The 72089-nt window shown below is 37.3% G+C and overlaps 3 protein-coding genes and 1 long non-coding RNA gene across 7 annotated transcripts; all 4 read right to left on the bottom strand.

Annotated features, from left to right (window-relative positions):
* Nucleotides 1-17790: 17790 nt before the first annotated feature.
* On the bottom strand, nt 17791-30953 carry LOC109075527. The gene is made up of 4 exons (XM_042716055.1): nt 30699-30953; nt 22572-22734; nt 18267-18584; nt 17791-18179 (listed from the first exon to the last, which is right to left on the bottom strand). The coding sequence occupies exons 1-4, from the start codon at nt 30951-30953 to the stop codon at nt 17791-17793; spliced, it is 1125 nt and encodes a 374-aa protein (XP_042571989.1).
* A 2473-nt stretch (nt 30954-33426) lies between these two features.
* LOC109068174 (polymeric immunoglobulin receptor-like) lies at nt 33427-52080 on the bottom strand. 4 transcript variants are annotated; one of them, XM_042717215.1, is made up of 11 exons: nt 51995-52080; nt 51513-51833; nt 50655-50987; nt 38079-38266; nt 37600-37917; nt 37063-37380; nt 36643-36975; nt 35529-35741; nt 34789-34884; nt 34521-34567; nt 33427-34430 (listed from the first exon to the last, which is right to left on the bottom strand). In XM_042717215.1, the coding sequence occupies exons 4-11, from the start codon at nt 38116-38118 to the stop codon at nt 34068-34070; spliced, it is 1728 nt and encodes a 575-aa protein (XP_042573149.1). In that variant the 5' UTR covers nt 38119-38266; nt 50655-50987; nt 51513-51833; nt 51995-52080; the 3' UTR covers nt 33427-34067. The 4 variants fall into 4 exon arrangements, with proteins under 4 accessions (XP_042573149.1, XP_042573150.1, XP_042573152.1 ...); XM_042717216.1 differs by having other exon boundaries at nt 50655-50984; XM_042717218.1 differs by having other exon boundaries at nt 34521-34564; nt 50655-51833.
* Nucleotides 52081-66523: 14443 nt separating this feature from the next.
* LOC122136091 lies at nt 66524-67975 on the bottom strand. The gene is made up of 2 exons (XR_006153913.1): nt 67834-67975; nt 66524-67743 (listed from the first exon to the last, which is right to left on the bottom strand). It is a non-coding gene; the product is annotated as an uncharacterized LOC122136091 (long non-coding RNA).
* Nucleotides 67976-70589: 2614 nt separating this feature from the next.
* LOC122136090 (CMRF35-like molecule 8) lies at nt 70590-71452 on the bottom strand. The gene is made up of 2 exons (XM_042717618.1): nt 71326-71452; nt 70590-71164 (listed from the first exon to the last, which is right to left on the bottom strand). The coding sequence occupies exons 1-2, from the start codon at nt 71363-71365 to the stop codon at nt 70830-70832; spliced, it is 375 nt and encodes a 124-aa protein (XP_042573552.1). The 5' UTR covers nt 71366-71452; the 3' UTR covers nt 70590-70829.
* Nucleotides 71453-72089: the final 637 nt, after the last annotated feature.

The following is a 72089-nucleotide window of genomic DNA, read 5'->3' as shown; positions in this document are numbered from 1 at the left end:
AGGGACATCCACAAATTAACCAGGTTGAGAACGTATATAAATCATCAGCATAGAGGTGGTAGCTGAGGAAAAGGCTTAATAGCGGACACCAAGAGGATAAATATAAATGCTAAAAAGCAGGGGACCAAAACTGTAACAGTACAAAACAGGAGCCACAATCAGCTCTGAAACCATCCATAAAGACAAATTGACTCTGCGACTCATAAAAATATGACCTAAACCAATCTAGTGCAGTCCCAGATAGACCAAAGACAGTTTCCAGTTGATTAAGTAAAAGCATATGGTCAACAGTGTCGAAGCTGCTGAACTAAGATCGAGTGAGATGAGAATCTAGAGAGCGCGACTCAGAATCAGAAGCTAACAGTAAGTCCATATTAACAACTTTAACCAAGGCTGTTTCAGTGCTGTGGCAGTTTCCTAAACCCAGATTGAAGTGGCTCAAACCAGATTATTGACCATTAGATGCTTGGTAATTGAGACGCGACGAAACAACACCCTCTAAAATTTTTAGCATTAAATGGAAGATGAGAAATCTGGATGAAAATGAAAGTTACTGAGATTCTTCAAATAACTGGGTATTGCTTTTTTTTTAATATGGGAGTGACAGCAGCAGTTTTTAAGTGGCTGTTGGAACAACACCAGTGGCTAGAGGAGTCATTTATATTGTAAGAACAACAGGGCACAAAGTAACCCAAGCAGGACTGATGAAAATAAACTAGAAGGCAGGGGCTCAATCAAGTATGCAAGTGGAAGCTTTCATACGAGCTACCCCTGTACACAAAGAGACTCAGAGGTGGACTAAGGAAAAATTAAAGAAGGGTGTGTATTGGAAAAATTTAGGAGATTAACTATAGAAAAATTCGGAGAATAAGAGAACTTAAGAAATATTTTTGTTATGCAATTTTTAAACTGAAGAATTTAAGAAAACATCATTTGGCATTTCTGAACTGGACGCAGTAGTTAACAGTATTCGCACCATCTACTTTCAATAGACTGTTCCTTTATGTGGAAAAGCTGCCTAGGGTTATTATGATTATTTTCAATAATCTGAGAAAAAATATGAAGACCTTGCAGTCAATTTCTGCTTTATACTGGCCCAAAAAGGTTTTTCCAAGCTTTACACAAAAAACTGACAGTGTCAGAACCACGCAATTTTACACTCCAGTTTGCTACATTCCAGCTTCTTTGAGTGCATATTGTCATTATACCAGGGAGCTGTATGTACGAAAAAAGACATTGTGTGTGTTTAAACAGGTGCAAAAAAATGTCCAGATTGGCAGCAATTATTAAGTAAAATAATTTTATGGTCAGAATGGACAGAAAGAAAAATAATCCAGGCCATGGCAATGATCGAATTAGCAAAAGCCGCAGGGGCAGTTGATTGCCATTTATGGGAAGAGACAATACAAAACGCAACAGGCCTTAAAAAAATATGATACCTCCAAATTAAAAAGGATGGCTGAATGATCGAGAGTCCAAATCTACAGTAGAGAGATTTGACACAAAAGCATAATTTTGTAACTTAACTAAATCAAGAGCGTCCTGAGCTTTTAAGCTGTGTAGGAACATTCACAAATTGTGTAAAATTAAAACAGTCCCAACAGAGATAAAAAGTCCTTGGCCAGAGCACAGTCTTTCTGATAAACATGTTACTGTATGTTCATTTTAATATGAAATTAAATTATGGCTGTGGTTGCCCACAAGGTGTTGCAAACTTGACCACGTAAAGTATAGCATCTTGGACAAGACACACAAATGCTGTTTTCAATACACAGTTAACTAGTGTAAGGTACTATTACTCCATTTTATTTTTTTTTAGTACAGTCAATTGCTTTTTTTTCAAATCTCTTCAAATCACCTTCTGAGGTGTTTAATGACAAGACCTTAAACCGTTTTGCAAAAAATAAATAAAAATATTTTCAGGATTTTAAACATCAACAATGAGGGTTAAAGCTGAAAGACCAAGCACCCTAAAGCAATCTAAATAAAGAAATCACAAAATGTGACTATTTACTTATATCAATTTCATTTAACTTTTTTTCTGTATCAAAAATCTTCAGTCACATCCTTTTCTCAGTCCTTGAATAAGCATAAACCCCTCATCGTGTGAATCCACATATCATACTGAAGAGGCACACCTCTGCAAGCACTTATCTAATTCCTATATACACACATATCTTATATATCTTGTTATATCATATATCATGTCCTCTAGCAGGTTTTCAGCACTTCACTCTTGCTTTAGTTTGTGTAGTTAATCTATCTTTATACTTTAATCCTGGCATCTCACAAACTTTGGTACAGCAATTGTTGGCTCTTCCGACAAATTGATTGTGATGTTCATGATTTTCTCAGTCAAATTTGGATAAAAACCATCTGCTAAATTATAAAATTGCACTGTAAAACTGACAAGTCACAGTAACTTCAAACCGTTTTGAGTCAAACACATATCCTTAAACAAACCTGACAAGTTAGGTTTACTCAAACACCGATTTTGGAGGAAGAAACGATTTGCCTTAAACCATTTAAGTTTTAAAACTAACACACGTGTAAAACCCGACAAGTAACGTAACTCAAACCTTTTTGTGTAAACAAATATCCTTAAAAAAAACATGACAAGTTGGTTTTTACTCAAAACCGTTTGAGGAAACCCGATTGCCTTAAAACCATTAAGTTTTAAAACTCAACAGTTATGAGTACTCTGAAACTTAATTCAGTTTTTGAGTTCACTGAAAGAAGATATACATTGCAATTAAGAAATTAAGGTGATTAATTGAGTGATAATTGAGCATTAGTGATGAACACCTGCTGTTAAACAAACAGAATTACTGAAGAAAAAAGAGAGAAGGAACTACAACTAACTTCAGACAACAGCCTCACTAAAACTGACAAAGTTATGTTACACTCCAAAACCGTTTGAGGAAACCGATTGCCTTAAACCATTTAAGTTTTTAAAACTAACAGTTATGACGTACTCTGAACTTAATTCAGTTGAGTTCACTGAAAGAAGAGATACATTGCAATTTAATAATTAAGTGATTAATTGAGTGATAATTGTGAATTAGTGATGAACAGCTGCTGTTAACAAACAGAATTACTGAAGAAAAAGAGAAACACAAGAACTACAACTGACTTCAGACACAGCCTTAGATAAAATAAACTGAAATAAAATACATTTAAATCTCTCAAGATCTGATTAACAACCCCCACAAACAGCCTCACCAAGCTCCACTTATTAATAACCAGGACTGACTTTATTTCTGTCAGACGGCCTACAGAAAGATCTGATTGAGAAGTATTAACTAAGGTTTAGATGTTGATTTATGTTTTCATTTAAAGTCAACCATGTTTTCGAGATCAGTGTTTGCTTTAGTTGGGCTCTTGACCCTTGATTTCTGGTTTAGTTTTTTCTTTGGCTGTTGTAACCATTTGTTGTAACTCATTAAAGCCCAGAGAAAATAATCATCTAGGTGTTAAACCCACACTCACACTTACTTAGAGCTGCTTTTATCCAAGAGCAACTTACAGTGCATTCAGGTTAGCATTTTTTTGTTATCTAACGCTGTACCTAGAGTGTTGGTTGTTATGCTGTATATGGTGATGATGATCACTTGAATTATTGAACTGTTTGGAGTCTAATCTCTGATGAAAAAGGTGTTGGGGTAATTAGTTGGATTGATTACAAGTAAAACTGATTCTAAGAGCCAGTTGGTTCTGTGATAATCAGTTTAATATAAAGAACTTTCCAAACAGTTTGGTTTTCTGTGGTGTCACCCAGTCACACACAGACAATTCAATAATCAGCATATGAACCTCAACCAATGGTGGACCATTAAAAATCCAAAAAATAAAAAATACAATGCAGGCAGAGCCATTGCTGGGGGGCCATGGTGAGTGTTGTACTACAAATAGTACCCAGCATGCATTGCAGCATGTTTTGTTTTTTTCGTGAACCATTGTTGAGGTCATATCTGATTATTGATGTCTGTGTGTGACTAATTGACACCATAGAAAACCAAACTGGTTGGAAGTTCTTTTATAACTGATTATGAAAGAACCCACTGATGTTTTTGAATGGTGTTTCATTGTAATCAACTGAAACTAACCTATAGAGCAGCTATTTAGTAAGATTTTTGAAACTCTGAACCGAGCTTCCATAATGATTGATTATCGTCACCAATATGCTGTATAACAACCAATAGCTTGTCATATTTTCCTCTGGGTTTTTTGAGTTTAGAAAACAAACATGGTTTCAAAAAACACATGGTTACAACGCCCAAAAAAAAAAAATCTAAGACAGAAGTCAAGGGTCAAGAGCCCAACTAAAGCAAACACTGATCTCTTAAAGGGTCAAGAGCCCAACTAAAGCAAACACTGATCTCTCCTTAGTTAAATTCTCAATCAGATCTTCTGTAGACGTCTGACAGAAATAAAGTCAAGTATTGTGTTATTCATAAGTGGAGCTGGTGATTGATTGTTTGTTAATCAGCCGCTGTTCATCACTACAGCTCAATCAGCACTTCAATGAATCACTTGATTAACATTCATTGCAAGTTTTAAAACTCTTACATGGTTTAAGGGTAAAGGGGCAATCTGTTTACTCCAAACGGTTTGAGGTACCTGTGACTTGTCAGGTTTACAGTGTTGTAAATCATAGACACTACTGTCCATCAGTCCACAGATATACACCAAAGAGAGGGACAGACCACACTACAATTTGTCAGCCAATTTTCAAAAACAGTGAATAATCCGGGGCTAATCCAATCATGGCCCACTGTGAACTCTCAGCATCCCCTCTTAGAGTCTGTTCGTTTCCATTCCCTGCCATGCAATCTCCTGTGTCTATGATAGTTCTGCCCAGTACCAAGTCTGTGTAGTGTTGATGCTCCTGCCTAGCCTCCCTCTTCAACCAAACCACCCAGTCTTTTGGCTCCAGTTCTCGGCTCTTCTATTGTTCTCCACTTTGCAATGTGGATGAGGCCTCAGATTTTCCAGTTTCCTCTTCATCCTGGGGCCTCCACCGGGTTCTGTTGATCCTCCGGCTCAGTTCTTGGTCACAGTCATTGGACAGTCATGCACAAGAAGAAGAGCTCAACCTCGTGCGAACGTCACCTGTGATAGTAAGAGTCACCTCGTGGAACTCCAATCCAATTGTCATCAGGTTTATCCCAGTGAATAACTCGAAAAGTAGGTAGTTTTGTCCTTTGTGTCACATGAATGTATGCAGGAGAGGTGAGGAACACGACATGTCCAAGAGAGCCTCACAGCAGAATTCTCTCTAGTATTGGACTGCCTGATCATGTGACCTCATGAGAAACAGACAGCCGAGTGCCTGACATCTTCGACCCTCTTTTTGATCTGACATCCCGTAGTATGAAGGCAGATTTTGCTGATATTGTTGGTGTGACTGTAATACCTTAAGAAGCTATCCATTCCAAAATCAATGGCATTAAATTGATCAGCTGACATCAGTAATCATGGAAGTACAAGGTTTTAAATCTCACATGCAAGCAAGGATGTAAATAAATATTAATATATATATCTAAAAAAAAATACTAATTTAGCAATTCAAAAAAAATGGGAAAACATGGAATGGACTGCTTGAGGTTGGGGTTTTCCCCCTTTTTCCATATGATGCCCTCGCTTGCCTCCCGTTCCGGCCCAGTTAAGCAGTAAAAGGTCTCACCAAAACCCCAGTTTTTTTTTATTTTGCCTAATTTGGCCATTTATCCAAAACCAAATTTTTAAACATGTTTTTGGGGCATTGGCCCACGCGGACCCAAAAATTGGCATTCTAAATGGGGGCAAAAGGCCCAAATCCGTTTTACTGTGGAAAGACCAGGCAAAACCAATTTCTTTTATCTTTTAAAAAAATCTAAAAAAAAGGTGAGGGCCATGATTTAGCCAAAAAAAAAAAAAAGATTGTCCAAAACCGTTGGGGTCCAGCTAATTTTCAAAGTTTCTTGGCCCTAGGACCAATAGACATACATGCCAACCCAATTAAGAATTACAATAAAACAGGATTTTCGTTCTTAAAAACAATTTCCCAAAGAACCATTAAAACATAAATTCTAATGGTTTCATGTGTTTTCTTTATAAATTTTATTTCACATCCCACAACAAAAATTTACTTTTACAAAAACCTTAAAATTGTGTAAGGTTTCAATGTGCCAAGTACCCCCCAAGTTGCCAAGGTGTCTATGGCTTAACTATCCAATAAAATACATGCCCTTTAAAAAGCAATTCCATAGAAACAAAGAGAATTAGGGGATTAACATAGGATTTTGAAAAAACCTAAAATACTGTGAATTTCAAAGTTTTTCACGTGGTTAGTTCTCAATAAGATTTTCCCTGTAGACGTCTGACAGAAATAAAGTCAGTCTGGTTATTAATAAGTGGAGCTGGTGATGCTGTTTGTGGGGTTGTTTAATCAGATCTTGAGAGATTTAATGTATTTTATTTCAGTTGATTTCATCTAAGGCTGTGTTAATCAGATCTTGAGAGATTTAATGTATTTTATTTCTTCAGTGATTCTGTTTGTTAACAGCAGCTGTTCATCACTAAAGCTCAATCAGCACTTAGTTAATCACTTAATTATTTATTGCAAAGTTTTTAAAACTTACATGGTTTAAATCAAGGCAATCTGTTTACTCAAACGGTTTGAGTTAAGTTACTTGTCAGGTTTTACAGTGTGTATATAAAGCTTTGTGTATTTTTTTTTTTTTTTTTTTTTTTGAAAGAAACTGGTTTTAAAGAAAAGAATTAAGTCCTTGGGGATTATTGTATTAATTTTTTCATTGGTTTCCTTATGTTATAAAGGGATTTATTATTATTTTTTTTTATTATTATTTTTTTTTTTTTCTCCTTAAATATACATTCTGGTCCACACTCCAGCACAGTGGGGCGGATATGCATCTTAAACGTTAGTTGCCACCCGCCATTATAAATACAAGAAGGGAAAAAGAAGAAGAAGAAGATTCCAGAGAACGCATTTCCCGTAAAACTTTTGGGTTTCCCACCATAGTTCCCGAGCAACTAAATTTAGTTTGCTAACTTTAGCGCCAGAGCTTGCAAAACAGTGTTACTGCTTCAGAATATTTCGACAAAATCGACACATATTTGGATTAAACGAAAATAGGTGTTGTAGAGAGCTGCTGCATTTTTTTTTTTTTTTTGGTTTAACCTACATCGGATGGAGACCAGATGTGCTTGTCACATATTTTAAATGAAAGCAGTCACTTCTGCCTATTTTTTTTATTATGTTTTTTTATGTCGACAGGAAAAAACAAAATTTTTCTATAACTGGTCTCCCCTTGGTTTTGTCAACAAATTGCTTAGCTGGAAAAAATAATAATAAATGTCATTCGGCTTAAATATATAAAGTCAGTGGCACATACAGTTTTGCCATTTCAGACATAGCACCAAACAAACTATTCTGAATTGTGGGTAATGAGGTGTTTATATTGAATATATGTTTTATTTGTCTTCTCACTAGGGGTTGAGTGTAAAAAAAGGAGGATGTCTCTTAGATCACCTTAGAAGAGAAAGAAGGAAGGAGTCAAGAGGAAGAGGAGTGGAGCAGGGGCGAGCAGTGTCCGGCCATGGCGCTACAGTGGGGTCATGGTCTTCCTAAACCCCCTTCCTCGAAGATAGAATAACTGCCATGATATGGTAGGGGGTTGGGGAAGCCCGACCCGAGGAAAGAGAAGATGCCAGGGCCCGGGCACAGTCAGTCAGCACAGGCAACATACACACACAGTCAGCATGTGGGGCAAACCGCTGAGTGAGAGCCTGAGCCAGTTCAGCGTTGGGGTTTCAGGCAGGACCATCAAGCCCAAAGCCTCCAGCGTTCAGGGACAGACAGCGACTCACACAGGAAAAGAGAGCACACAGCAGCCCCACGTTTGAGGAGAGGTTTTTAAACCCAGCTTTGGAGGCTGTGAGTAGGAGAGCTAGCACTCCTCAGGAGGACAGTGACAGTTTATTTTTTTAAAAGCCTCCTGGAGACTTCAGGACCTGTCATTGAGGACCAGGCAGGATTTCAAGTTCCAAATTCATAAGCTGGTGTATGATGCAAATGTCTGGAGGCTGGACTCACTGAACCCTGGGGAGAGAGTAGCAGGGGCAGCTGACAAGCCCTGTGAGGGGTGTTAGTAAGCTTATATCCTCACAAGTCTTGTCAGCTGCACCTTGTGCTTTCTCCCTCATACACAGTAAGCCTTCTATGGAAACGTGTTGTTCCATCAGTGTTAGAAAATGTTTAGTATAAAATTTTGCTCCAACAGTGTTCAAAAATGTTCAGTATAAAAGTATTTGCTATAACAATGTTCTAAACTGTTTTGCATATAAGTATTTGCTCCAAAAAAAAAAAAAAAAAAAAAAGAAAAAACAGGGAAAGAATACTGCTGAAGTTTTTTTTTTTTTTTTTAAGAATATCTTATTTTTTTTAAATTAATGTCCCAGCAATAAAATATCGTCAACATTCTGGTCACTTAATATACTACAAATTCTTCTTTAGGAGTTCTTAAGAACATCTAAGTGTACTCAACTGTGCTATTATGAGACACCATGAATATGAACTAAAATGTGCTTTTAACGTTCTATCTCTGTATTAAAAAAATATATTTAGTTAACACTTTGTATGAAAGAGTTTCAAGTGGTACCTAAACACATTTCTAAATACATTTTCAGCACATTTTAGTTGGAGAGTGGTTGTTGCCATATTATATTTATGGAAAGCATGCTTTTTTTTTTGGACTGATTTGTGGCTCTTAAAAGAGCCGCTAAAAGCAATGGCTTATGCCACAGGTTTCCAGGGGACAGCTCCCTCTGTGGAGAAATAGGTCATAAATTTCTCCCGGACATGGATAGCCTCCCGTGTGGGGGTTGTTGCTGCCCACTCGGGTGACCTCCTGTAGACCAGCAGCTTCTCCGTCTCCAGCTGATGGCATGGACGTCCTGGTGCTGTTTGTGGACCTTCTCAGGAAGTTGTGGCAGGACACAGGTAGCCTTCACACAGGCATCCACATTGGCAGGGCTGATCTCAATGACTCCTCTGTACATACGCAACTGCGCTGTAAGATTACAAAAGGGTTTCTCAACAATCAGCCTTGCCTGTGACAGCCTGTAAGTGAGATTCTTTGGCTGCTGGAGAGATGGTTTCCTGGGAAAGCGACCCAATGAGGTTCTCGGCCCCCGAGAGTGTGGAAAGATGGCGTCACCAGCCACAAAACACATGTTGGCTTGGCCGGTCCCCTAAATTCTCGTGCCACTTGGCAGCCAGAGCATCCTGGGGGAAGGCCCAATGGTCCCATTCTCGGAGTGTCCTGGCAGAAAGTTTGAGTTATCCATCGCATCCCGCCATCACTTAGTCCTCGCAATACGGAGCTGCCCACGAATCGCCTACACTGTGAAGCGAGTATGGGGACATCTAACCACTTGCCAATGAGCACAACTGAGTACTAGTGCTCCCCCTTGTATAGGAAGAACAGGGATCCTTGCGTTGTCAGGGGCCATGATCATCAAACATGTTTTACCATCGATTGGACCAAGGCAGTTTGGGTAAGTTTTCCACCGATGGATGAATTCAAACGTGGCGTTGGTTCGACCATTCCATCAGTGGTGCGGGGATGCAATGACACTCCTGCAACCAGGCATCCCCATATTGGCCCTGGAGACTCTCTCCAACAATCACTGCGCATGGTGCTCACGTCCCAGCAATGATTAGCTGAAAGCTATGGTGCGGTAGGCGTCTCCAGTTGGACACAAGAATCTTCAAAACAACAACTAATTACTTTTGGCCAAAAAGGAACAAAACAAAACAATCTGTGATGAATCAGACGAAACATCTACTGGAAGGATATCTGTGTAGCCCCGACTTGTGTACACATTTTGCGTGTTCTCCCACCGTCGGTTACTGTACTTTACTTGAGCAATTTTTTTTCCATGCCCTTGTTCTATGTCCTACTTACTTCCCTTTGCCCCCTTCACCTGCATTTTCAGGAGGGAAAGTATTGTACGTTTACTTAACTTACGTTTTTACACCACAACAAACCTACTCAACCAACTCCAACTCCAACAGTAAACAATCATGCTTTTACAATAATTAATTAGTAATAATAATACAATATTATGTTAAATAATATCCTTAGTCCGGTTTGACTTTTACACCTTTTAAATACATTTTCCTGAGTATACTCTACCATCCTAGTAATGTTTTTTTTTCCTGATTATACTTAACATTTGTCAATTGCAGAGGACTTGTATTTTGGATATCTTACTTTTGTAGTCAGCGGTATTTTTTACAGTGGTGGTCTTAGTGCTTTATACATTAAGTAAAGGGATCTTAATACCTCGTCAGCACTGCAAAAAATAACACAGTATTAACTATATTAGAAACTGAATAAATGACAATGTAACAACCTATGAAAAACGAATTTCCAACCATATAATTGACAAAAACAAAAATGTCACTCATAAAGAAAACTTATCTCATAACTACTCAATTACACCGCATCACCTTATACCTCCCTACATCATAACTCCAACCTAACCCTTGTCCCCCAGATTGGCCGTTTCTCAGCCGGATCAACTGTATGCCTGCGCCGCGATTAACTGGTCATCCCTGCCTTGCTTGTCAAGGGCCCCTTTTTGATACAGATTTCAACTGGTCCCTATCCACTGAATATCGCTGGAACCGTGCCGATCGTCCAGCCGCAGCTGCTGCACCGCCGTGATATTCTCCAAGCTGCTGTCCGGCTTGGAGAATGTCATGCACCCACACGGATCTCCGACATATTCTCCGCAGGCAGAGCAATCCCACGCCAAACGCAACAACTTGATCCTCCATCGTGATGTGAATTTAATAAGGCGCACAACACTATTTATAGGCAACATTTTCCCGCTAGAACGCTTGATTTTCAGCGGGAATGCAATTCATTTGCTCAAAATAACACCGATTTGACCAACTGCATTAAAGCTACACTTCAACCAGGAGAGTTTGAAATGTAGGTTGCACACAGTTTAATGGTAAAGTTAAATAAACACCAAGGCTAATAAATGTCTCCTATAATGTTGAAATTAGACTACCATGAACACAAAAGCCACACCACACAAAAATTGATTTTAATTGGTTTAATTTCGTTAGCAAACATGAAACTACAATAAAGTATTTCCGCCGATCAATTTTTACTTTTACATTTAAAATATTTAAGAGGTTCTTATAAGGTTACCCCCTTGGGTCAGTCTGCACAAGATCAACAAGCTTGTTTGCTTTGCAGCCCCTTTAAATACAAGTAATCCTTCGAACGACGTCAGAGTGTCAGGGACGCTCACAATCTTTCTACAGCATTGTTGGCAGAGCGCGGCCCAGAGCAATTTTTAACGCTCTCGACGGCAGCGGTGTGAGCACAGTCACGCGTGATCATGCATTTGAGCGATACTATACTCATTAGGCTCGAGGCTGCGTTGGGTTGTATTTTTTTACATTAGCGGCAGTTACTCCCCTGGCCCAACCTGCGCTCTATGTGGGCATGTCAACCTTTTGTGGGCCAATTTCACCCGCATTATAAAACACTTCAAGCTACCTGATTGACATTAAAGCATATAAGATTTTCCTTCATTGCACAACTCTGAATCCACATCTAACCTCCGGCACATTCAGAAACAGAAACATTGTCTCATTTAAAAGGACATCACATGTTTGGGAGTGCTTCCTTCTTACATCCAATGGACGTTTTGATCGCACTAGCACATTTAACCATACTGAAATAATGCACGCCGCAATTACTCATTTCCAATAAAGGGGGAGACGTTCGAAATATAGACTTTTGTCATTGGTTGTAACAAGCTGTGAAAAAAAAAAAAAAACAACAAAAAATAACAAATTCGCCACCATGTGTGGTACAATCCGTGACATCAGGCGGTTCATAGCTTCTCCTCTTAACAAAAAACCACCGCTTTATTATCCTGGAGCGGCCGAAGAAAGAAATGTTGTCCTATCCAACCTCCTCTCTGACCTCCAGCAACACATCCTCCACAGACACACCCTGCCACAGGTAACATATGGCTCCCATGACGCCGCGAAACAGGTGGTTCTTCCACCCGCCCAGCACCGACGCCCTGCCAGTGCTTGGCAAACACATCAATACGTGTTTTTAATTGTCCAAATCAGCTCTTCACGAATATATGTATCGATCCCCCTTTTTTTTACACACAACACAAAAAAAGAAGTAGAGAAAAAATAAATAAAGAAAAACACAAAAAAAAAAAACTAGCAAAACACCTCTCAGTAAAATCCCTTACCACCACCCCCAAACGCTCCCAGCGTGCACGGAAGTGTGGGTGTGAGAGAGAGCGAGATGAGAGAGGGAGAGCGAAGAGGAGGAGAGAGAGAGAACTGTAATGCTCAGACACTCAAGTGAGCCTCCTGAAAAACATAAAAGAAAAACATAACGACAACAAACAACTACAAACAAACGAGGAAACAATTTGGATTCCTGGGAAATCATGATCACCACTCCAGCAGCTTAAACTGCAGATTTCCCTCCAAAAAAGTCAAGGATTTTTTAAAGGAACTCCAGCTGAAAAACTTCTCACAAAAAATTTTGTGATCTTCAGCTGACTAAACAGAGAGGTGAGCTCTTCTGGCACAACACTTTGGACAATTTTTTTTTATTTTATTATTCAGAGAGGAGTAAAGCTTCATTCTTACAAGCTAAAGGTAAATCTATCTGACAGCTTAGGCTCAATGCCCAGTCTGGCCCCATGGCAACCTGGCGCAAACTGTGCAGGGAGGGGTTACCCAGAGCAGTGCCAGAAAGTGTGCAGGCACGAAAAAACCCAAAGAGAAAGCAAACAATCAAGAGACAATCCTGATGTTTTGTATGATGACTACATGCACTCAATGGGAAGAGAATTACGAACAAACCTCATCTTCTACAACACTCTAATACTACATGGAAAATTGGCCATCTGTGAGGAATACAAGCCATTTTTTAAAGAAGGGATTGGTCGAGGGGGAAGCTAAACTATCATGTAAAGCTGAAATACTGGGATACAGACAACCCATTCACCATAACATCGTTACATAAGAAGCACCTTCCTACTGAAAGGAAATGAAGCAAGCCTGAACTCAGATGTTTCACCTGCTGAAGAGCCAGAGTCGAGGAGGAGAGAAACGACGCCTCAGGAAGATGCACAGGACTCTGAGGAGGAAGGACCCAGTAACCCTCCCCTCCCCCCCCATTTCACCTTCACCACCTGATGTTGACTGAGAGAGTCCAGGAACTGGACTTCACTGAATTCAAAGAACACACTCAGGCCAAATCTCAGCACACACAACACAAATCTTTACATCCAGAGCTCAAAAACAAACTCAGTGCTGCGGAAAAACACCTCACTCGTCCATCACTGAACTCACAGAGCTTCGAGAACTGAAGAAAGACAACCAAATCTCCGTGTAAAGCTAGCCAGCTAGCAGAGGACAAAGACAGAAAAGAAGAGCTTCTCCAGACAGCTGCAAGACATGAGAGAGCAGTTACAACTAACACAAAAGACAACACACTTTGCTACAGTACAAGTCCTACTACAGACAAATCAGACAACAATATACAGAAACAGGCCTGCACAAACACACAGACACCCACAGAAACACACAGCCTCACCTGCCCACCATCCTGAACCGATTCCAGATGTCCTCCTCCCATGGACTTCCCACATCCAAAAAGTCACGCACAAAGGTGACATGCCCACCAGATCATCACGAGACTTCACAGGACACCCCTCAGTGTTTTTTACCCACTGGAACTTAATGACCGTTACTCAGAGTCCCGAATTATAATTTCCCACTTCTCCAAGACTCGACAAACAACCACACGGCATCTACAGGCTTAATGATGAAATTCCCGGGATGTTCTTACGCTCCTAATGTACAACTGGCCCAACCACCACAAATTGGCCTTCCAAACCTCTATGATGGACCCACCACCACACAGATGCAGTACGTGTTTTTGCAAGGACCCTAAAGGATGCAGGACGAGGCCGCGCCATCAGCACAAAGGCACCATTACGACTCCAGAATCCCTATAGGACCATTCACCCCTAAAACCCACAGGGATACAGAAGCCCTGGACCTGCTGGACAACTATGCCAGAACTGGGCCCTGGCGTAAACCTCAAAAAGACCACCTTATGGTCTTTCAAGAAGAAGCCCAGGATGTCAGGTACACAGATACCAGTTCAGTCTAGGCGGCACGCCTTGAACACACGAGCCAGCTACAATTACTCGGCTGAATCATCACTGCATCGGAGGAGTTCTCAGTTCGGCAGTGAATGCTCTCAAAAGTAAAAGCCGAAGAGCTCTTCTTACGCAATCAAGAAAAAATTCCAACAGATTGAATACCTTTCCAATTTGGTGTAAAATCTTGATAGTGTGATTCAGCCCTAGCGTGTAGGGAAGTGAGGTTTGGGGTCACTCAATGATCAGCGCTACACTAGATGGGACAGACATCAACCAGAAAGCCTACCACAGAATTCTGCAAATGATTCTAAAATTACAAAGGAAAAACACCCAATTAACGCATGTAGGGCAGAAATTGGCAGATTCCCATTGATTATTAATATGCATAAAAGATCCCTCAAATTCTGGATGCATTCTTAAGTCCAACAGAATCGCACATTGTAAAGCGCCTACAAACCCAAGACACTGAACCCTGAAACGAGTCCACTAGTCAGCATAGTTTGAGACTTACTAACTACTAACTCTACTAACACTAGCCAGTCTCAAACCAGCATGCTTTCACCAAACATTGAAAGAAATCAAATTATCAAAAAAATCAAAAAATAATATTGGAACATTGGTATCAAGAAACTAAAAACAAAGTAAATTAGAATTTATCTTACTTAAAATAAAGATTTGAAGATGACGATTATATCCAGCGTGTCAGAGACACAAAGCAGAGACAGATCTGACAGTACAGGCTCAGTGAGCACAGTCTAGCATCGAGACTGGCAGGGAACAAAGAGCTGGCTACCCAGAGAGCAAAGGTGTGTGTTCACTGTCAGACGGTAGTAGAGATCGAGACAGAGACGCACTTCCTCCAGCACTGTCAGAAATACATGTCCAATAAGAAGCCTGAGAGACAGCAAGTGAGCGGTGTGTGTGTGTGTGTGTGTGTGACCCTCAGTGTGTCTAACCCTATTGTGCACCACAGTCATCCTTAGTATGGTTGTGTGTTTAAAGACACAATAGTGATCAAATCTTCACACACATTATAATCTGTTACAGCTTAATATTTTTAAGATGTTATAATATTCAGTTCCATTGCTGCCTTGATGTTCATTTAATTATTATTATTGTTATATTATTGTGTGTATTATTATTATTATTATTATAATTTTGTATATTAAGCTTTTGGCAATATTGTATCATTTGCATTTATGCCAATAAAGCAATTTTGAATTGAATTGAAAGTGAGAGAGAGAGTCTGAGTAGAGAGTCTGCGGATAGACATGTAAGCAGCAGCAGCTCCTAATTACACTGAGGTGTCGATTCATCTGTGTTTCTTGACATTACATTTTATTTCAGAGATTAATGTGATAACTAATACACAGCAAAAAATCCAGAGTGAAATTAACTCTGCTGGGAGTACATGTGAGACCACGCTCAAGAGTGTGAAAGTGTTAAAATAGGAGTGTTAAATTAACACTGAAGCAGAGTTAAAGTTAATGAGATAATTAAGTGATTAACTGAGTGATGATTGACCATTATTGATCTAGACCTGATGATGTTAACAAGCAGAATCAACAAAGAGACAAAAATCTAATTTTTTATGTCACCATTATAGTGGTCCGTGTTTGCTTTAGTTGGGCTCTTGACTCTTACATTTTTAAAAGTTAGATTTTGTTTGGCTGTTATAACTCAGTTATAATAGAGAGATCGAAAGCAAAATAAAAAAACATGATTATGTTTTAACGTGATATTAGTTATGCTTTTACATACAATTATTTGACCTGAATCACCAAACTTATTTAAAGCCTAAAACATAAAGGAAATTACTAGAGACAATTCAGGTAATATGATTTATTCATGCCACAGGGGCATCATGGGGAGCCATGGATGAATTCTGATAGGTGATGGCACCCAGGAATGCACTGCAGCACTAGAGTCTCCTGCAACATGCTTTTTTTGATTTTCACCGTCGTTGAGGTTCACAGGTTGATTCTTGATGTTTGCATGTCTAAAAGGAAAGACTATTTTTATGAAAGATTTTTTGAACAAAACAACTTTTAAGAAATTCTGCCAGATTGTATTTAAAAATGCTACAGTAATCCTGTGCTGGAAAAATCATTCGCCACAATAATCAAATAAATGAGAAGTTTTGCTACTCAGCTGATTCCAGGAAAAACCAATATTTTTGTTTGCCCATCTGTTTTATAACTCCATTACAACAGCCAAGCTTAAAATCTGACTTTAAAATATTAAGGGGTCAAGAGCCCAACTAAAGCAAACATTGGCCACTATAATGGTGACATTAAAATAGTGGATTTTCATCTTTGTTGATTCTGCTGCGTTAACATCAGGTACTCATCAATAATGCATCAATCATCACTCAATTAATCACTTAATTATCTCATTAACTTTAACTCTGATTCAGTGTTAATTTAACACTCATATTTTAACACCTTTCACACTCTTGGAGTGTGGTCTCACATGTACTCCCAGCAGAGTTAATTTCTACTCTGGATTTTTACTGTAGCTTCTCTCCAGGTACTATATGTAGACTATATTGAGACTCTACATTAATCTTGGAGAAAGAGAAACATCTGTGTGGTCAAGATGAAAACACATGAGAGTTCAGATTATCTGTCTGGCACTGTTTGAAAAGTGTTTGAAAAAAACAATATTTTGTGATTGTGTGCTTGATTATGATGCAAGTGATGCATAAAATACACACTTCCCTAAAAAAAAAAAAAAAAAAAAAAACCTAAACCAGATGCTCCAGTCTATCAAGACAGAGATCAATGTAAGGAAAGTAAGAGTTTTTAAAATAGTTATTTTTATTTGCATATAACTTTTCACACTCAGTGCTGTTTCAAAGCAAATTTACAATAAAACACACATTCTTGTCTAAAGCCTTAAACTGTGGAAAGCAAGAGAAAAAAAATTGTTTACATATCAGAAGTTTCTCTGTGAATAAAACAGTTCATAGCAGGTTACTGGATGAGCATCTTTAACTGCAGCTTCTTCACTATAGTACAAGACTGGTGAAGTGACTCACAGAAGTGCTAAAATCTAATACTGCATCCAGATGAGCAAACTTAATCAAGTAAAAAAAACTACAGTAATACTGTATCTAAATGACCAACTAAACACTGTATTAACACCAAACAACCAGACAGAAAACTACACACTGCTGCTGCTTTCAAACTGAGTCCAGATCTGCTGATACTGGACATTTAAAGAAAGAAATGAAGAATAAAACACAAACACTGTCCTCTGCTTTACTCTGTGTGCAGTTTCTCTCTGAGCAGAACAGCAACATTATTCTACACAAAACTGCACTTTTACCTGCAGAGACTGCAATCATAAACCTGCCGTTTATTTTTATAAGGACAGTTCCTCTTTTAACTGTGGTTTGTGGTTTTGCTTTGCTTAACAACAGGTTAATTTTAGATGTTCTGTCTGTTTAACCTGTATGAACAGAATCAGGTCACTTAAAAATGTCAATAATTACTTTCTTTGCAGTCAGTCAACATGATATAAGACACACTGTGATCTGTTGAATGGAAGCTAGCTGTGATTATTAATAACATTATAATTAATATGAGTGAGAAAGTCATCTGTACCTGTAACGCTGACGAGGACTCGTGTGATGAAGCTCTTGTGTCCTTGATCAGACTGAACTCCACACCAGTATTCAGCTGAATGTTGCTGAGTCACATGACTGATGATTCCCGTCAGGAGCTGCTGCTCTCTGTCATCATACAGCTGCATCTGTCCCTCAGCGCTCCATCTTCTGCTCTCTTTCACAGACGTCTCTTCAGCACAGAGATTAGATCCAGATCTCCTGCAGACAAACTTCACATCAGCACTGTGGGATTGTGGGTATCTGCAGCTGATGTTCACAGATCCTCCTGCAGCAGCTGAGAGACTGATGCTCTTCTCACAACAATCAGCTGCTTGAGAGACAAATCAAGTTCACATTAAACAACAGATTCATCAGTTCACCACAGAAACAAATGCATGAGTGAATGAAAGCAGCTCACCATCTCTGATGTTCAGGTGAAACTCAGAGAAGAAACTGTAGTCTTCAGAAACTTTGACTGTAATCTTATATTCTCCAGAATCGTTCTCATTCAGTTCTCTGATAAACACACGTAAGAGACGAGCAGATCTGTCATCATGAACAGAGAATCGGCCGTCATGTGTCCATTCTGCTGCTCTGTCAGTGTTTATTAGAGTAAAACACTGATCTGATCCAGTTTTACACACATCTATCAAAGGATTCTCTTCTAGTGTCTTATATTTGTAGTTTATAATGACATTTCCTCCTGAATATCCTCTCACGGCACAGAATTGTTGACCTGTTGAACACAATCTCAGATATCAGTGTGTAAAGAATAAAGTCAGGAATGACAATTCATCTTCATTTAAAGTAAAAAAAAAAAATTTAAATGAGTTAGATGTGTGAGCCGCAGTAATCACAGTCAGGTGTTGAGTGTGTGATGTTGATGATCATCATGGGTTTGAGAGTCTCAGTTACTCGCCTGTTACAACTTTCAGATTCACTTCAGTGTAGGAATCTATGTTTCCAGAGATATCAACTGCACACACCGGTACGTCCCAGAATCCTGTTCTGTCAGATCTCTGATGGTCACAGTGAAAACTGCTGCACTTGTGTCGTCATACAGAGAGAATCTTTCAGAACCAACCCATTTTTCACCATTTTTTTTATCCGTCTTGATGAGGTCAGAGCATGTTACTGGTTGTCCTCTACAAAAATACTTGTCTTTGTCTGTATATCCTCTATCATATCTGCATGTGATGCTGACTCCTCCTCCTGAATATCCTGTCACACTGATGGAGCTCAACACACCTACAACAAACCAGCATCTTAATACAACAATAACATATTTATATGAGAATGAACAGAGATGAACTTTCTAATTGCTTTTAAAGTTTCCATTTCAACAACATGAGCTGAAGTGAACGACTCTGTGCTGTTTTTAGTGATTTACTGTGAGTTCAGACTCTCACCAGGAATCATCAGCAGAGTGAAAGTCCAGATGATCTTCATTCTTCTCTCTTCTTCAGTGATCTTCTCTGTTGTTAGTAGATTCAGTTCTTCTGAAGCTCTCGATGTGTGTTCAGATGAGTTTTAGTGTTTCTTTCCTGGTCACATGTTTAACATGAACAGATGAATGTGACAGAGACGCCCACTTCCTCTGAGAGAGAGAGAGAGAGAGAGAGAGAGAGAGAGGGAGGGGGTTAATAAAAAGGAAGTAAAACTAGTATTTCACACAAAGTTGACATGAACCTGGAGGACTCAGACAAAATGCCTCATTATAAAGGCATTTTTTTTTTCTGAGATTTTAACCGAAAAGATTATTTTCTCAGAATTAATCAATGTTTTTTTTTTTACTTTTTAAGAGTTTAATAAACTGTTTCTTGAGTGCATCACATTGATTTTAGAGACAGTGACATCTGGTGGACAGACATGTAAACAGTAGCAGCTCTTACTGAGGTGTTATTCACCTTCAGCTGGGTGCTGATTATATAAAATGATATATTATTACATTTTTATTATATTTATTATATATATATATATATATATATATATATATATATATATATATATATGTCAGAGATTAATTTTATCACTAAATGCTTTCTTCGGGTACTATATACAGAATATAACTGACTAAATGAATCTTCAAGAAAAGAACACAATCTGTGATCAATATGAAATTAAATAAACAAGCAACAAATTCTGGCACTGGACAGAAATGGTTTATTTGTTCAGTCTGACGGAGCTCCACATAATAACAGTGGCTCAACCAGTGTCATGAGTTTATGATTATCTGTCTGCCAGTGTTTGAAACTTTTTGTGATTAAGCTTGATTTTAAAGTAGTTAATGCTAAAATGCACACTTCACTTCTTAAGAAGATGACAGTTTTACATCAGACTGAATCTAAACACTCCAGTCTAAAAAGACAATTATCACTCGAAGAAAAGTAAGACTCGTTAAAAGAGTCATATTTGTTTGCATATTGCTTTTCACATTCAGTGCTGTTTCAAAGCAGCTTTACAGAAAATAGAAAAATACAGGTCCTTCTCAAAAAATTAGCATATTGTGAAAAAGTTCATTATTTTCCATAATGTAATGATAAAAATTAAACTTTCATATATTTTAGATTCATTGCACACCAACTGAAATATTTCAGGTCTTTTATTGTTTTAATACTGATGATTTTGGGATACAGCTCATGAAAACCCAAAGAATCTCAAAAAATTAGCATATCATGAAAAGGTTCTCTAAACGAGCTATTAACCTAATCATCTGAATCAACTAATTAACTCTAAACACCTGCAAAAGATTCCTGAGGCTTTTAAAAACTCCCAGCCTGGTTCATTACTCAAAACCGCAATCATGGGTAAGAGGTTAACCCAGAAGGCCATCATTGACACCCTCAAGCGAGAGGGTAAGACACAGAAAGAAATTTCTGAACGAATAGGCTGTTCCCAGAGTGCTGTATCAAGGCACCTCAGTGGGAAGTCTGTGGGAAGGAAAAAGTGTGGCAAAAAACACTGCACAACGAGAAGAGGTGACCGGACCCCGAGGAAGATTGTGGAGAAGGACCGATTCCAGACCTTGGGGGACCTGCGGAAGCAGTGGACTGAGTCTGGAGTAGAAACATCCAGAGCCACCGTGCACAGGCGTGTGCTTTTGAACCAGAAACAGCGGCAGAAGCGCCTGACCTGGGCTACAGAGAAGCAGCACTGGACTGTTGCTCAGTGGTCCAAAGTACTTTTTTTTCGGATGAAATCAAATTTTCCATGTCATTCGGAAATCAAGGTGCCAGAGTCTGGAGGAAGACTGGGGAGAAGGAAATGCCAAAATGCCTGAAGTCCAGTGTCAAGTACCCACAGTCAGTGATGGTCTGGGGTGCCATGTCAGCTGCTGGTGTTGGTCCACTGTGTTTTATTAAGGGCAGGGTCAATGCAGCTAGCTATCAGGAGATTTTGGAGCACTTCATGCTTCCATCTGCTGAAAAGCTTTATGGAGATGAAGATTTAGTTTTTCAGCACGACCTGGCACCTGCTTACAGTGCCAAAACCACTGGTAAATGGTTTACTGACCATGGTATTACTGTGCTCATTTGGCCTGCCAACTCTCCTGACCTGAACCCCATAGAGAATCTGTGGGATATTGTGAAGAGAAAGTTGAGAGACGCAAGACCCAACACTCTGGATGAGCTTAAGGCCGCTATCGAAGCATCCTGGGCCTCCATAACACCTCAGCAGTGCCACAGGCTGATTGCCTCCATGCCACGCCGCATTGAAGCAGTCATTTCTGCAAAAGGATTTCTGACCAAGTATTGAGTGCATAACTGAACATAATTATTTGAAGGTTGACTTTTTTTGTATTAAAAACACTTTTCTTTTATTGGTCGGATGAAATATGCTAATTTTTTGAGATAGGAATTTTGGGTTTTCATGAGCTGTATGCCAAAATCATCAGTATTAAAACAATAAAAGACCTGAAATATTTCAGTTGGTGTGCAATGAATCTAAAATATATGAAAGTTAAATTTTTATCATTACATTATGGAAAATAATGAACTTTTTCACAATATGCTAATTTTTTGAGAAGGACCTGTAAATGTCTTTAGCCTTAAATACACAAGTGACACACTGGAAATCAAGAAAAAAATCTGGAGGAAAGAGTTTTCCTCTGACATTACAGGTTAATGTTCATTTGCTAAATATGATCTGTTCACACAGTATGAGTGCAATTTAGCACATTTGCTTTCATGTTCTGGGCTATTCTGCTTGTCTGTAAATAGTAGCCTATATGTTTATTATTAATTTCATTTTTTCATTTTTGCATTTGCTCCATGTGGTCTGAAAACTGAATTGTGAAGTGTTACACAGACCCACACCCACTACATTCATGGTCATAATATTAAGTTTTCTCACTACCTTCATTAACATCACCAGACGAGAGTGTTTTCACTATCTTTTTTAATCGATATATCTCTTTGTTTGTAAACAAACCTTCTGACATGAAAAGCCTAGTTTTGTCAACAAACTGTTTTGTGTTGGGAAAATACTCAATTACACGCACTCCTCTTTTGTTTTTTTGTAGCCTTGAGAAAGAGTTTAATGTCCTCAGCTTCATAACTGCAGGCAGAAAAGTCACTCTGAGACAAACTAACCCTAGAATCTGAGGACTCACTACCGCTTTCCATTCCATCGTCACAATAAACATTCTCCACATCTGCTTTCTTTGATTTAACAGTTTGAAAATCGCCCGGCTTTTTCCTTTTTGTTGGCACTTTAAATTGACTCTGTTCTGCCTCCATTTCAATGGCATCCCAAAGCAAATCGGACTGCAAAACATTAACCGCACCATCTTCTCTTTGCATGTCTGTCTCCATAACAAATTTAGAAATCGGAGTATCAGTATTGGCTGAACTGCTTTTTTCAGCCACGATCTCGGGGTTAGTTACCTGAGCTGGTAGCATAAATAACATAATCACAATCATCAATTTTAAGATGAAGGCCAACATGATATGTTCATGCCCCACGACCTCACCTACAGCTAAGCAACAGTCTTCCACATTCACCGCGGACGCCACTTTCACACCATGACGCCGCGTGAGATTACTCAAAACTTGTGACCGTGGGGGCGTCATGCTGCTCGCACAGTGAACTGCAGCACGTGGCCCGACAAGTCAAATAAGTATCAAACACTGAAAGACAAAAGGTTTTTTTTTGTTTGTTTGTTTTTTTCCCCCAAATGCTTTATTTGAACATTCCGTTTACAGTATGAAACAGAGTTAGAATAAAAAAATAATTTTAAGAATAACAAAATATAAAGAATATATATATATAGAGAGAGACAGCAAACATTTCAACAACATCATAGCACACAAAAAAAAGGTAGAGAGTGTTACATTTACAAAAAAGAAAAGGATAAAGAAAGAGGGCATTACTTAAATGAAAGGAAATCTAAACATTTAATAAAGTAAAAAGTTTGTAAGTCGTGCAAATTTTACAAGTTCTGAGCACTTTTGGGTTAAGAGATGACGAGATTGTATTTAAATAATGTTTTATCTCATGCAGAAGTTTGAGAATTTACATTTATGAATATAAAATCTGCACAGGAAAATAATTAGATTTATTATAAAGCAGGCATTAGAATCCAGTGGTTAAAAAAATCCAAAAATAGCAATTTGGGGATTCATAGAAACATTTTGCAAGATATTTCTTGAAACGAACATCTTTCCAAAGTTTCCGAGTATAACTGCACGACCAAAACAAGTGAAGAAGAGTTTCAGCGTCATTCTGACAGAAAGAGCAATTAGTGTCAAAATCAGATCTGATTTTTTTTTTTTTGAAGGAAATTTTTGATTGGGTAAATATTATGAACTAATTTAAAAGATATTTCTTTTACTTTGTTTGTGAGGAAAAATCTGTGTTGTATGGACCATATATTTTTTCCAATTTAAATGATCAAAAAGCCTATTCCAGTATGAGATTGCAGGAGGGGCAGAAATAATGTTTTCAAGGAATAGAACTCTTATTTTATAATTTCTTCCTTTTTTATTCAGTGAAACATATCTTACCAATAGGTGTGTGTTGACAGGCTCAGGATAAGACAATGAACCCAAGGAGAGAGTATTGTTTTTGAAAAGCATGAGTATCCCAGAAGGAATAGCATCCATAACTGTGGCAAACTCTTTGGGATTTACCAGTATATTATATTCTGAAAGAAACTCTGCATACCTAAAATGCAGACCTTCGTTATTAAAGAGCTGTCTAACGTGATATATTCCATTACTGAACCAGTTATTATAGAACAGAAGATTTAATCTTAATAAAATATACCTATTGTTCCATATGTAACATTGATGAGGAGAAAAGTTATGTTTGTAAATGAGAGTCCACGCCAACAGAACTTGTTGGTGAAAGTTAGATAGTCAAGTCAAGTCAAGTCATCTTTATTTATATAGCGCTTTAAACAAAAAAGATTGCGTCAAAGCAACTGAACAACATTAATTAGGAAAACAGTGTGTCAATAATACAAAATGACAGTTAAAGGCAGTTCGTCATTGAATTCAGTGATGTCATCATGCAGCTCAGTTCAGTTTAAATGGTATCTGTGCAATAATTTGCAATCAAGTCAACGATATCGCTGTAAATGAAGTGTCCCAAACTAAGCAAGCCAAAGGCGACAGCGGCAAGGGAACCATAACTCCATCAGTGAGAGAATGGAGAAAAAAAACCTTGGGAGAAACCAGGCTCAGTTGGGGGGCCAGTTCTCCTCTGACCAGACGAAACCAGCAGTTAAATTCCAGGCTGCATCAAAGTCAGGTTGTGCAGAAGAATCATCTGTTCCTGTGGTCTTTTCCCGGTGGTCGTCTGAGACAAGGTCTTTACAGGGGATCTGTCTCTGGGGCTCTAGTCCTGGTCTCCGCTGTCTTTCAGGGCTGTAGAGGTCCTTTCTAGGTGCTGATCCACCATCTGGTCTGGATACGTACTGGATCCAGGTGACTGCAGTGACCATCTGACTTGGATACAGACTGGATCTGGTGGCCACGGTGACCTCGGAATAAGAGAGAAACAGACTAATATGAGCGTAGATGCCATTCTTCTAACGATGTAGCAAGTACATCGGGTGTTATGGGAAGTGTTCCCAGTTCCGGTATACCTAATTAATGCAGCCTAAAAATCCTTTAACGGATTTGGATATTAGAAGTGTATTAGTATGTTATGTGTTAGCCAGGTTAAAGAGATGGGTCTTTAATCTAGATTTAAACTGCAAGAGTGTGTCTGCCTCCTGAACAATGTTAGGTAGGTTATTCCAGACTTTGGGCGCTAAATAGGAGAAGGATCTGCCACCCGCAGTTGACTTTGATATTCTAGGTATTATCAAATTGCCAGAGTTTTGAGAACGGAGCGGACGTGGAGGACTATAATGTAACAAGAGCTCATTCAAATACTGAGGTGCTAAACCATTCAGGGCTTTATAAGTAATAAGCAAGATTTTAAAATCTATACGATGTTTGATAGGGAGCCAGTGCAGTGTTGACAGGACCGGGCTAATATGATCATACTTCCTGGTTCTAGTAAGAACTCTAGCTGCTGCATTTTGGACTAACTGGAGTTTGTTTACTAAGCGTGCAGAACAACCACCCAATAGAGCATTACAATAGTCTAACCTTGAGGTCATAAACGCATGGATTAACATTTCTGCATTTGACACTGAGAGCATCTGCCGTAATTTAGATATATTTTTGAGATGGAAAAATGCAGTTTTACAAATGCTAGAAACGTGGCTTTCTAAGGAAAGGTTGCTATCAAATAGCACACCTAGGTTCCTAACTGATGACGAAGAATTGACAGAGCAGCCATCAAGGCTTAGACAGCGTTCTAGGTCATTACATGCAGAGCTTTTAGGCCCTATAATTAACACCTCTGTTTTTTCAGAATTTAGCAGTAAGAAGTTACTCGTCATCCAGTTTTTTTATATCGACTATGCATTCCGTTAGTTTTTCAAATTGGTATGTTTCGCCAGGCCGCGATGAAATATAGAGCTGAGTATCATCAGCATAACAGTGAAAGCTAACACCGTGTTTCCTGATGATATCTCCCAAGGGTAACATGTAAAGTGTGAAGAGTAACGGCCCTAGTACTGAGCCTTGCGGTACTCCATACTGCACTTGTGATCGATATGATACCTCTTCATTCACTGCTACGAATTGATGGCGGTCATATAAGTATGATTTAAACCATGCTAATGCACTTCCATTAATGCCAACAAAGTGTTCTAGTCTATGCAAAAGAATAGTGTGGTCAATAGTGTCGAACGCAGCACTAAGATCCAATAGCACTAATAGAGAGATACAACCACGATTAGATGATAAGAGTAGGTCATTTGTAACTCTAAGGAGAGCAGTCTCAGTACTATGATACGGTCTAAATCCTGACTGGAAATCCTCGCAGATGCCATTTTTCTCTAAGAAGGAATATAATTGTGAGGATACTACCTTTTCTAGTATCTTTGAAAGAAAAGGGAGATTCGAGATCGGTCTATAATTAACTAGTTCTTTGGGGTCAAGTTGTGGTTTTTTGATGAGAGGGTTAATAACAGCCAGTTTGAAGGATTTTTGGGACATACCCTAATAACAATGAGGAATTAATAATAGTCAGAAGAGGATCTATGACTTCTGGAAGCACCTCTTTTAGGAGCTTAGATGGAATAGGGTCTAACATACATGTTGTTGGTTTAGATGATTTTAACAAGTTTATACAATTCTTCCTCTTCTATAGTAGAGAATGAGTGGAACTGTTCCTCAGGGGATCTATAGTGCACTGTCTGATGTGATACTGTAGCTGATGGCTGCATGGTTACAATTTTATCTCTAATAGTATCGACTTTAGAAGTAAAGTAGTTCATAAAGTCATTACTGCTGTGATGTTGAGAAATGTCAACACTTGTTGATGCTTTATTTTTCGTTAATTTAGCCACTGTATTGAATAAATACCTGGGGTTATGTTTGTTTTCTTCTAAAAGGAGACGAAAAGTAATCAGATTTAGCAGTTTTTAATGCTTTTCTGTAAGATAGGTTACTTTCCCTCCAAGCAATACGAAATACTTCTAGTTTTGGTTTTCCTCCAGCTGCGCTCCATTTTCCGGGCTGCTCTCTTTAGGGTGCGAGTGTGCTCATTACACCACGGTGTCAGATTGTTTTCCTTAACCTTCCTTAAGCGTAAAGGAGCAACTGTATTTAAAATGCTAGAAAAGAGAGAGTCCATAGTTTCTGTTACATCATCAAGTTGTTCTGAGTTTTTGGATATGCTAAGGAATTGGGATACATCAGGAAGATTACTTACAAAGCAGTCTTTTGTGGTAGAAGTGATGGTTCTACCATACTTGTAACAAGAAGTGGAATTTACAGTTTTAGCTATATGAAGTTTGCACAAAACTAAATAATGATCTGAGATATCATCGCTTGGCTGCATAATTTCAACACCATCAACATCAATTCCATGTGACAGATAGCTTGACAGGGAGTTTATAAATATCATAATTACACATTAAATCAAACTTTGCGCCACCAAGTTGCGAGAAGGAAAGCTGAGGGAAAATATTCCAAACTAAAATCAATAAAGTTTAATCAGCCCTTTTGTTGAGAATTTAGTATCACTGACTTTTTCAAATAATGGGGTTTATTTTTTCCATAAAAAATTGACTAAGATTCCATCGATAATTTGTGTTCTTATTAATGAACAGTGACTGAGCAGCATAGGTAAGGTGAGACACAGCTCAGACCCTACGCTTTAACAAGTAAACCTCTGCCTTTTAAAGAAAGGTCTCTCTGCAGCCAGCAGTTAAACCGTTTCATTGTATTCATAACAATTGGGTCCAAATTAACAGAACATCTACAGTTATCTTTGGTTATTTTTATAACCAAGTATGTAACACAGTTTTGAATTGCAATACCATCAATTGAAGAGATCATACTGTCTTTTATCGGAAGTAATTCACATTTATTAATATTAAGATGTAGGCCAGAGGCTTTAGAGAAGAGATGAAGAGTACATAAGGCTGCAGGTATTTGCAGAGAGTCTTCTAAGAACAGAACAGTATCATCCGCTAACTGATAATGATTATCTCTGTATTGCCAATACTGACGCCTTTTAGATGGCTTGCTTTGATGTGCGAACTAAGAAAATGTGTCGCAATTAAAAAAAGATAAGGAAGAATCTGGGAGAGGTACTGTTACTCAACTTAATGGAGCTACTACTGTTCATATACAGCATTTTGAACATATTACAGAAAAAGTCACTAAAACCAATTCTATTTAGTGCTTGAAACAAAAACCCATGTTCTAAAGTGTCAAATGCTGTATAGTAGTCTAAAAAATAAAATAAAACTTTATTTTGGGAGTAAATATAGTATGTAGTATGTTGTTTGATATATGTCTGTTTGGCAGAAATCCTGACTGTGTTTCATCAATAATGGAATTTTAGGACACATTTTAGTATTTTGGCCAGAACTAAAGCTATAATTTTGTAGTCATTATTTAATAAAGTAATTGGGCGCCAATTATCAATAAGAAGGGGATCTTTATTTGGCTTTGGAATTAGAGTTATTTTTCCTTGACATAGGGTGGGAGGAGGAGAAATGTTTTCTCTATGCTTTCTCTAAAAACCTCTAATAGAAATGGTGTTCTTTTTTTTACTAAATAATTTATAGAATATAGCCCATCAGTGCCAGGAGATTTTCCATTTTTTAATGAATTAATTGCTTCTACAATCTCATTCGTGGTAATAGGAGCATCACAAAATCTTTATCTACCATATTTAATGGTTGTATGTTATGAAGAGACTCAAAGAAATCAGTTGCATCTTGGTGGCAAAATTTAGATGAATATAAATCTGTGTAAAATTTAGAACAGAATTTTCCAAGTACTTTTTGATCTTCATTTAATACTCCATCAATCATGAGTTTCCCTATATTATTTGTTTTAGCTTGTTGTTTTTCTAAACGAAAAAAATAAGCAGAGCTAGCTTTGCTCACATTCCTCAAGCCACTTTCTGCGTGATCGGACATAAGCTCCTTCAGCTTTATATTTATATTTATATATTTTATCTAATTGTTGTTGCTGTTCAGCAAGTTCAGCTTTATCAAGATCAGTCATATCTTCCACATTTTTGGCTAAAAGACTAGCAATTTTTACATATAACACTACTTTCATTAGACTTCCTCTTTTTAGCCATGTCACTACTGAATTTTCGAAAATATTTACAGACTTCATATTAAGCTCCCAATTACTGAAGTAGTTATCTTCTTCATTTGCTTTGTTCCAAAAATTTGTGATAATGTCATCAATTTTAATTCTAACATCATTATAGGCAAGAATTGAGTTATTGAGCTTCCAATAAGAGGGAGTACTATATGAATTAACGTTAGTTGAAATAGGGATGTGAATAGAAATGCTTTTATGGTCAGATAAAGGTAAAGGGATAATATCAGTTGAAATATTATTTAGCTCTTTAGAAGCAAGCTTTAAAAAGATTTATTATTCCATGTGAATACTTTTAAAGATGGATGAGTTCCCTCCAGCTATCAACCAAAGAAAATCTTTGCATGAACATATTTAAGTGGGAATTAGAATTATTAGATTTTGGGGGCCATCTTATCAATATTATTATTATCCATAACCACATGGAAGTCTCCTCCAAAAACCAAATAAGAGTTGGGGTAGTTATTTAACAATGAAAGTATACGTTCTTCCATTCTATAAAATAAATCTTCATTTTCTTTTGGTTGATAAGGTCCATAAAGATTGATAATAATAAACATTATGTCTGAGATTTCAAGTAGGAGGCAAATATACCGACCACTTGGATCACAATCAGAAAACAGAAATTTCCCCTTAAAGCGATGAAGTAAGATACAGAGCCCAGCTGAACTTGATGTTCCATGGGACATCCACAGGTCCAAGCCCCATTGTGATCTCCAAAAATTAAAGTCATCTTTGACTGAATGACATTCTTGTAAAAAAAATCTGAATTGAAATGTTTAAGGTACAAACATATAGCTTTATGTTTAGTAGAGTTTCTTAGCCCTCTAACAGTAAGTGAGTGAATAGAAAGAACCATAAAGGAAAATAAGGAAGGAAAGAAATAATAATAATAATAATAAGCTAATAGAAATAACGCATTGAGATCGGACATAAAAGAAATATGTGCATAAAAACGAGCACAGCAAACAATAATAAAAACAATATACTGATGTAGTGCAGTAGCCTGCAAAAAAATAGGCATAATAATTAACTTTAAAACAGTAGTATATAAGAACCCTTAACAAACATGTTCAAACAAACAAGTAGCATTTAAGCACCTGGTTTTTTATTAAGCTAAACCCAGTGCCACTTTAACAAAGTGCAACGCTAAACGTTTATAATCAGGGTTAAACCCTAAAAGTAACAAAGTACTTGACTTGAGAACGTAGTTGTTTCACGTGGATATGCACTCTAGCTTATTAACATAGAAGTCCTGAATCAGCAAAAGTGCACTGCGACATAGTGAAGCAAATAAGCAATCGTAGAGGGAAACTCAGGTTGGTGGAAAAATTTCAGTGCCATCCAAAAAAGCTCTTCCTCCTACAAAGTATTCCCGCTTGTTGTCCCGACGTGCTTTGTCCACGAGAGGCCATAGTTTGTTCCTCTTTTCTCTATCTGCCCGGGGACAGATCCTCAGACAATTTTAAGTTGTTATTTCTGAGAAAATGAGAGTCTTTCGCTGCCTGCCAAATGGCATCACGGTAGAAGCGCGAAGTAAACTGAAAAATGATCCCTCTAGGTTTGTCGCTGCTCGTTTGCTTATGCCCAAGTCGATGTACAGTATCAACAGTGTATGGAAGTTTGTCCTTTGCTTCTGGTAAAAGCTGCTGACAAACCTGGATAACCCTCTCCCGAACATCCTCCCTCTCCTTTTCAGGAAACCCGTAGATTCTCAGATTCCAACGGCATGTGTATCCTTCGAGATGGGATAAACGTTGTTCATGCTCAGATGATTTCACCTCAAACTTCTTCGCTATTATCTCCATCAGACCGAGCTGGCCTTTGACGTCATTAAGTTTGCCACATACAAACTCAACATCTGTCTTTATGTCGGCTATCTGTTTGGTGTTTTCATTAACTGTCTCTTTCATACTCGCGATCGCTCTAGCATTCTCCGCCACCATTCGTTCCAGGCCATCAGATCGATTGTTAATTAGAATAAAGAGTTCTTTGAGTTGTGAAAGGATATTAGCGGCATCTAGGCTCTCTATCTTCCGTTGTTTAATAACAGGAGACTTACATGGCGTTTTGGGGAGAGGAGGGATAACTAGTGGAGAGTGGGGTAAGTTGTCACACTTTTCAAACTGTCTAACATTTACTGAGCACCATACATCACAATGATATAAGTCATACCAAATGAAAGAATGCAGTCTTATATGTTGTTTTCATTACATTTTCATAACTTATCTCATGAGCTGTAGACTGTTGAATAGAGAATGTGCACTTGTGACAATTTGCCCCATCGGCGGGTAAGTTGTCACACAACATTATCTAAAAATAAGAACACAGCTACTTAATTGTGTTTATTGATTTAAATTTTTAAATTCAAACCAGAACTGGAAATATAAACAATCATGCCTAGAGAATTTGGAAAAACAATTATTTCAGTCCAAACAATACACATTTCAATCAAAACACATTAAGTGGCAAGACCACTTTACTTTGAACTTTATACTCAAACGTTCTCTGGCTTGCACATAGATCCATGATAACTGAATGGAATGCTGCAGATAACTCGCTTAACTTAACATGTTTAACCTCTGAACAACAGCGATGCCCTGTATCTGACTATGCAGAGTTGGTGCTGGGGTCTGGCAGGGCAGAGTTCTGAATGGGTCGATCTGTGCAAACTTGGTTTCCAAAAATACATCCCAATTTTTTTTGAGCATGTTTATGTGTTTATTTGTACTGGGGCAAGTTGTCACATGTGACGACTTGCCCCAAAGTCATTGAGACAACTTGCCCCAAACTGACATGTGTGCTAATGTTGGTGTTCTGACTGTTTGTATAGTCATTGAATTTTGAGTTTATTTTTATTGGTTGAGGTGCATCATGTGACTTAGGTTAGAGGTCATGGCAGCCATCTTAGGTTTCACTTCACAACAGCAGTGATGCAGCAGTAGATGTCTCCCTGATAAAAGCTATATTCTTGTTATTTCATGCCAGAGGCCATCGTCTGTAAGTTAAACTGTTTATTGAATTTCATCTGTTAAAAAGAAACATTTGTTGTACATTTGAATAAGATTGTTGTTCCCTCTCACATATTAATATTAGATTGTATTTCTTTCTTTAAAATTACCTTTACTCATACTTTATACTTAATTTATGTTTTGTGTTGCATAATAGTTTCACAAGAAAACGATGTTGTGCAACTGAAGATTTGAAGTAAAACACTGAAAAAGACCTCCTTCAGTTTCGACTTTTTCTTCAGCCCTCATCCTGTTTAACTATCTGTCGATGTGCAACCTACTTGCCGCAGGGACAGAATAGTTGGCTAAATCTCAAGGTTAGCTCAACACAGCACGTCAGCGAAAGTAAGAAAATACACATTATTGTCTCCTCTATTATGTGCAAAATAATAATTTTTAACATTCATACCTAACAAAGTTGTATTGCATAAAATTTAACGTGCACATTTTTACTTTTTAAGCCAAAAAAAAAATAAGAAAATTGTGCTAACCTCAAATTAGAGTGATCTTGACCACATATGAACAGGAAATTGACTATAGAAGAAGTAGTCACACAAAGTGGCTATTTGATTTTTGAGATAGAGCCTCTAGTGTTGGAGTTATGAACAGTGTGAGAACTTACCCGTGTGACAACTTACCCCACTCTCCCCTACTTCAGGAGGCATAATATCTGCACAATCCATTTCTGACTCGAGGTAATCATGCAAATTGTCACTCAAAAGTTTGTTTGAAACTTGCTGTTTTGTCAACGCAGCTTTAACAGGATTAGCATTGGCCTGACACACATTCTTGTTTTTCCTTTTTTCAGATTTTCCCATTTTCAATCATTATAATCATAATAAAATCCTCTTATGCATCAAAAGAAAGATAAACATACGCACTTTTCTTCAAAATAGTCAGAGCGCCATCTTGGCCAACTCCTCGTGTAATGCCTAAGACAAAAACTTAAGCAAGAAAAAAAGAAAAGAAAAATGATTCACTCACAGTCACCACCCACACTCGCACCACTCTGTCTGCTCACGCTCAACAAACACACCGGAAGTGAGAGAGAGAGAGATAGAAAGAGAAGATATGATAATATATGTTCAGATAAACATGCAAGACTCATGGATATTTGACAATTCAAATTTGTTTTCAAAGCATTATTTGAGATATTTCTACAAAAATATACCCAGAATTTTTATTCAGACTAGAATCCCAAAGACTGTAAATTGACAGCGACATCTAGAGGACAAACTTGCAACCATCAGCGGTTACCATGGTGACCAAATAAGCACATTGTTGATTGATTAAAATATCTTTGAAATCAAAATGCACTGTTCTTTTTTATGGAACATTGCAGTATTCATTATAAAATATTTATCTGTGCACATCATCAGTATTATTATTTTTTTAATTAATGTACTCACTCATTCATGTACACATATACATTCAGGTAATATTTAACCAAAATAACTCCCTCTCACACTTCATCTCAGAGGACAAAAGTTTTGCTTTTTGATCACTTCAGCTTTCCATAGTCCATTCATATCATATTTGAATACAATATCATGACTTCATCTTGGTTTACTAAATTTTCCTTTCTAAGTTAACAAGCTTTTAAAATGAACACTGAGGAAAAAAAGCAATAGCTGCTGCATGTGTAAAAGTTTGTGAGCTTTTAAACACTGAGACTTAATAAAAGTTTTACAAGAACCGCAGGTAGCCAGACGTGTAGTTTAACGTTAACCAAACTAACTGATCACAGACACATATTCTTTTTGTCTCAGAAATATTCAGAACTTATTTACATCAAATGCTGACCAAAAACTCAAGGGTTTCTGATCATTTCTTTGCAGAACAAAACACTGCTCTGTCATTTAAACATCCTTCACGTCGACAGTCAAAAGTTTGACCTGCAAGACTGTCTTAAATATACAGCAGAGGAGAGCCACAAAAATAACAAAAATACGAAACATGGAAGCCTGAACCCAAAATCAAAGCTTTCAGTTCAATGAGATTATCTGCTGTGTGTCGTCAGTCAGTGAGATGATTGACAGCAGCATATTCACTGTAATCCTGATTATTCCTCAATCTAACACTGTCAGGACAGTCTGCTTTCTTCTGGAAATTCACCACGGAGTAATTCAGGTCCTCAGCAGATGTGATCAAGATCTGAGAGTCACCAGTGTCTTTCTGAACTGTAGCGTAAACACAGTCAGGAGAAACAGAGGGGTTTGTGGGTAACTGAGCTGTGGCATAAACAGTGTCAGGAGAAACAGAGGGGTTTGTGGGTAACTGAGCTGTGGCATAAACAGTGTTAGATGAATCAGAGGGGTGTGTAGGTAATTGTTTGTGAGAGTCTTGAATCTCCTCATAATCACAAGCAGTGTGAGAAACCTGCAGAGAGATGCAGAAATTATTTACAGCTCTGAAGATATTCATTATGGAAGACTTTAACATTTATTCAACATATTACTTTATACGAACCACTTCATGTTTTCCTGCTCTAGTCTGAGATGATGAATCACCGCCTGCTAAAGAAAAGAGTCTAAATTAACAACATTATATCACATTTCAACACTGAAGTCTGTTTTTCACATACAGTATCATCATCAAATATCTGTATTTCCTCATGTCTCTTTGCAGCCTGTAGGTGGCGACAGACTCAAAATGGGAAAACAGATGAACAAATCTTTGTTTTAAACTCCGTAGTAAGGGAGTTTCTGCATCTAAAGACATTAAGAAGGAGCTTTACCTCGAGACTGATGCTTCTTACAGAGAAACAGAAATAAGAGGCCAACGATGATCAGAACCAGAAGAACCAGAACCAGAGGAACGATCAGAGAAGAGCCTGAAAACAGAAACAATCAGATCCATCAGTCTGATCACTCTGAGCAAATATCAGATCAGATCATGGCCATATCTTGACGTTTGTGACAGGTTTGGCCAGACTGCAGGTTTCAAGGTTTCACGCTGTACATTAAGCGCAGTAAATGATGTTCTTGTCTCACACTTGCACATCTGTAATGCTTATATATAGTTTAATGTACAGATTGTTCAGATCATCCTAAACAGACTTTTTGAGCACAACATCACTGTAACCCAGCTCTGTTTAAATATACTGTAACCTGAGGTTAAACTGTGTGAAGACACCCCAAAAATATACCACAGCATTTTGTTTTTGAGGATGGAAATGCAGACTCCCACCTAGTAAAGACTTATAAACCTTATTCTTGAACCCACAAGCCACTGGAAGTCAAATATTGATTAATGACACACAAACTGCCAAAATGCAAATTCAACTCAACAGGTCTATAACAACAAAAATACAATGACTTTATTATTATTATTTTACACACATAGTTCAATGTATTTAATTACTTTAAATATGCTACAGTAAAAAAATCTATTTTTTTTTAAATGTTTAGTAATATCTTTCAGGTGTCAGAGATGTTCACAAGCTAAACCATGAATCACATGATTGTACTTCAGCACCTGCAGATGTGAAACTGGATGGAGATGATTTGGAAACACTTGTGATCAGTGGACTTCTGACTGATGAGAAAGAAGAAGCAGATGATGATGATGATGATGATGATGACTTTGGTGGTGATGATGATGACGTTGGTGATGATGATGATGATAATGATGATGATGGTGATGATGATGATGGTGGTGGTGGTGGTGGTGAATTTGTTTTTGTAATATCTGTATATAAAGCAATAAAACAATGCATTTCTTATAGATTTTTTTGTTGTTGTTGTTTTTCACACACAGAACTTGACATGACTTTCCCCATGGTAAATGTTACTGATGTCATTCACACATTCACTACCCAGAATGAATGTTTGCTGATACAGAGACACTCAGAAAATAAAACTGCAAGCTGTCTGTCTGAGTTTCTGTGACTGAAGCCTGTGTTTTCTTGGTGAATAAAACAGTTCATAGCAGGTTACTGGATGAGCATCTTTAACTGCAGCTTCTTCACTATAGTACAAGACTGGTGAAGTGACTCACAGAAGTGCTACAATCTGCAGTAATACTGCATCCAGATGAGCAAACTTGATCAAGTAAAAAAAAAATAATAATAATAATAAAAAAACTACAGTAATACTGTGCCTAAATGACCAACTAAACACTGTATTAACACCAAACAACCAGACAGAAAACTACACACTGCTGGTGCTTTCAAACTGAGTCCAGATCTGCTGATACTGGACATTTAAAGAAAGAAATTAAAAATAAAACACACAAACACTGTCCTCTGCTTTACTCTGTGTGCAGTTTCTCACTGAGCAGAACAGCAACATTATTCTACACAAAACTGCACTTTTACCTGCAGAGACTGCAATCATAAGCTGCCGTTTATTTTTATAAGGACAGTTCCTCTTTTAACTGTGGTTTGTGGTTTTGCTTTGTTTATCAACAGGTTAATTTTAGATGTTCTGTCTGTTTAACCTGTATGAACAGAATCAGGTAGTTTAAAAATGTCAATAATTACTTTCTTTGCAGTCAGTCAACATGATATAAGACACACTGTGATCTGAGTGGAAGTTTGTTGTGATTTTGAATATATTCTGATTAATATGAGTGAGAAAGTCATCTGTACCTGTAACACTGACGAGGACTCGTGTGATGAAGCTCTTGTGTCCTTGATCAGACTGAACTCCACACCAGTATTCAGCTGAATGTTGTTGAGTCACATGACTGATGATTCCCGTCAGGAGCTGCTGCTCTCTGTCATCATACAGCTGCATCTGTCCCTCAGCGCTCCATCTTCTGCTCTCCTTCACAGACGTCTCTTCAGCACAGAGATCAGATCCAGATCTCCTGCAGACAAACTTCACATCAGCACTGTGGGATTGTGGGTATCTGCAGCTGATGTTCACAGATCCTCCTGCAGCAGCTGAGAGACTGATGCTCTTCTGACAACAATCAGCTGCTGAGAGACAAATCAAGTTCACATTAAACAATAGATTCATGAATTTTACCATGTAAAACAATGCATGCGTGAATTAAAATGGCTCACCCTTCTTAATGTCCAGGTAAAACTCAGAGAAGAAACTGTAGTCTTCAGAAACTGTAACTATAATCTTATATTCTCCAGAATCTTTCACATTCAGGTCTCTAATAAAAACATGTAAGAAACCTTTAGATCTGTCATCATGAACAGAGAATCGGCCGTCATGTGTCCATTCTGCTGCTCTGTCAGTGTTTATTAGAGTAAAACACTGAAGTGCTTCAGTATTACACACATCTATCAAAAGGTTCTTTTGTTGCATCTCATATTTAAAGTTCATAATGATGTTTCCTTCTGAATATCCTGTCATCGTCCTGATTTGTTGACCTGTAAAACACAACAGAAGCACATACAAGTCAATGAAAACTTCTGGTCACTTTGATGCACCATTTATGAATGCAAGTCAACTTCGTGAATGTAAATCTTACATTGGGAGATTAAAAAAGCTACTGATGGCATCTTTTATAGGTTGCACATATTAACCACACCAATTACAGAGTATTGTGATGTTGTGTAGATCATTGTGAGTTTGAGGGTTTCAGTTACCTGCTACAACATTCAGATTCACTTCAGTGTAGAAATCTATTCCTGATTTATCAACTGCACAACGGTACGTCCCAGAATCCTGTTCACTCAGATCTCTGATGGTCACAGTGAAAACTGCTGCTCTTGTGTCATCATACAGAGAGAATCTTCCAGAATCAACCCATTTATTTTTTTTATTAGTCTTGATGAGATAAGAGCATGAGGACCACTCTCCTTCACAAAAATACTTTTTATTGTCTCTATATCGTCTATCATATCTGCATGTGATGCTGACTCCTCCTCCTGAATATCCTGTCACACTGATGGAGCTCAACACACCTACAACAAACCAGCATCTTAATACAACAATAACATGTTTATATGAGAATGAACAGAGATTAACTTTCTAATTGCTTTTAATGTTTCCATTTCAACAACATGAGCTGAAGTGAACGACTCTGTGCTGTTTTTAGTGATTTACTGTGAGTTCAGACTCTCACCAGGAATCATCAGCAGAGTGAAAGTCCAGATGATCTTCATTCTTCTCTCTTCTTCAGTGATCTTCTCTGTTGTTAGTAGATTCAGTTCTTCTGAAGCTCTCGATGTGTGTTCAGATGAGTTTTAGTGTTTCTTTCCTGGTCACATGTTTAACACAAACAGATGAATGTGACAGAGACGCCCAGTTCCTCTGAGAGAGAGAGAGAGAGAGAGAGAGAGAGAGAGAGAGAGAGAGAGAGAGAGAGAGAGAGAGAGAGAGAGAGAGAGAGAGAGAATTTTGAATTTTAACATAAAATGCAATTCATCATTTAGCATAGAAAACATACCAACATCACTACACCATTCAATCTTAAAGACACTGATTGCATTCATCAATTTGTAATAGTTAAAATCAACAAAAAATCTTGATTTGAACATATTCTTAAAAATTGTAACTATGTCCTGTCCATTTTTCTGTTCAATTGTATTTTTTCTAGAAAAATAAATTGTCTGTTTGGCTTGACCAACAATCAAATTCATTAATTGACACCTATATTTCTGTAGTTTACTGTATTTAAAACCCAATATAAAACATTGCTTTGTAAAAGAAACACTTAATAATGAAAATAAAAAATCTAAGAGATCAAAAAGTGAAAAGTCTGTCACAATTCATAAAACAATGAAAAATTGTTTCTCTCTGTAAACAAAAAGGACAATTGTCATTGGGATTCATTTTTGTCACAAAAGCATTTACCGCTATGGCACCGAATTCTCCATTGGAGATCACCTGCCCTTTTTGTCAATGGTGGTTTGTACAGTACTCTCCACTCTGGTTTAATTTCCTCTATCATTCCCAAATTGTTTCTCCAAACTGTATCAGCTCTGTCTTTTAACATATTTTTATTAATAAGCTTCACAATATATCTGTATAACACCTTTCCTATAGCTGTGAAAAAATCTACATTTCCATCTTCTTTCAAATACAACAGAGGACTGTTAAAACTGGATTCTTCAAGATCAGGTATAATTTTGATTTCTGGAAAAAAATCAAAAGCATCAATGGAAATAAGACCCATGTTGTATTCTTCAAGTATGTTTTTTTTCCTCAGAGTTTAAAACCAAACTTAGTTTGTCTAGAAACTTTCTAGCAAATCTTACTGATCTTATACCCAGATGTAAAACATGAGTCTCTGATTTTTTTAGTCCAGGTCCTGCCTTGTCAACAATATTTTTCAAATGAATTTTTTTTTTTTTTTTTTTTTTTTTTTTTTTTGACACAAGTAAATCTTTAAGCCCTGGAATGTCATCTCCTGACACATCAAGGCGACTTCCAAAAATCACAGGTTCCTCAAGCAACCAAAAGAGATGTAGCTGACTCAGTCCATTGATGTTTAAAAAGTCTCCACACTTTAAATAGACTTTTATAAAAAAAAAAAGGTAGTCCAGTTAAATCTAAAAAAAAGTAAAATCCATTAAGAAAAGCGAAGCATGACGTCCCATTCCATTGACTCCATGTAAAATGCTTTGTGCTAATGGCTTCCACACTAGATTTTGAGGTCCCATGAGTAATCGTTGAATAAACTGTAACCGATAGGTCGCTTCTCTGCTGACAAGATTGACCAAACTTTGACCTCCTTCATCTCTTTGCAGGAAAAGAACACTTTGAGGAGTCCAGTGTAAATTGTTCCAGAAAAAAATGAACCATTTCTCCTTGAAGTTTTGGTAAAAGTCCAACAGGTGGATCTACGCATGCAAGTTTATGCCATAGAGAGGACCCCACCAAGTTATTAATTATAAGTATGCAACCTCTATATGACAGTTGGGGAAGTAACCATTTCCATTTCTGGAGACGTCCTTTAATTTTTTCTAGCATGCAATCTCAGTTCTTTTGAACAAAGTCTTCATTACCTAGAAAAACTCTAAGGTATTTTAGACCACATTTCTTCCAAATTAAGTTTCCAGGTAAAATGGGAGGTCCTTCATTCCAATCAACCATTAAAAGGGCTTCACTCTTTGTCCAGTTGACTTTTGCAGAAGAAATTATTTTAAAATCATTAACAATTGTCTCCAATTTTGTAACATCATCAGCATCAGATATAAAAACAATTATATCATCAGCATAAGCAGAAAGGTGCAAAGAAACATTACAGTGTGGTATATTAAAACCATTCAACTTTGTTCTTAATTTATGAAGTAGGGGTTCAATGGCCAGTGAGTATAACATTCCTGATAGCACATCCCTCTCCCCTCTGCACTTCAAAAGGAGCACTCAAACCACCATTGACTTTGAGTATACTTTCAATGTTATGATACATGGCCTCAATCATATTTATAAAAACCTTACTTAAACCAAAAGCCTCTAAAACATCTCTCAGATATGTGTGTTCAACACGGTCAAAAGCTTTTTCTTGGTCAAGTGAAATCAGACCACAATTAACACCCAACAACTTTGCAACCTCAAGAACATCTCGGACCAATGATATATTGTCGAAGAGTGATCTATTGGGTATACAATAGTTCTGATCGGGATGTATTGCTTGACTCAAAACTTTACTTAACCTATTAGCTAAAGCCTTTGATAATATTTTATAATCTGCACATAAAAGAGATATTGGTCTCCAATTGCGTATATTTTGAAAATCCCCTTTCTTAGGCAACAAAGTGATAACGGCTCTTCTATAGCTTAGTGGTAACAATCCTTTATTTAAGCTATCATTAAGAGCCAAATAAAAAACTTCACAAATCACTGGCCATAAAATTTAATAAAAATCAATGGGAATCCCATCGATACCGGGAGTCTTCCCATTTTCCATACTCATCATAGCCATGTATAATTCATCCTTTGACAGAGATTGTTCAAGCATATTATTAGCCTCATCTCCAATTTTTGGAAGGTCATTAAAAAAAAGTAGAATTTTAATTTTCTCTTTGAGACGAGTAAAATTTAACAGCATATTTGCGTATTTCACTATGCTCAGTAAGTTCTCTTCCTTGATCAGAGCGCAATGAGTGAATAATATGACTTTGGCCATTTTTTCTTTCTAGGTTAAAGAAAAATTTAGATGGTGCATCCATTTGGGTAATACTTTGAAAACGCGAGCGAATTAATGCACCTTGTGCTTTCACACCTAATAAGTCTGCAAGCATTTCTTTTTTAGATTTACTGCTTTCAAAACAATTACTATCACCTGAAGAGGCTGTTGTGCACAAAAGTTCTACTATTTGGTTTTCTAACTTTTTCATTGACTGGGCCATCTCTTTTGAAACATTGAAAGTATATTCTTGACACAACTGTTTAATGTGGACCTTACCACAGTCCCACCACTGTTGTAAGGAAGAATAAAAATGTTTTTGTTCTTTAAAATTTTTCCAAAATACATAAAAAATGTCAATAAAATTCTTATCTTTTAAAAGTGATGTATTTAAATGTCAATAAGCGCTCCTTGAAGTCACAGAATTAATAAAAAAATTCCCAATAACTGAACAGTGATCAGAAAAACTAATTGGAATTATTTTATTTTCTCTAACAAGATTTGCTTGAAAATTAAACACATAAAGCCTATCCAGTCTTGCCATAGAAATAAGATTATCTCTACTATGAGCCCAAGTATATTGTCTGTTTTTTTTAATGTACTTTCCACCATATATCACATAAATCAAACGTTTTTATTATTTGAGTAAGGGCTTTTTGTGATGCAATATGTGGCTCTAAGTGATTGCTATCTAATTTATAGTTTACTGTACAGTTGAAACTCCACCTAGGAACAACAATTCTTCTGAATTTAAGTCTTTCATAACTTCATTAACTTTTTCAAAAAAGACAATTCTTTCAGCTCCCTATGTAGGAGCATAAATATTAAAAAAATTCATTACAACATTTTCAAACTTGGCTTTAATTTTTAAAAAACGCCCTTTAACTATTTCTTCTATTTCTTAAGAAATTGGTAAAAATTGCCTTGAAAACAAAATAGCTACACCTCCGCTGTTAGAACGTAAATGACTCATAAAAATTTGACCATCCCATTCTTTTTTCCAGTTTATCTCATTTTTTGAATCACTATGTGATTCCTGAACAAAAGTGACATCAAAGCACTTTTGTTTTATAAATTCTAACAAAACCATTCTCTTCTGACTGTCTCTAGCACCATATAAATTGAGAGTTCCAATTTTAAAATCTCTCATAATAAATGATTTAAAAAATTTGTTTTTTAAAGAAACAGCCAGCAAAGCTAAGAAAAAAAAAGGAGTTACACCATTTCTTGTTGTTCATCTTTAAGGATTTTCTTTTTGAGTTTGCTCACAATTTTCCTGAGACGATAAACTTCTTTATTAACAAAGGCACCTTCTTTCATTAAGATCTTAGCATCATTAATGAAAGTTAATCGATCAGGGAAGTAGAATTCAACCTGAACTCCAGGTAGTCATTTAGTTTCTTTCAAAATTTTGCAAATTTCATCAACTTTGTATAGTGTTGTATTATTTTAATTTTGTGATGAAAGATCAGTCAGAAGTATTTGAGTCTGTAGAATCAGCATCATTATCTCAGACTAAACTTTCAGCTTCATTTTTGTCTTTTTTATTTGTTTAATTGCCTTGCTCTGACAATTATTTTTTTTTTTTGTGGGGACTTTGAAAACAGACTCTGTTTCTACCTCAATTTCACCAACAGCTTCACCAATCAATACATCATTGGTTGTCATGTTATCTGTACTTACAATAATGTTGCTATTTTTATCAGCAGACTCAAAACTCATAAGATCAGGTACAGAAAGAGAACCTGCAGTAATCTCAGCCATAGTAGGTTTATTCACAACTAACCCATCAGAAACTGACTGAAAGGCATCAGAAGCCCCAACATCCTCTGCAACAGACACAACTCTAGACTGATTATTCTCAGAGGTTGTCTGTACAGTAGCATTTTTCTTCCATCTTTTCAGGACAAGCACGTATCAGATGGCCAATTTTCCCACAACCGTAACACCTCATTATGCTTTCAGATGTTGCATAAACTGTATAGTTAAAATCCTCGACTTTAACATTAAATAACAGGTTAAGCTCATCAGCATTGTTTTTCAGAATCATATAAACCTGCCTCCGAAAAGACACAACATGTTTCAGCAGGGGTGATTTACAGCCAAGAGCAATTTTCCTAATAGGAGAGACTATCTTGCGAAAAAAAAATACAGTTCCTTAGCAATACTTGCAATTGCAACAAAAGGAGGAACATTTGACAAAATAACCTTTCTGTAAGGGCTACTAAGAGGGAGTACAGGTGTAAGCATATCATTTATGACGATTCCCGTTTGAACAACTTCATTGTTTTTTTCGATTGAATTTAAAAATAAAACAATCGCGTTGTTTATCTTAGACGCAGAAACAATGGAGTTGCAACCCACCACATTGCCAACCGCTAAAGCACATTCATCTACACTAAATTTACACAGAATTTTAATCCCATGACGCCGTGTTAGACCATCACTGCTCGTAACACCTGCGGTAGCCATGCTACCCGGCAAAGACGCGACGCTGGGAGCAGACTCCCACAACTTTCTTTAAAAAACAACTATACTTTTACAACAATTACCCACAATGCACATAAACAAAACAAACAAACAAACAACAAACTACAGAAAAGTTAGAAAAAGATCGCACTCAAACTCACCCGCACCGCAAACGCTCGCACATGCACACACAGCGAGAGAGAGAGAGAGAGAGAGAGAGAGAAAGAGAGCTATTAATAAAACAGGGAAGTGAAACTATTATTTCACACATAGCGCATATGAACATGCAGGACTCAAAAACAGAGCAAACATATGCAGATAAAAAAAAGCATTTTTATAGAGATTTTAACAAAATTATTCTATCAAGGCTTATTTTCCCAGAACTGTAATATTTAAAGTTTTTAACTTTTAAAAGTGCAATAAATTGTTTTTTGAGTGCATCACATTCATTAGAGACAGTGACATCTGGTGGACAGACATGCAAACAGCAGCAGCTCTCATTAAACTGAGGCGTCAGCCATCTGTGTGCTGATCATATACAATCATTATTCATAACTGTTTTCTTTTCAGAGATTAATGTGATTACTAATAGCGTCCTATAGGTACTATATATATTTATTTATATATCGAGAGACTAAATTAATCTTGGATAAACAGCGCCATCTGTGGTCAAGATGAAAATAAATAAAACAAACAATTAAAACACAGGAACCTTTAATGTTGGGTGAACAGAAAGCTAGAGGCACTGCCCCTCTGCGGTGCCCCTCTCACTAATAGTACCATAGCACCAAATAATAAAAAAATGGTTTTGCTGTAACAGGAACTGGTAAATATCAAAATATGTAAAATGTTAAATAGTTTCTGTTATTATCAGCAATGTGTAATTGTGATGTTCTATCAAAACATCTATAATAAAGTCTGAAATTATTACAGAGTGTGCTGTCTTCTCTTTTATTCATATATTTGTAACTACTGGATAATTTGTATTTACAAGCACCAATGCAATTAGTGCCCCCCACCCCCACCCCCTTTTTTGTTTTGGGCCACTACCCCTCAAAATGTGTGTGCATGACACTGAACCTGACAGTATCAATAGCGTGAGTTTATGATTATCTGTCTAGCTGTGTTTGAAACTCATCTGGAAACGGTATTTTGTGATTGTGTTTGATTATGATGCTATAGCAATGAATAACATTCACACTTTTTAAATAATGCATTTTTACCTCAGAATGAATCTAGATGCTCCAGTCCAAAAAGACAGATATCAATGTAAATAAAGAGTTTTAAAGAGAGATTTTATTTGCATATCACTTTCAATTCTGTTTTAAAGCATCTTTACAGAAAATCATTCATGGACAAACTGTGGAAAGCAAGAAAACGTTTACCTATCAGAAGAAACAATCAGCCTCATCTGGAGAAAATGGTTTTCCTCTGATGTTACAGTCAATGTTCATTTGCTAAATATGATCTGGTCATACAGTATGAGTGTCATTTGATGATCAGTGTTTATTTCAGATGCTGAATACTGAACATCTCAGACTCCTTTAAAATAAAACATTCTCTGCTGTGGAGATTCAACTGATGATGATGATGATGATGTTGTTTTTGTTTCTGGTACATATACATAATTGTCTATATTATATATTGTTTATGCTATTTTGTACAGTGTCTATTTTGTATATTATTCTATTATCTGTGTCCTGTCTTGTCTGTCATTCTGTTGCACTGTGGAGCTTGTAACAAATTCCTCGTATGTGTAACATACCTGGCAATAAAGCTCATTCTGATTCTAATTCTGGAAAAAACTGTAGAACTGGCAGCAGTGGCTTTACAATAGACTTCAATAAACTACCACATGCTCAAAATTGTAAAACAGCAGTTTTATTTTGGAAGCCTTCTGTATAAAACAGATGAAAATAATCTAAAACTTTAGCTTGCAGTGTTTGTGCTTTGATGTATTGTTAACCTGTAGAAGAACAATCCAAATACAATATTTAAATACTTAAAGTTTTTATAAAATGACATGCATATTTTTATGCTGAACTTGCAAGAGAAACCCTTCTACTTTTTGACTGAAACCAGTTGATCTTTTATTTTGGTGGAAAACTATGGTTTCTGTGAAACAAGTTTTGCTAATGTGTCTCATTACAAGAGTTTTATACATTTGTGCAGTGAAAATGTCTGTGGTAAAGGGGTACAGGAGCATGTGACCTGTCTTGAGTTTTGTCGACAGCCAGAGGGGGCACTAAATTTGACTGAGACAGTCGCCTTGAAATTCTATGCAGGAAAAAACCTTGCCTTGAATGAAATGCATTTGGTATTTTAAGTAGAAATGTTTCTTCAAATTCTGATAATATGTTAGAACCAACAGCCTCGTGTATATAGTGTGGTTGTTAAGTGTAGTTTAACAATTAAGGAGTTTCAGGGCCGGATGTGGCCGCTGGCCGCTGGCAAAGCGATTGTTGCGATGTTTGTCCTGTCTTTTAGTTATATCCCTGCAATCAGTTTCACCAGGGACGAATTGCTGGACATTCGGCACCTCACATCTCCCGATATATTACCGGTTTTCGACTATTCTGATGTTTTTGCTGGACATTTTTGTCGGTGGAGCAGCTGCGCTGATCACACTCTTCAAGAGGACGCGCAGACGAGGAAAAAGAGCTGGCGCGCTCGTGAGACTCAGAAAACGCGGATTTCGAACGCCGTTGCCTAGCATCCATCTGGCAAATCTCCGCTCTCTCCCCAACAAAACGGACGAACTCCTTCTGCTCTCTCGGACAAATAAGGATTTCTCACACTCTGCTGCTCTGTGTTTCACGGAAACTTGGTTGCATGACGCTATTCCGGACAGCGCGCTCCATCTGCCGGGCTTTCAGCTGTTCAGAGCGGACCGCGATACAGAATCAACGGGGAAATCGCGCGGCGGCGGAACGTGCTTTTACATCAATGAACGGTGGTGTACAGATGTAACTGTGTTAAAAAAGATGTGCTGCTCAGATCTAGAAACACTCTTCATTAACTGCAAGCCGTTCTATTCGCCGCGGGAGTTTCACTCGTTCATTCTGGTGAGCGTTTACATCCCTCCGCAAGCGCACGTAAGTCTGGCTTTACAGAAACTCGCTGATCAGATCACAGAGACAGAACAACAACACCCGGACTCCATTTTAATCATTCTTGGGGACTTTAATAAAGCCAACCTCTCTCCCGTGAGCTGCCAAAATACAGACAGCATGTTACATGTCCCACAAAGAGACAGTAATATATTGGATCACTGTTACACCACAATAAAGGATGCATATCACTCTTTTCCACGAGCAGCTTTGGGACGTTCTGATCACTGTCTGATTCATCTTATACCGACCTACAGGCAGAAACTAAAATCAGCTAAACCTGTAGTAAGGACTGTAAAAAGATGGACTAATGAAGCAGAGCAGGATTTACAATCTTGTTTTGACCTCACTGATTGGAGTGTTTTTGAAGCTGCTGCCACTGATCTGGACGAACTCACAGAGACTGTAACATCTTATATCAGTTTCTGTGAGGATATGTGTATTCCTACCAGGACTCAACTAATTTACAACAATGACAAACCGTGGTTCACAGCAAAACTCAGTCAGCTCCGTCAGGCCAAAGAAGATGCTTTCAGGAAGGGGGACAATGTCTTGTATAAACAGGCTAAATACACACTGGAAAAGGAGATCAAAGTGGCAAAGAGGAATTATTCTGATAAAATAAGGACTCAGTTCACTTCCAACGACTCAGCATCAGTGTGGAAAAGTCTGAAAGAGATCACCAATTACAAGACACCATCCCCCAGCACTGTGGAGAATCAACGACTGGCAGACGATCTGAACGAGTTTTTTACTGCAGGTTTGAAAGAACACCCATCACCTGCCCTGAACATCTCTCCACACAACCGTTCACACCATTTACACCTCTTGCAACCCGCCCTGAACACCTCTCCACACAACCGTTCTCACCATTCACACCTCCTGCATCCCCCCTCTCCCCCACACCTGCAATACAGATAAGCGAGGATGCGGTGCGCCAGGTCTTCCGGAAGCAGAAAAGGAAAAAGCACCAGGCCCAGACTGTGTTACACCAGCTTGTCTGAAATCCTGTGCTGACCAGCTGGCCCCCATCTTCACACAGATCTTCAACAGATCACTGGAGCTGTGTGAAGTCCCTTCATGCTTCAAACGCTCCACCATCGTCCCTATCCCAAAGAAATCCAAAATTACAGGACTAAATGACTACAGGCCTGTGGCTTTAACGTCTGTGGTCATGAAGTCATTTGAAAAACTGGTGCTGGCCCACCTGAAGGACATTACTGGACCCTTACTGGATCCTCTTCAGTTTGCCTACAGAGCAAACAGGTCTGTGGACGATGCAGTAAACATTGGACTGCATTATGTTCTGCAACACCTAGACAGACCAGGGACTTATGTGAGAATCCTGTTTGTGGACTTCAGCTCGGCCTTCAACACGGTCATCCCAAACCTCCTCCTCCCCCAAACTAAACTCAGCTCTCTGTGCCCACCTCCGTCTGTCAGTGGATCAACAGCTTCCTGACAGACAGGCAGCAGCTAGTGAGGCTGGGAAAATACACATCCAGCACCCGTACAATCAGCACTGGAGCTCCCCAGGGCTGTGTTCTCTCCCCACTGCTCTTCTCCCTGTACACTAATGATTGCACATCTAAGGACCCCTCTGTCAAGCTCCTGAAGTTTGCAGATGACACCACACTCATCGGCCTCATTCAGGATGGTGACGAGTCTGCTTACAGACAGGAGGTTAAAGAGCTGGCTGTCTGGTGTACTCTCAACAACCTGGAGCTTAACACGCTCAAAACAGTGGAGGTGATCGTGGACTTCAGGAGAAACCCCCCTGCTCTCCCCCCACTAACCATCATGAACAGCACTGTGACTGCAGTGGAGTCATTCAGGTTCCTGGGCACCACCATCTCTCAGGACCTGAAGTGGGACATTCACATTGACTCCATTGTGAAAAAGGCCCAGCAGAGGTTGTACTTCCTTCGCCAGCTGAGGAAGCTTAACCTGCCACAGGAGCTGCTGAAACAGTTCTACTCCGCCATCATTGAATCCGTCCTCTGCACTTCAGTAACTGTCTGGTTCAGCTCAGCTTCTAAATCTGACCTCAGAAGACTACAGAGGGTAGTCCGGACTGCAGAGAGAATCATCGGTACAACCCTCCCGTCTATTCAAGAACTGTACTTATCCAGAGTGAGCAAAAGGGCTGGCAAAATCACTCTGGACCCCTCACATCCAGCACACTCCCTGTTTGAACTGTTGCCATCTGGTCGACGCTACAGAGCTCTGAGCACCAGAACGGCCCAGACACAGGAACAGTTTCTTCCCCCAGGCAATCCATCTAATGAACACTTGACAATAACTGTGGAACACATTACACTATTTATATTTACAGACACATATACTTATTATCTAACACACATACTTAGTGTACACTTTAAATTATTATTTTTTTGCACATAATATACCTGTACATACATAACTGCTCGTAATATATCTGCCATACAATTGTCAATTTGTATATTGTCATTCCTTACCTACTGATTTGTATTTTTTTGTATTTTTTTTATTCTTTTATTGTGTGTTTTTTGGTTTCTGTCATTCTCTTGCACTGCGGAGCTTCTGCTTCTGTCACGGAAAACAAATTCCTCGTATGTGTAAACATACCTGGCAATAAAGCTCATTCTGATTCTGATTCTGATTCTGGTTGTGTTTCGGGTGATCCTTGAAAGAGTCTCAGCTCCTTTCTGATGCCATAAAATTCATATTTATATTAAATATGATGGGAGTACATGTGAGACCACACTCAAGAGTGTGAAGTGTGTTAAAATAGGAGTGTTAAATTAACACTGAATCAGAGTTAAAGTAAATGAGATAATTAAGTGATTAATTGAGTGATGATTGACCATTATTGACGAGACCTGATATTAACAAGCAGAATCAACAAAGATGAAAATCACTATTTTAATGTCACCATTATAGTGGCCAATGTTTGCTTTAGTTTGGCTCTTGACCCTTAATATTTTAAAGTTAGATTTTGCTTGGCTGTTGTAATGGAGTTATAAAACAGACGGGCAAACAAAAAATATTGGTTTTCCTGAATCACTGAGTTAAACTTTCATTGTTGATTATTGCGGCCGAATGATTCTTCAGCATAGGATTACCAGCATTTTAAATACAATCTGTGGAATTTTATTTTCACACACAGAACTTTATATAATGTGTCTCAGTGAATATAAGTGTTATGATGTCATTCACACATTCACTACCCAGAATGAATGTTTGCTGATACACAGACACCTGGAAAATAAAATCACAAGCTGTCTGTTTGAGTTTCTGTGGCTGAAGCCTGTGGTTTCTCAGTGAATATGTCTGTTTGAGTTTCTGTGGCTGAAGCCTGTGGTTTCTCAGTGAATAATGAGCACACTTGAACTAGTTACAGAAGTGCTAAAAACTGCACTAATACTGCATCCAGATGAGCAAACTTCAACTAGTTAAAATCTGTAGTAATAATGTGTCCGAATGACCAACTAATGCTGCAACAACAAACACCTGTTGAAATATGCAATTACCACATGAAGAACAAAAATCTTCTGCTTTTAAATATGTGCAGATCTGCAGGTCCTGCATTCACACGCTGCTGTAGCTTTTGACAAGAAAATGCAAGTAAATAATTTACTTGCAAAAGCAAATAAATGATACATACACATACAGTATGAAGAACCACATGAAGATTAAAACATTCACAATCACAAACACTGACCACTGCATTTGCAGAACAGCATTATAATTCTACAAACACGTTTTACTGAATATAAACTGCAGCTCATTTTTACAATTACACTTGCATTTCTGTACACTTCCTCTTTTTAACTGTGGTTTGTGGCATTGTTTTGTCAGACAGACTGTTACACTAAAAAAGCCCTCTGTGTAAACCTGCACTTTTCTTTGCTCAGTCAAGCAACACAGAATACAGTGATCTGCTGAATGAAAGCTAGATGCGATTTTGAATTACATTGATTAATATGAGTGAGAAAGTCATCTGTACCTGTAACACTGATGAGGACTCGTGTGATGAAGCTCTTGTGTCCTTGATCAGACTGAACTCCACACCAGTATTCAGCTGAATGTTGTTGAGTCACATGACTGATGATTCCCGTCAGGAGCTGCTGCTCTCTGTCATCATACAGCTGCATCTGTCCCTCAGCGCTCCATCTTCTGCTCTCCTTCACAGACGTCTCTTCAGCACAGAGATCAGATCCAGATCTCCTGCAGACAAACTTCACATCAGCACTGTGGGATTGTGGGTATCTGCAGCTGATGTTCACCGATCCTCCTGCAGCAGCTGAGAGACTGATGCTCTTCTCACAACAATCAGCTGCTTGAGAGACAAATCAAGTTCACATTAAACAACAGATTCATCAGTTCACCACAGAAACAAATGCATGAAACTGTAGTCTTCAGAAACTTTGACTGTAATCTTATATTCTCCAGAATCGTTCTCATTCAGTTCTCTGATAGACACACGTAAGAGACGAGCAGATCTGTCATCATGAACAGAGAATCGGCCGTCATGTGTCCATTCTGCTGCTCTGTCAGTGTTTATTAGAGTAAAACACTGATCTGCTCCAGTTTTACACACATCTATCAAAGGATTCTCTTCTAGTGTCTTATATTTGTAGTTTATAATGACATTTCCTCCTGAATATCCTCTCACAGCACTGATATTGTTGACCTGTTGAACACAAACTCAGATATCAATGTAAAGAATGAAGTCAGTAATGATAATTCATCTTCATTTAAAGTAAAAAAAACAAACAAACAAACAAACAAAAAAAACTCTTAAATTAGTTAGATGTGTGTGTTGTTGATGATCATCATGGGTTTGAGAGTCTCAGTTACTCACCTGTTACAACTTTCAGATTCACTTCAGTGTAGGAATCTACTTTTGCATAAATATCAGTCCCACAGTAATAAATGTCAGAATCCTGTTCTGTCAGATCTCTGATGGTCACCGTGAAAACCGCTGCTCTTGTGTCATCATACAGAGAGAATCTTCCAGAATCAACCTGTTTATTTTTAGTATTAGTCCTGATTCGGTCTGTGCACTCTGACCACCGTCCTCTACAAAAATACTTTTTATTGTCTCTATATCTTCTATCATATCTGCATGTGATGCTGACTCCTCCTCCTGAATATCCTGTCACTCTGATGGAGCTCAACACACCTACAACAAACCAGCATCTTAATACAACAATAACATATTTATATGAGAATGAACAGAGATGAACTTTCTAATTGCGTTTAAAGTTTCCATTTCAACAACATGAGCTGAAGTGAACGACTCTGTGCTGTTTTTAGTGATTTACTGTGAGTTCAGACTCTTACCAGGAATCATCAGCAGAGTGAAAGTCCAGATGATCTTCATTCTTCTCTCTTCTTCAGTGATCTTCTCTGTTGTTAGTAGTTTCAGTTCTTCTGAAGCTCTCGATGTGGGTTCAGATGAGTAGTTTTAGTGTTTCTTTCCTGGTCACATGTTTAACACGAACAGATGAATGTGACAGAGACGCCCAGTTCCTCTGAGAGAGAGAGAGAGAGAGAGAGAGAGAGAGAGAGAGAGAGAGAGAGAGAGAGAGAGAGAGGGGGTTAATAAAAAGGAAGTAAAACTAGTATTTCACTCAAAATTGACATGAACCTGGAGGACTCAGACAAAATGCCTCATTATAAAGGCATTTTTTTTTCTGAGATTTTAACCAAAAAGATTATTTTCTCAGAATTAATCAATGTTTTTTTTTTTACTTTTTAAGAGTTTAATAAATTGTTTCTTGAGTGCATCACATTGATTTAGAGACAGTGACATCTGGTGGACAGACATGTAAACAGTAGCAGCTCTTACTGAGGTGTTATTCACCTTCAGCTGGGTGCTGATTATATAAAATGATTTATTATTACATTTTTATTATATATATATATATATATATATATATATATATATATATATATATATATATATATATATATATATATATATATATATATATATGTCAGAGATTAATTTTATCGCTAAATGCTTTCTTCGGGTACTATATACAGAATATAATTGACTAAATGAATCTTCGAGAAAAGAACACAATCTGTGATCAATATGAAATTAAATAAACAAACAACAAATTCTGGCACTGGACAGAAATGGTTTATTTGTTCAGTCTGACGGAGCTCCACATAATAACAGTGGCTCAACCAGTGTCATGAGTTTATGATTATCTGTCTGCCAGTGTTTGAAACTTTTTTTGTGATTAAGCTTGATTTTAAAGTAGTTAATGCTAAAATGCACACTTCACTTCTTAAGAAGATGACAGTTTTACCTCAGACTGAATCTAGACACTCCAGTCTAAAAAGACAGTTATCACTCGAAGAAAAGTAAGACTCGTTAAAAGAGTCATATTTGTTTGCATATTGCTTTTCACATTCAGTGCTGTTTCAAAGCAGCTTTACAGAAAATCACATATAAATGTCTTTAGCCTTAAATACACAAGTGACACACTGGAAATCAAGAAAAAAATCTGGAGGAAAGAGTTTTCCTCTGACATTACAGTTAATGTTCATTTGCTAAATATGATCTGTTCACACAGTATGAGTGCAATTTAGCACATTTGCTTTCATGTTCTGGGCTATTCTTCTTGTCTGTAAATAGTAGCCTATATGTTTATTATTAATTTCATTTTTGCATTTTTGCATTTGCTCCATGTGGTCTGAAAACTGAATTGTGAAGCGTTACACAGACCCACACCCACAACATTCATGGTCATAATATTAAGTTTTCTCACTACCTTCATTAACATCACCAGACGAGAGTGTTTTCACTATCTTTTTTAATCGATATATCTCTTTGTTTGTAAACAAACCTTCTGACATGAAAAGCCTAGTTTTGTCAACAAACTGTTTTGTGTTGGGAAAATACTCAATTACACGCACCCCTCTTTTGTTTTTTTGTAGCCTTGAGAAAGAGTTTAATGTCCTCAGCTTCATAACTGCAGGCAGAAAAAGTCACTCTGAGACAAAAACTAACCCTAGAATCTGAGGACTCACTACCGCTTTCCATTCCATCGTCACAATAAACATTCTCCACATCTGCTTTCTTTGATTTAACAGTTTGAAAATCGCCCGGCTTTTTCCTTTTTGTTGGCACTTTAAATTGACTCTGTTCTGCCTCCATTTCAATGCCATCCCAAAGCAAATCGGACTGCAAAACATTAACCCGCACCATCTTCTCTTTGCATGTCTGTCTCCATAACAAATTTAGAAATCGGAGTATCAGTATTGGCTGAACTGCTTTTTCAGCCACGATCTCGGGGTTAGTTACCTGAGCTGTTACACCCTCACTCGTAGACAGACTCACGTCATCTCGATCTTTCCTTTTACCTGACTCTGTCTGAGACGGAGCAGCGTTTGACGGTCCGGTCTCAGCCGACTCACCAACATCACTCACACTTTCAACAGTCACTGACCTGTGTTCATTAGTTTTACTAGGACATTTGAGAATTAGATGGCCCACCTCCCTGCAATTGATACATCTCATTATTTCCATGGTAGCATAAATAACATAATCACAATCATCAATTTTAAGATGAAGGCCAACATGATATGTTCATGCCCCACGACCTCACCTACAGCTAAGCAACAGTCTTCCACATTCACCGTGGACGCCACTTTCACACCATGACGCCGCGTGAGATTACTCAAAACTTGTGACCGTGGGGGCGTCATGCTGCTTGCACAGTGGACTGCAGCACGCGGCCCGACAAGTCAAATAAGTACCAAACACTTAAAGACAAAAGGTTTTTTTTTGTTTGTTTTTTTTTTCCCCCAAAATGCTTTATTTGAACATTCCGTTTACAGCTTGAAACAGAGTTAGAATAAAACAATAATTTTAAGAATAACAAAATATAAAGAATATATACACTGTAAAACCTGACAAGTCACAGTAACTCAACCCGTTTGAGTAAACAGATTGTCTTTACTTAAACCATGTAAGTTTTAAAACTTTGCAATTATGTTATCAAGTGATTAATTAAGTGCTGATTGAGCTTTAGTGATGAACAGCTGCTGTTAACAAACAGCATCACCAGCTCCACTTATTAATAACCAGACTGACTTTATTTCTGTCAGACGTCTACAGAAGATCTTATTGAGAATTAACTAAGGTTTAGATGTTGATTTATTGTTTCATTTGAAGTAACCATGTTAGAGATCAGTGTTGCTTTAGTTGGGCTCTTGACCCTTGATTTCTGTCTTAGATTTTTTTTTTTTTTTGATGTTGTAACCATGTGTTTTTGAAACATGTTTGTTATAACTCAAAAAAACCCAGAAAAAAAATATGATCAGGTATTGGTTGTTATACAGCATATTGGTGATGATAATCATCAGTTATGGAGCTGTTCAAAATCTTAATAAATAGGTGTTTTATAGTTAGTTCAGTTGATTACAATGAAAGCCATTCAAAAAGTCAGTGTTTTTTTTCATAACCAGTTAATATAAAGGACTTTCCAAACAGTTTGGTCTTCTATGGTGTCAATTAGTCACACACAGACATCAATAATCAGAATATGAACCTCAACAATGGTTACGAAAAAAAAAAAAAAAAAAAAAAAACATGCTGCAATGCATGCTGGGTACTATTGTAGTACTCATCCATGGCTCCCAGCATGCTCTGCTGCATTGTTGTTGTTTTTTTTTATTTTATTTTTTTATGGTCACCATTGTTGAGGTTCATATGCTGATTATTGATGTCTGTGTGTGATTATGTAACACCAGAGAAAACCAAACTGATTGGAAAGTTCTTTATATTAACTGATTATCACAGAACCACTGGCTCTTAGAATCACTTTTACTGTAATCAATCGAACTAATTACACAACATCTATTTCATCAGAGATTAGATTCCAAACAGTTTAATAATCAATGATTATCATCACCAATATACAGTATAACAACCAACATCTAGGTACAGGTTTGATTAAAAAAAAAAATGATAACCTGAATGCACTGTAAGTTGCTTTGGATAAAAGCAGCTTTTAAGAGTGTGAGTGTGTGTATAACACCTGATGACATTTTCTCTGGGCTTTTGAGTTACAACAAATGGTTACAACAGCCAAAGAAAAAACTAAGACAGAAACCAAGGGTCAAGAGCCCAACTAAAGCAAACACTGATCTCTAACATGGTTACTTCAAATGAAAACATAAATCAACATCTAAACCTTAGTTAATTCTCATTAAGATCTTCTGTAGACGTCTGACAGAAATAAAGTCAGTCTGGTTATTAATAAGTGGAGCTGGTGATGCTGTTTGTGGGGTTGTTTAATCAGATCTTGAGAGATTTAATGTATTTTATTTCAGTTTATTTTTATCTAAGGCTGTGTCTGAAGTCAGTTGGAGTTCTTGTGTTTCTCTTTTCTTCAGTAATTCTGTTTTGTTAACAGCAGCTGTTCATCACTAATTCACAATTATCACTCAATTAATCACTTAATTATTTAATTGCAATGTATATCTTCTTTCAGTGAACTCAACTGAATTAAGTTCAGAGTACTCATAACTGTTAGTTTTAAAACTTAAATGGTTTAAGGCAATCGGTTTTCCTCAAACGGTTTGAGTTAACATAACTTGTCAGGTTTTACTGAGGCTGTGTCTGAAGTCAGTTGTAGTTCCTTTCTCTCTTTTCTTCAGTAATTCTTTTTGTTAACAGCAGGTGTTCATCACTAATGCTCAAATTATCACTCAATTAATCACTTAATTACTTAATTGCAATGTATATCTTCTTTCAGTGAACTCAACTGAATTAAGTTCAGAGTACTCATAACTGTTAGTTTTAAAAACTTAAATGGTTTAAGGCAATCGGTTTCCTCCTCAAACGGTTTGAGTAAACCCAACTTGTCATGTTTTTAAGGATATTTGTTTACACAAAAGGGTTTGAGTAACGTTACTTGTCGGGGTTTTACAGTGTGTTAGTTTTAAAACTTAAAAGGTTTAAGGCAATCGGTTTCCTCAAACGGTTTGAGTAAACCTACCTTGTCAGGTTTTTAAGGATATCTGTTTACTCAAACGGTTTGAGTTAAGTTACTTGTCGGGTTTTACAGTGCAGTGTATATAGAGAGAGAGAGACAGAGAACATTTCAACAACATCATAGCACACAAAAAAAAGGTAGAGAGTGTTACATTTACAAAAAAGAAAAGGATAAAGAAAGAGGGCATTACTTAAATGAAAGGAAATCTAAACATTTAATAAAGTAAAAAGTTTGTAAGTCGTGCAAATTTTACAAGTTCTGAGCGCTTTTGGGTTAAGAGATGACGAGATTGTATTTAAATAATGTTTTATCTCATGCAGAAGTTTGAGAATTTACATTTATGAATATAAAATCTGCACAGGAAAATAATTAGATTTATTATAAAGCAGGCATTAGAATCCGCTTTAAAAAAATCCAAAAATAGCAATTTGGGGATTCATAGAAAAATTTTGCAAGATATTTCTTGAGATAAACCAACTAACATCTTTCCAAAGTTTCCGAGTATAACTGCACGACCAAAACAAGTGAAGAAGAGTTTCAGTGTCATTCTGACAGAAAGAGCAATTAGTGTCAAAATCAGATCTGAATTTTTTTTTTGAAGGAAATTTTTGACTGGGTAAATATTATGAACTAATTTAAAAGATATTTCTTTTACTTTGTTTGTGAGGAAAAATCTGTGTTGTATGGACAATATATTTTTCCAATTTAAATGATCAAAAAGCCTATTCCAGTATGAGATTGCAGGAGGGGCAGAAATAATGTTTTCAAGGAAAAGAACTCTTATTTTATAATTTCTTCCTTTTTTATTCAGTGAAACATATCTTACCAATAGGTGTGTTGACAGGCTCAGGATTAAGACAATGAACCCAAGGAGAGAGTATTGTTTTTGAAAAGCATGAGTATCCCAGAAGGAATAGCATCCATAACTGTGGCAAACTCTTCGGGAGTTACCGGTATATTATATTCTGAAAGAAACTCTGCATACCTAAAAAGCAGACCTTCGTTATTAAAGAGCTGTCTAACGTGATATATTCCATTACTGAACCAGTTATTATAGAACAAAGATTTAATCTTAAATAAAATATACCTATTGTTCCATATGTAACACTGATGAGGAGAAAAGTTATGTTTGTAAATGAGAGTCCATGCCAACAGAACTTGTTGGTGAAAGTTAGACAGCTTGACAGGGAGTTTATAAATATCATAATTACACATTAAAGCAAACTTTGCGCCATCAAGGCAAGCTGAGGGAAAATATTCCAAATAGAAGTGTGATTTTTAAGGAATCGATTAAGCCAATTTATTTTAATTATGTTATTTAGTGAACTAAAATCAATAAAGTTTAACCAGCCCTTTTGTTGAGAATTTAATATCACTGACTTTTTCAAATAATGGGGTTTATTTTTCCATAAAAAATGAACTAAGATTCCATCGATAATTTGTGTTCTTATTAATGAACAGTGACTGAGCAGCATAGGTAAGGCGAGACAGACCCTCCGCTTTAACAAGTAAACCTCTGCCTTTCAAAGAAAGGTCTCTCTGCAGCCAGCAGTTAAACCGTTTCATTGTATTTATAACAACTGGGTCCAAATTAACAGAACATCTAGCGTTATCTTTGGTTATTTTTATAACCAAGTATGTAACACAGTTTTTAATTGCAATACCATCAATTGAAGAGATCATACTGTCTTTTATCAGAAGTAATTCACATTTATTAGTATTAAGATGTAGGCCAGAGGTTTTAGAGAAGAGATGAAGAGTACATTAGGCTGCAGGTATTTGCAGAGAGTCTTCTAAGAACAGAACAGTATCATCCGCTAACTGATAATGATTATCTCTGTATTGCCAATACTGACGCCTTTTAGATGGCTTGCTTTGATGTGCGAACTAAGAAAAATGTGTCGCAATTAAAAAAGATAAGGAAGAATCTGGGAGAGGTACTGTTACTCAACTTAATGGAGCTACTACTGTTCATATACAGCATTTTGAACATATTACAGAAAAAGTCACTAAAACCAATTCTATTTAGTGCTTGAAACAAAAACCCATGTTCTAAAGTGTCAAATGCTGTATAGTAGTCTAAAAATAAAATAAAACTTTATTTTGGGAGTAAATATAGTATGTAGTATGTTGTTTGATATATGTCTGTTTGGCAGAAATCCTGACTGTGTTTCATCAATAATGGAATTTAGGACACATTTTAGTCTTTTGGCCAGAACTAAAGCTATAATTTTGTAGTCATTATTTAATAAAGTAATTGGGCGCCAATTATCAATAAGAAGGGGATATTTATTTGGCTTTGGAATTAGAGTTATTTTTCCTTGACATAGGGTGGGAGGAAGAAATGTTTTCTCTATGCTTTCTCTAAAAACCTCTAATAGAAATGGTGTTCTTTTTTTTACTAAATAATTTATAGAATATAGCCCATCAGTGCCAGGAGATTTTCCATTTTTTAATGAATTAATTGCTTCTACAATCTCATTCGTGGTAATAGGAGCATCACAAAAATCTTTATCTACCATATTTAATTGTTGTGTGTTCTGAAGAGACTTGAAGAAATCAGTTGCATCTTGGTGGCAAAATTTAGATGTATATAAATCTGTGTAAAATTTAGAACAGAATTTTCCAAGTACTTTTTGATCTTCATTTAATACTCCATCAATCATGAGTTTCCCTATATTATTTGTCTTAGCTTGTTGTTTTTCTAAACGAAAAAAATAAGCAGAGCTAGCTTTGCTCACGTTCCTCAAGCCACTTTCTGCGTGATCGGACATCAGCTCCTTCAGCTTTATATTTATATATTTTATCTAATTGTTGTTGCTGTTCAGCAAGTTCAGCTTTATCAAGATCAGTCATATCTTCCACATTTTTGGCTAAAAGACTAGCAATTTTACATATAACACTACTTTCATTAGACTTCCTCTTTTTAGCCATGTCACTACTGAATTTTCGAAAATATTTACAGACTTCATATTTAGCTCCCAATTACTGAAGTAGTTATCTTCTTCATTTGCTTTGTTCCAAAAAATTTGTGATAATGTCATCAATTTTAATTCTAACATCATTATAGGCAAGAATTGAGTTATTGGGCTTCCAATAAGAGGGAGTACTATATGAATTAACGTTAGTTGAAATAGGGATGTGAATAGAAATGCTTTTATGGTCAGATAAAGGTAAAGGGATAATATCAGTTGAAATATTATTTAGCTCTTTAGAAGCAAGCTTTAAATAAGATTTATTATTCCATGTGAATACTTTTTAAGATGGATGAGTTCCCTCCAGCTATCAACCAAAGAAAATCTTTGCATGAACATATTTAAGTGGGAATTAGAATTATTAGATTTTGGGGGCCATCTATCAATATTATTATTATCCATAACCACATGGAAGTCTCCTCCAAAAACCAAATAAGAGTTGGGGTAGTTATTTAACAATGAAAGTATACGTTCTTCCATTCTATAAAATAAATCTTCATTTTCTTTTGGTTGATAAGGTCCATAAAGATTGATAATAATAAACATTATGTCTGAGATTTCAAGTAGGAGGCAAATATACCGACCACTTGGATCACAGTCAGAAAACAGAAATTTCCCCTTAAAGCGATGAAGTAATATACAGACCCCAGCTGAACTTGATGTTCCATGGGACATCCACAGGTCCAAGCCCCATTGTGATCTCCAAAAATTAAAGTCATCTTTGACTGAATGACATTCTTGTAAAAAAAAATCTGAATTGAACTGTTTAAGGTACAAACATATAGCTTTATGTTTCTTAGGCCTCTAACATTAAGTGAGTGAATAGAAAGAACCATAAAGGAAAATAAGGAAGGAAAGAAATAATAATAATAATAATAATAATAAGCTAATAGAAATAACGCATTGAGATCGGACATAAAAGAAATATGTGCATAAAAACGAGCACAGCAAACAACAATAAAAACAATATACTGATGTAGTGCAGTAGCCTGCAAAAAAATAGGCATAAAAATTATTAACTTTAAAACAGTAGTATATAAGAACCCTTAACAAACATGTCAAACAAACAAGTAGCATTTAAGCACCTGGTTTTTTATTAAGCTAAACCCAGTGCCACTTTAACAAAGTGCAACGCTAAACGTTATAATCAGGGTTAAACCCTAAAAGTAACAAAGTACTTGACTTGAGAACGTAGTTGTTTCACGTGGATATGCACTCTAGCTTATTAACATAGAAGTCCTGAATCAGCAAAAGTGCACTGCGACATAGTGAAGCAAATAAGCAATCGTAGAGGGAAATTCAGGTTGGTGGAAAAATTTCAGTGCCATCCAAAAAAGCTCTTCCTCCTACAAAGTATTCCCGCTTGTTGTCCCGACGTGCTTTGTCCACGAGAGGCCATAGTTTGTTCCTCTTTTCTCTATCTGCCGGGGACAGATCCTCAGACAATTTTAAGTTGTTATTCCTGAGAAAATGAGAGTCTTTCGCTGCCTGCCAAATGGCATCACGGTAGAAGCGCGAAGTAAACTGAAAAATGATCCCTCTAGGTTTGTCACTGCTCGTTTGCTTACGCCCAAGTTGATGTACAGTATCAACAGTGTATGGAAGTTTGTCCTTTGCTTCTGGTAAAAGCTGCTGACAAACCTGGATAACCCTCTCCCGAACATCCTCCCTCTCCTTTTCAGGGATCCCATAGATTCTCAGATTCCAACGGCATGTGTATCCTTTGAGAGGGGATAAACGTTGTTCATGCTCAGATGATTTCGCCTCAAACTTCTTCGCTATTATCTCCATCAGACCGAGCTGGCCTTTGACGTCATTAAGTTTGCCACATACAAACTCAACAGCTGTCTTTACGTCTGCTATCTGTTTGGTGTTTTCATTAACTGTCTCTTTCATACTCGCGATCGCTCTAGCATTCTCCGCCACCATTCGTTCCAGGCCATCAGATCGATTGTTAATTAGAATCAAGAGTTCTTTGAGTTGTGAAAGGATATTAGCGGCATCTAGGCTCTCTATCTTCCGCTGTTTAATAACAGGAGACTTACATGGTGTTTCAGGGAGAGGAGGGATAACTAGGGGAGAGCGGGGTAAGTTGTCACACTTTTCAAACTGTCTAACATTTACTGAGCAGCATACATCACAATGATATAAGTCATACCAAATGAAAGAAGGCAGTCTTGGGCATATATGTTGTTTTCATTACATTTTCATAACTTATCTCATTACAGAGTTGTAGACTGTTGAATAGAGAATGTGGACTTGTGACAATTTGCCCCATCGGCGGGTAAGTTGTCACACAAGATTATCTAAAAATAAGAACACAACAACTTAATTGTGTTTATTGATTTAAATTTTTTAATTCAAACCAGAACTGGAAATATAAACAATCATGCCTAGAGAATTTGGAAAAACAATTATTTCAATCCAAACAATACACATTTCAATCAAAACACATTAAGTGGCAAGACCACTTTAATTTGAACTTTATACTCAAATGTTCTCTGGCTTGCACATAGATCCATGATAACTGAATGGAATGCTGCAGATAACTCGCTTAACTTAACATGTTTAACCTCTGAACAAAAGAGATGCCCTGTATCTGACTATGCAGAGTTGGTGCTGGGTCCTGGCAGGGCAGAGTTGGTGCTGGGTCCTGGCAGGGCAGAGTTGGTGCTGGGTCCTGGCAGGGCAGAGTTGGTACTGGGTCCTGGCAGGGCAGAGTTGGTGCTGGGGCCTGGCCAGGGCAGAGTTGGTGCTGGGGCCTGGCAGGGAGGAGTTTGAAAAGAGTTGGTGCTGGGGCCTGGCAGGGCAGAGTTGGAGCAGAGCTGGTGCTGGGGCCTGGCAGGGCAGAGTTGGTGCTGGGTCCTGGTAGGGCAGAGTTTGTGGTGGGTCCTGGCAGGGCAGAGTTGGTGCTGGGTCCTGTCAGGGCAGAGTTGGTGCTGGGTCCTGGCAGGGAGGAGTTTGAAAAGAGTTGGTGCTGGGTCCTGGCAGGGCAGAGTTGGTGCTGGGTCCTGTCAGGGCAGAGTTGGTGCTGGGGCCTGGCAGGGAGGAGTTTGAAAAGAGTTGGTGCTGGGTCCTGGCAGGGCAGAGTTGGTGCTGGGTCCTGGCAGGGCAGAGTTGGTGCTGGGTCCTGGCAGGGCAGAGTTGGTGGTGGGTCCTGGCAGGGCAGAGTTGGTGCTGGGGCCTGGCAGGGCAGAGTTGGTGCTGGGGCCTGGCAGGGCAGAGTTCTGAATGGGTCGATCTGTGCAAACTTGGTTTCCAAAAATACATCCCAGTTTTTTTGAGCATGTTTTATGTGTTTATTTGTACTGGGGCAAGTTGTCACATGTGACAACTTGCCCCATAGTCATTGAGACAACTTGCCCCAAACTGACATGTGTGCTAATGTTGGTGTTCTGACTGTTTGTATAGTCATTGAATTTTGAGTTTATTTTTATTGGTTGAGGTGCATCAACGTGACTTAGGTTAGAGGTCATGGCAGCCATCTTAGGTTTCACTTCACAACAGCAGTGATGCAGCAGTAGATGTCTCCCTGATAAAAGCTATATTCTTGTTATTTCATGCCAGAGGCCATCGTCTGTAAGTTAAACTGTTTATTTAATTTCATCTGTTAAAAAGAAACATTTGTTGTACATTTGAATAAGATTGTTGTTCCCTCTCACATATTAATATTAGATTGTATTTCTTTCCTTAAAATTTACTTTTACTCATACTTTATACTTAATTTATGTTTTGTGTTGCATCATAGTTTCACAAGAAAACGATGTTGTGCAACTGAAGATTTCAAGTAAAACACTGAAAAAGACCTCCTTCAGTTTCAACTTTTTCTTCAGCCCTCATCCTGTTTAACTATCTGTCAAAGTGCAACCTACTTGCCGCAGGGACAGAATAGTGGGCTAAATCTCAAGGTTAGCTCAACATAGCACGTCAGCGAAAGTAAGAAAATACACATTATTGTCTCCTCTATTATGTGCAAAATAATAATTTTTAACATTCATACCTAACAAAGTTGTATTGCATAAAATTTAACGTGCACATTTTTACTTTTTAAGCCAAAAAATAAGAAAATTGTGCTAACCTCAAATTAGAGTGATCTTGACCACATGTGAACAGGAAATTGACTATAGAAGAAGTTCATTTTTGAGATAGAGCCTCTAGTGTTGGAGTTATGAACAGTGTGAGAACTTACCCGTGTGACAACTTACCCCGCTCTCCCCTACTTCAGGAGGCATAATATCTGCACAATCCATTTCTGACTCGAGGTAATCATGCAAATTGTCACTCAAAAGTTTGTTTGAAACTTGCTGTTTTGTCAACGCAGCTTTAGCAGGATTAGCATTGGCCTGACACACATTCTTGTTTTTCCTTTTTTCAGATTTTCCCATTTTCAATCATTATAATCATAATAAAATCCTCTTATGCATCAAAAGAAAGATAAACATATGCACTTTTCTTCAAACTAGTCAGAGCGCCATCTTGGCCAACACCTCGTGTAATGCCTAAGACAAAAACTTAAGCAAGAAAAAAAGAAAAGAAAAATGATTCACTCACAGTCACCACCCACACTCGCACCACTCTGTCTGCTCACACTCAACAAACACACCGGAAGTGAGAGAGAGAGAGATAGAAAGAGAAGATATGATTCAAGGGCAAGTGAACCCATTTAATCTTTCTCTTTACAAACCGTTTGAGTAAACAGATTGCTTTTACTTAAACCATGTAAGTTTTTAAAACTTTGCAATTATGTAATCAAGTGATTAATTAAGTGCTGATTGAGCTTTAGTGATGAACAGCTGCTGTTAACAAACAGCATCACCAGCTCCACTTATTAATAACCAGACTGACTTTATTTCTTTCAGACGTCTACAGAAGATCTGATTGAGAATTAACTAAGGTTTAGATGTTGATTTATTGTTTCATTTGAAGTAACCATGTTAGAGATCAGTGTTTGCTTTAGTTGGGCTCTTGACCCTTGACTTCTGTCTTAGTTTATTTTATTTTTTGGGCGTTGTAACCATGTGTTTTCGAAACATGTTTGTTATAACACAAAAAACCCAGAGAAAATATGATCAGATATTGGTTGTTATACAGCATATTGGTGATGATAATCATCAATTATGGAGCTGTTCAAAATCTTACTAAATAGGTGTTCTATAGTTACTTCAGTTGATTACAATGAAAGCAATTCAAAAAGTCAGTGGTTCTTTCATAATCAGTTAATATAAAAGACTTTCCAAACAGTTTTGTTTTCTATGGTGTTAATTAGTCACACACAGACATCAATAATCAGAATATGAACCTCAACAATGGTTACGAAAAAAAAAAAAACATGCTGCAATGCATGCTGGGTACTATTGTAGTACAAAACCCATCCATGGCTCCCAGCATGCTCTGCTGCATTGTTTTTTTTTTTTTTTTTTATGGTCACCATTGTTGAGGTTCATATGCTGATTATTGATGTCTGTGTGTGACTAAGTGACACCACAGAAAACCAAACTGTTTGGAAAGTTCTTTATATTAACTGATTATCACAGAACCACTGGCTCTTAGAATCACTTTTACTGTAATCAATCCAGCTAATTACACAACACCTATTTCATCAAAGATTAAACTCCAAACAGTTCAATAATCAATGATTATCATCACTAATATACAGTATAACAACCAACATCTAGGTAAAAGTTAGGTAAAAAAAAAATGCTAACCTGAATAAGTTGCTTTGGATAAAAGCAGCTTCTAAGAGTGTGAGTGTGTGTGTATAACACCTGATGATATTTTCTCTGGGCTTTTGAGTTACAACAAATGGTTTCAACAGCCAGAGAAAAAACTAAGACAGAAATCAAGGGTCAAGAGCCCAACTAAAGCAAACACTGATCTCTAACATGGTTACTTCAAATGAAACAATAAATCAACATCTAAACCTTAGTTAATTTTCAATCAGATCTTCTGTAGACGTCTGACAGAAATAAAGTCAGTCTGGTTATTAATAAGTGGAGCTGGTGATGCTGTTTGTGGGGTTGTTTAATCAGATCTTGAGAGATTTAATGTATTTTATTTCAGTTGATTTCATCTAAGGCTGTGTCTGAAGTCAGTTGTAGTTCTTGTGTTTCTCTTTTCTTCAGCAATTCTGTTTGTTAACAGCAGGTGTTCATCAATAATTCACAATTATCACTCAATTAATCACTTAATTATTTAATTGCAATGTATATCTTCTTTCAGTGAACTCAACTGAATTAAGTTCAGAGTACTCATAACAATTAGTTTTAAAACTTAAATGGTTTAAGGCAATCGGTTTCCTCAAACGGTTTGAGTTAACATAACTTGTCAGGTTTTAGTGAGGCTGTGTCTGAAGTCAGTTGTAGTTCCTTTCTCTCTTTTCTTCAGTAATTCTGTTTGTTAACAGCAGGTGTTCATCACTAATGCTCAATTATCACTCAATTAATCACTTAATTACTTAATTGCAATGTATATCTTCTTTCAGTGAACTCAACTGAATTAAGTTCAGAGTACTCATAACTTTTAAGTTTTAAAACTTAAATGGTTTAAGGCAATCGGTTTCCTCAAACGGTTTGAGTAAACCCAACTTGTCATGTTTTTAAGGATATTTGTTTACACAAAAGGTTTGAGTAACGTTACTTGTCGGGTTTTACAGTGTGTTAGGTTTTAAAACTTAAATGGTTTAAGGCAATCAATTTGCCTCAAACGGTTTGAGTAAACCTAACTTGTCAGGTTTTTAAGGATATCTGTTTACTCAAACTGTTTGAGTTACTGTGACTTGTCAGGTTTTACAGTGATGTTCAGATAAACATGCAAGACTCATGGACGTTTTTTGACAATTTGACAATTCAAATTTGTTTTCAAAGCATTATTTGAGATATTTCTACAAAAATATACCCAGAATTTTTATTCAGACTAGAATCTCAAAGACTGTAAATTGACAGCGACATCTAGAGGACAAACTTGCAACCATCAGCGGTTACCATGGTGACCAAATAAGCACATTGCTGATTGATTAAAATAGCTTTGAAATCAAAATGCACTGTTCTTTTTTATGGAACATTGCAGTATTCATTATAAAATATTTATCTGTGCACATCATCAGTATTATTATTTTTTTAATTAATGTACTCACTCATTCATGTACACATATACATTCAGGTAATATTTAACCAAAATAACTCCCTCTCACACTTCATCTCAGAGGACAAAAGTTTTGCTTTTTGATCATTTCAGCTTTCCATAGTCCATTCATATCATATTTGAATACAATATCATGACTTCATCTTGGTTTACTAAATTTTCCTTTCTAAGTTAACAAGCTTTTAAAATGAACACTGAGGAAAAAAAGCAATAGCTGCTGCATGTGTAAAAGTTTGAGAACTTTTAAACACTGAGACTTAATAAAAGTTTTACAAGAACCGCAGGTAGCCAGACGTGTAGTTTAACGTTAACCAAACTAACTGATCACAGACACATATTCTTTTGTCTCAGAAATATTCAGAACTTATTTACATCAAATGCTGACCAAAAACGCAAGGGTTTCTGATCATTTCTTTGCAAAACAAAACACTGCTCTGTCATTTAAACATCCTTCACGTCGACAGTCAAAAGTCTGACCTGCAAGACTGTCTTAAATATACAGCAGAGGAGAACCACAAAAATAACAAAAATACGAAACATGGAAGCCTGAAACCAAAATCAAAGCTTTCAGTTCAATGAGATTATCTGCTGTGTGTCGTCAGTCAGTGAGATGATTGACAGCAGCATATTCACTGTAATCCTGATTATTCCTCAATCTAACACTGTCAGGACAGTCTGCTTTCTTCTGGAAATTCACCACGGAGTAATTCAGGTCCTCAGCAGATGTGATCAAGATCTGAGAGTCGCCAGTGTCTTTCTGAACTCTAGCGTAAACACAGTCAGGAGAAACAGAGGGGTTTGTGGGTAACTGAGCTGTGGCATAAACAGTGTTAGATGAATCAGAGGGGTTTGTAGGTAACTGAGCTGTGGCATAAACAGTGTTAGATGAATCAGAGGGGTGTGTAGGTAATTGTTTGTGAGAGTCTTGAATCTCCTCATAATCACAAGCAGTGTGAGAAACCTGCAGAGAGATGCAGAAATTATTTACAGCTCTGAAGATATTCATTATAGAAGACTTTAACATTTATTCAACATATTATTTTATACGAACCACTTCATGTTTTCCTGCTCTAGTCTGAGATGATGAATCACCGCCTGCTAAAGAAAAGAGTCTAAATTAACAACATTATATCACATTTCAACACTGAAGTCTGTTTTCACATACAGTATCATCATCAAATATCTGTATTTCCTCATGTCTCTTTGCAGCCTGTAGGTGGCGACAGACTCAAAATGGGGAAAACAGATGAACAAATATTTGTTTTTAAACTCCGTAGTAAGGGAGTTTCTGCATCTAAAGACATTAAGAAGGAGCTTTACCTTGAGACTGATGCTTCTTACAGAGAAACAGAATAAAGAGACCAACGATGATCAGAACCAGAAGAACCAGAACCAGAGGAACGATCAGAGAAGAGCCTGAAAACAGAAACAATCAGATCCATCAGTCTGATCACTCTGAGCAAATATCAGATCAGATCATGGCCGTATCTTGACGTTTGTGACAGGCTTGGCCAGACTGCAGGTTTCAAGGTTTCACGCTGTACATTAAGCGCAGTAAATGATGTTCTTGTCTCACACTTGCACATCTGTAATGCTTATATATAGTTTAATGTACAGATTGTTCAGATCATCCTAAACAGACTTTTTGAGCACAACATCACTGTAACCCAGCTCTGTTTAAATATACTGTAACCTGAGGTTAAGCTGTGTGAAGACACCCCAAAAATATACCACAGCATTTTGTTTTTGAGGAAGGAAATGCAGAGTCCCACCTTGTTAAGACTTATAAACCTTATTCTTGAACCCACAAGCCACTGGAAGTCAAATATTCATTAATGACACACAAACTGCCAAAATGCAAATTCAACTCAACAGGTCTATAACAACAAAAATACAATGACTTTATTATTATTATTTTACATACATAGTTCAATGTATTTAATTACTTTAAATATGCTAGAGTAAAAAAAAGAAATCATTTTTTTTAATGTTTAGTAATATCTTTCAGGTGTCAGAGATGTTCACAAGCTAAACCATGAATCACATGATTGTACTTCAGCACCTGCGGATGTGAAACTGGATGGAGATGATTTGGAAACACTTGTGATCAGTGGACTTCTGACTGATGAGAAAGAAGAAGCAGATGATGATGACGTTGGTGGTGGTGGTGGTGATGATGATGATGATGATGATGATGATGATGATGATGATGATGATGATGGTGGTGGTGGTGGTGAATTTGTTTTTGTAATATCTGTATATAAAGCAATAAAACAATGCATTTCTTATGGATTTTTTGTTGTTGTTGTTTTTCACACACAGAACTTGACATGACTTTCCCCATGGTAAATGTTACTGATGTCATTCACACATTCACTACCCAGAATGAATGTTTGCTGATACAGAGACACTCAGAAAATAAAACTGCAAGCTGTCTGTCTGAGTTTCTGTGACTGAAGCCTGTGTTTTCTCTGTGAATAAAACAGTTCATAGCAGGTTACTGGATGAGCATCTTTAACTGCAGCTTCTTCACTATAGTACAAGACTGGTGAAGTGACTCACAGAAGTGCTAAAATCTAATACTGCATCCAGATGAGCAAACTTAATCAAGTAAAAAAAACCTACAGTAATACTGTATCTAAATGACCAACTAAACACTGTATTAACACCAAACAACCAGACAGAAAACTACACACTGCTGCTGCTTTCAAACTGAGTCCAGATCTGCTGATACTGGACATTTAAAGAAAGAAATGAAGAATAAAACACACAAACACTGTCCTCTGCTTTACTCTGTGTGCAGTTTCTCACTGAGCAGAACAGCAACATTATTCTACACAAAACTGCACTTTTACCTGCAGAGACTGCAATCATAAGCTGCCGTTTATTTTTATAAGGACAGTTCCTCTTTTAACTGTGGTTTGTGGTTTTGCTTTGCTTAACAACAGGTTAATTTTAGATGTTCTGTCTGTTTAACCTGTATGAACAGAATCAGGTCACTTAGAGAATGTCAATAATTACTTTCTTTGCAGTCAGTCAACATGATATAAGACACACTGTGATCTGTTGAATGGGAGCTAGCTGTGATTATTAATAACATTATAATTAATATGAGTGAGAAAGTCATCTGTACCTGTAACGCTGACGAGGACTCGTGTGATGAAGCTCTTGTGTCCTTGATCAGACTGAACTCCACACCAGTATTCAGCTGAATGTTGCTGAGTCACATGACTGATGATTCCCGTCAGGAGCTGCTGCTCTCTGTCATCATACAGCTGCATCTGTCCCTCAGCGCTCCATCTTCTGCTCTCTTTCACAGACGTCTCTTCAGCACAGAGATTAGATCCAGATCTCCTGCAGACAAACTTCACATCAGCACTGTGGGATTGTGGGTATCTGCAGCTGATGTTCACAGATCCTCCTGCAGCAGCTGAGAGACTGATGCTCTTCTCACAACAATCAGCTGCTTGAGAACAAATCAAGTTCACATTAAACAACAGATTCATCAGTTCACCACAGAAACAAATGCATGAGTGAATGAAAGTAGCTCACCGTCTCTGATGTTCAGGTGAAACTCAGAGAAGAAACTGTAGTCTTCAGAAACTTTGACTGTGATCTTATATTCTCCAGAATCGTTCTCATTCAGTTCTCTGATAAACACACGTAAGAGACGAGCAGATCTGTCATCATGAACAGAGAATCGGCCGTCATGTGTCCATTCTGCTGCTCTGTCAGTGTTTATTAGAGTAAAAACACTGATCTGCTCCAGTTTTTACACACATCTATCAAAGGATTCTCTTTCTAGTGTCTTATATTTGTAGTTTATAATGACATTTCCTCCTGAATATCCTCTCACAGCACAGAATTGTTGACCTGTTGAACACAATCTCAGATATCAGTGTGTAAAGAATAAAGTCAGGAATGACAATTCATCTTCATTTAAAGTAAAAAAAAAAATGTTAAATGAGTTAGATGTGTGAGCCGCAGTAATCACAGTCAGTGTTGAGTGTGTGATGTTGATGATCATCATGGGTTTGAGAGTCTCAGTTACTCGCCTGTTACAACTTTCAGCTTCACTTCAGTGTAGGAATCTATGTTTCCAGAGATATCAACTGCACACCGGTACGTCCCAGAATCCTGTTCTGTCAGATCTCTGATGGTCACAGTGAAAACTGCTGCACTTGTGTCGTCATACAGAGAGAATCTTTCAGAACCAACCCATTTTTCACCATTTTTTTTATCCGTCTTGATGAGGTCAGAGCATGTTACTGGTTGTCCTCTACAAAAATACTTGTCTTTGTCTGTATATCCTCTATCATATCTGCATGTGATGCTGACTCCTCCTCCTGAATATCCTGTCACTCTGATGGAGCTCAACACACCTACAACAAACCAGCATCTTAATACAACAATAACATATTTATATGAGAATGAACAGAGATGAACTTTCTAATTGCTTTTAAAGTTTCCATTTCAACAACATGAGCTGAAGTGAACGACTCTGTGCTGTTTTTAGTGATTTACTGTGAGTTCAGACTCTCACCAGGAATCATCAGCAGAGTGAAAGTCCAGATGATCTTCATTCTTCTCTCTTCTTCAGTGATCTTCTCTGTTGTTAGTAGATTCAGTTCTTCTGAAGCTCTCGATGTGTGTTCAGATGAGTTTTTAGTGTTTCTTTCCTGGTCACATGTTTAACATGAACAGATAACTATACAACAGCAAAAAGCCAGAGTGCACTGCAAACTATGCTGGGAGTACATGTGATAACCCACCTCAAAGAGTGTTGAAAGTGTTAATATTGAGTGGTAAATATAACACTGAATCAGAGTCTCAACGTTAATTGACGATCAATTAAGTGATTTACCGAGTGAGAGTTGACCATTATTGATGAGACCTGATGTTAAACTGCGCGAATCAACAAAGCTGAATAATCATATTGGAATGGTCCACCTTATAGTGCGTCAGGTGTTTGGCTTTAGTTGGGCTCTTGGACCCTTACAGTTTTTAAAGTGTAGATATGGTTTGGTTGTTAATTTAAATAAAAACATGATAGTGTTGATATTAGTTAGGTTTTCTACAATCATAATCCATTTGGAGCCCATGAACTCACCCGAACTTTATTTACAAGCCTAAAACATTAGTTCTAAAAATTAGAAACAAACTACTAAAGTGTAGGCATTGAAAACAAAAACATAGAAACAGTAACAGAATAAAGACAATTAATTAGACACGTCGAAGGTGTAAATACCATTTATTCATGCCACAGTGAAATCCATAGGGGGAGCCAATGGCTGAATTTTGATAGGT

This window comes from Cyprinus carpio, chromosome B1 (assembly GCF_018340385.1).
Source record: "Cyprinus carpio isolate SPL01 chromosome B1, ASM1834038v1, whole genome shotgun sequence".
NCBI classification, from domain to species: domain Eukaryota; kingdom Metazoa; phylum Chordata; class Actinopteri; order Cypriniformes; family Cyprinidae; genus Cyprinus; species Cyprinus carpio.
The sequence above is the reverse complement of the archived record's forward strand: the minus strand, read 5'-3'. Positions and strand labels throughout refer to the sequence as shown.

Excerpts from the sequence above, each read along its gene's own strand:
- LOC109075527 (XM_042716055.1), bottom strand. The coding sequence starts at position 30,953 with ATGAAAGAGACAGTTAATGAAAACACCAAACAGATAGCCGACATAAAG. Across the intron at positions 18,585-22,571 it reads TGAAATGGAGGCAGAACAGA|GTCAACAATTCTGTGCCGTG; the intron begins GTCAATTTAAAG and ends TGTGTTCAACAG. Across the intron at positions 18,180-18,266 it reads TCACCTGAACATCAGAGATG|CAGCTGATTGTTGTGAGAAG; the intron begins GTGAGCTGCTTT and ends TTGTCTCTCAAG.
- LOC109068174 (XM_042717215.1), bottom strand. The coding sequence starts at position 38,118 with ATGAAGATCATCTGGACTTTCACTCTGCTGATGATTCCTG. Across the intron at positions 37,918-38,078 it reads CACTCTGCTGATGATTCCTG|GTGTGTTGAGCTCCATCAGT; the intron begins GTGAGAGTCTGA and ends GGTTTGTTGTAG. Across the intron at positions 36,976-37,062 it reads TTACCTGGACATTAAGAAGG|CAGCTGATTGTTGTCAGAAG; the intron begins GTGAGCCATTTT and ends TTTGTCTCTCAG.
- LOC122136090 (XM_042717618.1), bottom strand. The coding sequence starts at position 71,365 with ATGAAGATCATCTGGACTTTCACTCTGCTGATGATTCCTG. Across the intron at positions 71,165-71,325 it reads CACTCTGCTGATGATTCCTG|GTGTGTTGAGCTCCATCAGA; the intron begins GTGAGAGTCTGA and ends GGTTTGTTGTAG.